General features: G+C 39.5%; 4 protein-coding genes and 1 pseudogene across 8 annotated transcripts in view; 1 reads left to right on the forward strand and 4 right to left on the reverse strand.

Moving 5' to 3' along the window:
• Positions 1–10192: 10192 nt before the first annotated feature.
• LOC306872694 (uncharacterized protein) lies at positions 10193–17111 on the reverse strand. 4 transcript variants are annotated; one of them, XM_079421442.1, is made up of 7 exons: positions 16814–17111; positions 15385–15593; positions 14058–15091; positions 13273–13342; positions 12996–13176; positions 11708–11870; positions 10193–10669 (listed from the first exon to the last, which is right to left on the reverse strand). In XM_079421442.1, exons 2-6 carry the CDS (start codon positions 15587–15589, stop codon positions 11708–11710), a joined length of 1653 nt encoding a protein of 550 aa, XP_079277568.1. In that variant the 5' UTR covers positions 15590–15593; positions 16814–17111; the 3' UTR covers positions 10193–10669. The 4 variants fall into 4 exon arrangements, with proteins under 4 accessions (XP_079277568.1, XP_079277569.1, XP_079277570.1 ...); XM_079421443.1 differs by having other exon boundaries at positions 15385–16064; positions 16814–17027; XM_079421444.1 differs by having other exon boundaries at positions 12996–13170; positions 16814–17011.
• A 2707-nt stretch (positions 17112–19818) lies between these two features.
• LOC306872693 (DNA polymerase lambda-like) lies at positions 19819–26606 on the reverse strand. The gene is made up of 9 exons (XM_079421441.1): positions 26548–26606; positions 26168–26299; positions 24757–25054; positions 24454–24589; positions 24045–24359; positions 23656–23829; positions 22646–22774; positions 21686–21854; positions 19819–21148 (listed from the first exon to the last, which is right to left on the reverse strand). Exons 2-9 carry the CDS (start codon positions 26274–26276, stop codon positions 20787–20789), a joined length of 1692 nt encoding a protein of 563 aa, XP_079277567.1. The 5' UTR covers positions 26277–26299; positions 26548–26606; the 3' UTR covers positions 19819–20786.
• On the forward strand, positions 26586–29437 carry LOC306872695 (protein DPCD). Its single transcript, XM_079421446.1, has 6 exons — positions 26586–26881; positions 27122–27202; positions 27290–27405; positions 27487–27620; positions 28568–28670; positions 29007–29437. The coding sequence occupies exons 1-6, from the start codon at positions 26818–26820 to the stop codon at positions 29109–29111; spliced, it is 603 nt and encodes a 200-aa protein (XP_079277572.1). The 5' UTR covers positions 26586–26817; the 3' UTR covers positions 29112–29437.
• Positions 29438–34538: 5101 nt separating this feature from the next.
• Positions 34539–41363, reverse strand: LOC306872168 (fibroblast growth factor 8b). The gene is made up of 5 exons (XM_079420613.1): positions 40768–41363; positions 40634–40670; positions 39221–39407; positions 36169–36275; positions 34539–35926 (listed from the first exon to the last, which is right to left on the reverse strand). Exons 1-5 carry the CDS (start codon positions 40797–40799, stop codon positions 35651–35653), a joined length of 639 nt encoding a protein of 212 aa, XP_079276739.1. The 5' UTR covers positions 40800–41363; the 3' UTR covers positions 34539–35650.
• Positions 41364–59428: 18065 nt separating this feature from the next.
• Positions 59429–71928, reverse strand: part of LOC306872710 (solute carrier family 2, facilitated glucose transporter member 9-like) — a 24472-nt pseudogene continuing 11972 nt past the window's right edge. Inside the window, exons 8-10 of the transcript in view lie at positions 71513–71633; positions 64222–64326; positions 59429–59566 (exon numbers count right to left, since the gene is read on the reverse strand). The product of the transcript in view is annotated as a solute carrier family 2, facilitated glucose transporter member 9-like (transcript). The remainder of the gene's footprint in view (positions 59567–64221; positions 64327–71512; positions 71634–71928) is intronic.

The following is a 71928-nucleotide window of genomic DNA, read 5'->3' on the forward strand; positions in this document are numbered from 1 at the left end:
ATTTGGCTAAATATCTGAGATTTGCCGTATTCCCACGTGCACAATCGAAGATATTTAATACTTAGCCCCCTTGGATGCCCCTCAGGAACTTAATTCAATCGTTTACTTTAGTAGAGTCTTCCTTTGACCACCATTTAAGAACATTAGTCGATCAACTTTACCTTTCTTCAAAATGGCTTTGTCTGGCCAAGCTCGTGGCTTTTCCCACGTAAACTTATCTAAAGTAACATTAAATTAGAACAGAGGTCATCGACGCATTCAGATCTAGGCTGATCAAACAGCATCTGCTGATTCTAGACAGAAACTTACTCGTCTCCTCATCCAAGCACACGTGAATTTAGGTATTGGGTATTAGTCGTCACTAATCCCTGACGCAAACTTGTGGAAATATACGAATCCGACAATCTACTTGGGAAAAACAAATCTCAGAGTCGGTCAGAATACAATCAAACGTTTACAATTTATTGATCAGGTAATGAAGCAATAATTCAAAATCCAATTCAAAGGGATCAAATCATATCAATACAAAACATCGAATTCTCAAAGATAAATCTATGAGTAAAGAATGCATACCTGACTTTATAGAAATACATAGTGTGAGCATTGAGACATACCACACTACGGGCTCCTGGCTACAGAATCGCCCTGATCCTTTTGCCAAATTTCTTTAAGTACTTCAGACCAGAATAAACATCCCCCAAACTCGAGACAGGAACTAACAATTTGGATTTGCTTTGATCAAGCCGAGTTAGCACCTTTTTGGGACAGAAGGTAATTTGCATGAAAACCACTGGGAACTGACCCACCCTCTATAGTATGCAAAATATCTCTGAACTCTCAGGATCTGTATTCCCTTTTAGTTTACTTCTTACAAGAATGAGACCATTGTACCAGTCGCCCTGAGACAATTCAAATGATACCAAACATGACTGTAAATAACACTTGCATTAATGTAGAATATTACATTCTTCTATTGACCATTCTGAGTGAAGGGAAGGATGGGTGATGGGAAGGAAGGGATGAAAAGGAGTTTATGCATATGCGAGGGAGGCATTTTCCCGCATTTTCTCTCAGTGGGATGTGGAGACAGATGTCTGTATGTTAATGCACTGTGTGTGTGTTGTCCATCTCAGAAGTTCAAAGTGTCTGAGATTCTGTAATCCTTACACACTCATTTGAAATGTAATGTGTGAATTGCCTTTTGAAATAGTAGTACTTTGATGTTAAGTTGTGTCATATTGAACAGGTGATTTTTGTTGAATGAACAAATGATCTAAGTTTTATGTGTATTGTATCCAAGCAATTGAGAAAAGGGTTAGAGTTTAGAAAAATGTGCATTTTGATCATTGGTTGTGAGTTTTGTGTCTAGAGTTGTGAAAAATGACATCAAGGTTCTGAAAATAGTAGCAAAGTGATTGTAAAAAACTGTAAACAAGACTGTCTGGGAGGTGCCAGAACGACACCAGAATCTCACACCGGTTGGATCGGGGGCATATGGTTCAGACTGGTGAGTCCAGCAGGCGTTTATGAATACTACTATGAGGAAGGTTTGGCTTATGAATATTACACTAGGGCATTCAGGAAGGTTACTAAGCAACGTCAGCATGAACAAATGAATATTCATTAGCTGAGCCTTCATCGTAGTGAGATACATAATTTAGCGTCGAAGAGGAGGAGAGGGTGAGGCACGAATAAAGCTTGACAAAACAACATCCGGGAAAACATTAATCTTACTTTTTCCACAGTGATAATAAACCACTGGCAGGAAAATATTTAGCAAAATAGAACCAACATTGCATACTGAAAATGATATTTGTTGGCATTGCTGTTTAAATTTGTTTATATTGTGATAAACGCTGCTGCTGCTTTTGTTTACTGACATGTGTCAATCATTGCTTCAGCAACAATGACTGTTTGTCCGTAGATATTAACAGTATTAAAAAAAGTGATGCTGAACTCAAAGCTGATATATCTGGCAATCTATCAAGAACACAAAGGCAGTATTTAAAAGAAAACGCAGGTATATTTCCCTGTATATCACAGGTAGTCATGACATTTGTGTTTTTATACAGAATAGGGCCATAACACATACTAAGGGCCTGATTCTGTAAATGTGCTTAGTCAGGATGTATAAAGAACCTTCCAACATGCCCATCTGGTGCCACAATATTGCTCTAGTTGTAGACAACATGCTAGGCCTATTCAGTTCCGGTCTTAAAGTGAGACCGTCTTCGAGTTTTACCCGTGCCACAACCCCCTTCAGCATCTGAAGTGACATACGTGAAGTGACATACTGCCAAGTATGGTGACCCATACTCGGAATTCGTGCTCTGCATTTAACCCATCCCATTAACACACACCCGGAGCAGTGGGCAACCATTTATGCTGCGGCACCCGGGGAGCAGTTGGGGGTTTGGTGCCTTGCTCAAGGGCACCTCAGTCGTGGTATTGAGGGTGGAGAGAGAGCTGGACATTCACTCCCCCACCTACAATCCCTGCCGGCCCGAGACTCGAACCCGCAACCTTTGGATTACGAGGCCGACTCTCTAACCATTAGGCCACAACTTCCCCATCTGACGTCCATCTGCATGGGAAAACGTCCAGATATTTCATTCTGCCATAATGCACTCATTCTGAGAGGTTTACATTGTACTGCACAAGATAGCATCTCAACTACAAGATTAGAACCCTCGAGCCTCCCTCCTGCTGTGACTGACTGAAACGGTTGCCATGGTGACACAGCTTCTGGCTTCAGCATCTTCCCATTTTCACAGTACTAATTTGTAAATATTGTGAAGATGTCAATCAGTTTATATATTAGTACATCACATCATTTTGATGCACCAGCAGAAGTTGCATAATCATCCAGATGATATGCTAAATTAAGTTTGCAAGTAAACATGTTTCTCTTCCCCTTCCCAACTTTTTTCTAACCATGTTTCACAATTGTTGTGTAATCAGGCATTGCTGTTTCCGCTCTGCAAGCTACTGTTCTAACAGCTTTGTCTAAGAGAGCCAGGTCAAAATCAGTCTGACTCATGAGAAGAGAACATTGCTTGAGGGCATCACATGGGCGTCCTGTTTTTGGAGCTATTATCAGTGTTTCTTCCCGTTTATTTGGGAGGTTTGCCAGCTCTGAAAAATGATGCGATGCAGCTCATTTCATTGTTAGTAACGTAGATGCCCCGCAACATCTCAAGACCACCTGAGACCTAATTATTTAATTATCTGTATTAAAAGATGCACAACACTAACAATGGATGTTCACAGGAGATTTAATTGCTGCTGATTGGATCCCATGTCAAGTTGAAAAGGTTCAGCTATTTCTAACAGCCTGGGGATATGATTATAAAGACATTGCCATGTATCATCTGACATGAGAGGCATGATTAAGCTATTGTTATGTTTTGTTTTAATAATAAGCCTAGTCTCATAGTGCTTTAATAAACATGCAAAACAATGCAATAGTCATTTAGTGACAATATTCAAATTCATTAGTGATCATAATTTGAATTTAGATATTCAGATTGTCACATTTATTCAGAATTAAAGCACTACAACTAGAAGAATGAACAATACGAATTCAGACCCTGTTAATGTCCGTAATTTTATTCCCCAGGAATCTCTCACACCACAACCACTTTCTTACTCAAATGAGCTCTGAATTTGCATTGTTCATGTTAAGCCCTTTTCTATTGTGTGATTATTTGACTTCTTCACAGCAGAGCTGATTCATTTTAAAGGAAGGGGGCAGGGCAGACCTAGGGTGTGGAGGGGTTAAAACAGGGAATGGGAGCATCCCAAATGGGGGTTGGGTGCTCTTTTCTTCAACAGAGACTTTAGTGTGGAAAATAAAATAAAATAAATTCATTAAAATATGTATGTCATATCATATTGCATGATTCAGTTGTACAAAACTCCAGGACTGCATCTTGTACCTTGATTGATGAATTTCTAAGAATACCTTCATTAATCAAGTTCTAAAGACCTGCCAGGGGTTTTGATTTATTTAATTCAATAGACTGAAGTACATTCACTGCAGGAATTATTACTTTATCCACTGACTCAAATTCTTTTTGAAATCGTTGAAGACTCAGAGGTGAGTATAGAAGATCGTTGAAGACTCAGGTGAGTATAGGAGATCAGAGGTGAGTAAAGGAGATCCCTGGAGACTTTAAGGAGAGTATAGGAGATCACTGGAGACTCAGCGGTGAGTAAAGGAGATTGCTGGAGACTTGAAGGAGAGTATAGGAGATCACTGGAGACTCAGAGGTGAGTATAGAAGATGGCTGGAGACTCAGAGGTGAGTATAGAAGATGGCTGGAGACTCAGAGGTGAGTAAAGGAGATTGCTGGAGACTTGAAGGAGAGTATAAGAGATCACTGGAGACTCAGAGGTGAGTATAGGAGATGGCAGGTGATGGCAGGAGTATAGGAGATGGCAGGAAATGGCTGGAGACTCAGAGTATAAGAGATCACTGGAGACTCAGAGGTGAGTATAGGAGATCACTGGAGACTCAGAGGTTAGTATAGAAGATGGCTGGAGACTCAGAGGTGAGTAAAGGAGATTGCTGGAGACTTGAAGGAGAGTATAAGAGATCACTGGAGACTCAGAGGTGAGTATAGGAGATGGCAGGTGATGGCAGGAGTATAGGAGAGTATAGGAGATGGCAGCAGATGGCTGGAGACTCAGTATAGGAGATGGCAGGAAATGGCTGGAGACTCAGAGTATAAGAGATCACTGGAGACTCAGAGGTGAGTATAGGAGATGGCAGGTGATGGCAGGAGTATAGGAGAGTATAGGAGATGGCAGGAGATGGCTGGAGACTCAGTATAGGAGATGGCAGGAAATGGCTGGAGACTCAGAGTATAAGAGATCACTGGAGACTCAGAGGTGAGTATAGGAGATCACTGGAGACTCAGAGGTTAGTATAGAAGATGGCTGGAGACTCAGAGGTGAGTAAAGGAGATTGCTGGAGACTTGAAGGAGAGTATAAGAGATCACTGGAGACTCAGAGGTGAGTATAGGAGATGGCAGGTGATGGCAGGAGTATAGGAGAGTATAGGAGATGGCAGCAGATGGCTGGAGACTCAGTATAGGAGATGGCAGGAAATGGCTGGAGACTCAGAGTATAAGAGATCACTGGAGACTCAGAGGTGAGTATAGGAGATGGCAGGTGATGGCAGGAGTATAGGAGATGGCAGGAGATGGCTGGAGACTCAGTATAGGAGATGGCAGGAAATGGCTGGAGACTCAGAGTATAAGAGATCACTGGAGACTCAGAGGTGAGTATAGGAGATCACTGGAGACTCAGAGGTTAGTATAGAAGATGGCTGGAGACTCAGAGGTGAGTAAAGGAGATTGCTGGAGACTTGAAGGAGAGTATAAGAGATCACTGGAGACTCAGAGGTGAGTATAGGAGATGGCTGGAAACTCAGAGGTGAATATAGGAGATTGCTGATAGAACCCTGCATTTTGGCCCGGGCCTGACGGGCCCCGACTTTTTTACGCCTCTAGGGCCGGGCTTCGGGACAATTTTCACGTCACAGTTCAGACGCGGGCTGGGCCTCGGGCCTGTTTTGGGTTTCTCCTTATTTTTATATTGTAGACATCCATCGAATAGTGATGAATGTTCTGCGTTCAAATGCACGCAATAGGCTAGAGCTTGCTGCAAAACCCCAGCAAACATAACCATGAATGTGTCTGCGGGAAATAGTAAGGAGATATTTGAATTATTTACTAATAAACTAATGTTTTCTGAGTCCGTGTCGCAAGGATGAAGTTGCTGATCCTGACTCGCCGTCTCCTCATTAGACACGCCTTTAGAGAGAAATGCATCGATTTTTTTATTTCGTTAAGTGATAATTTAAAGCTTTCTATAGATATATTTATCATGTCTGTGAGGCATGTATTCGCTCAGCTGAAGCGCTCCTGTTCAAGACGGCAGAAGGCACATCATGTTTGTTTTATTGTTTTATAAAAGAACTACCTTTTGTTGGTATTGTGAGTGCACACAAATACAAGTAGACCCTTTGCAGGTCCGAATGATGTATTACTCTTACCTTTATCAAAAAAATAAATAAATAAAATAAAAAATGATGGCGTAGGCTATTTTAAGTGATGTTTTATTAACAAATTTCGGGAGGAGCACGCACAGATAATTAACACGGCCAATTCATCATCAGTAATTACACCACCTATCCAATCAGCACGAGAGAGAATCCCTATAAATAACCAAGCAGTCTTACCGTCATTATCTCTCGTCTTCCAGCATTGGCTCACCCAATTCGCAGAAACATGTCAGAGATAGAACTTTTCGCAAACAAAAATTCCTTCAAAGCCACGGATCCTCCTGCATCACCAGCAGCTGTCCAATACACCAGCACTCCGCAGGACATCACTATCGAGCCCATGGCTGCAACACGGGGCCGCCGGCCTTCCCGCGCAGCTCCCGCTCATACATCCAGGCGTCGAGGCACGCCATCACCTTCATCTTCAAGGCGTCAGCCACCTTCTCCAGCATCCTCCTTCACGTCAGCCGTTTCTTACGCCCCAGCCGCAAAAAATTGGACCGTGTCAGGACTTCGCCAGGGACTCACCAGCGCCGGCGTCATCATCCCAAGTTGTTCTACCAAGCCGGATCTCCTCGCCCTCTACGCTTCTCTCCAGTCCGGGGAGCCTTCAAACTCTTCACCTCCGTCCAAAGCAGCGACTAAAGCAAGCCAGGTCCGCGGCATTCCTTATTCACGACAATTCACCACTCCCTCGGGGACGGGCCTCCGGCCACTAGGCCGCAACAGAAGGCCTTCAGCAAGCCTAGGCTGCACCCTGGATGCCGCTGCCACCAGCAATCATCTCAGCCCAAATCCACCAGCTACGTGCCAAGCATTCCAAACGTCTCATCCAACCCATCTCCTGGTTTTTCAGAGCTCGGGATTCCCCTCGCCCAAGATAAAACCGCGGGCCCGAGCACTTCCATCGAATTTTTAGGTATCAGTTTGGATTTTGAAAAAAAAAAAAAAAAAAAAATTAAATTTTGCGATGCGTATCATCCCGCAAGGCCGCCCCTTCCTTTCTCTCGCGTCGTCCGCCCACGCACTTGAGGATCAAATAGCTCTAACTGACTCATGTTGCAATGAGCTCAGCTTATGGATATCCTTTCTCAAACAGTGGAACGGCTTATCCTTCTTTTACAATAACCTGATTTCTTCCCCAGTCGACATCCAATTATTTACCGACGCCGCACCCTCTTCATTTATATCTTCAACCTCCTATCGCCCATATTACCATACCAAGCCCTCCTAGCTTTCCTCCACCTCAGGAAATCACAGTCCAAACTCCCATCCGACCCCCTGTTTACAGACGACTCCAACCGCCCCGTCACTCGCTTCTGGTTCCAAAAACACCTTAAGTCAGTCCTGCTCCTATCTGGTACCCCAGCCGAAAACCAGCCATTCATTCCGAATAGGCGCAGCAACCACAGCGGCCCATCAAGGCCTTTCCCAGCAGCAGATACAAGCACTTGGTCGCTGGTCATCAGAAGCTTTCAAAAGCTATATTCGATCGGGCCGCTCCCACATCAAGGAAGCTCACCAAACACTAATCGGCCAACCCCTCTAATGACATACATTCCTGGGAACCCGAACTCCAGACCCTCCAGACCCATAGCCAACCCCTCTTAACATCACCTATATCCACCTTCAACGGCCCATCCCCACTCCATTCATTCCAACAGCACTACATTCAGCCTTGTCTGTACTCCCCCACTGCTGCAGCAGTGACTGCTCCCGCAGGAGCCCTATCTGTATTTCTCCACTGCCGCTGCAGTGTCTGCTCCCGCAGGAGCCCTATCTGTATTTCTCCGCTGCAGTGACTGCTCCCGCAGGAGCCTTTTCTATATTTCTCAACTGCCGCAGCAGTGACTGCTCCGGCAGGAGCCTGTATCTCTACCTCCCTCTCATCTCTACTTCCAGACTCCACAGAAGTACCGCTACCACAGCAGTATCCAGCATCCCTTCAGCCCTGAGCCATGCAAGTTTTGGGGGGGGTTATCAAGCCCTCTTCGGTTGCTGTCCTGCAATAATAGCGTTTTGGGGGAGCACTCTGGGTCCGGGCTAAATGCCGAGCTCGTACCCTCTCCCCGGTCGAGGGGAATACCCCGGGCTCAGGAATGATTACCGAGCTCGGAGCCCTCTCTCTGGACAGCACGCCAAATACGCATAAACTTACTCCATTATTATTATATGTAAGTGTGAACTCGTGAATTGGTTTCCACGGAAAAAAATCCAAGTGTTTGCACTGGTGCCTCCATGTCCTGCAGAGCGCGCTTTAGCTTCCACTCTCCGCACAAACTTAGATATAGGCTAGCGCACATTATTATTATAGTGCAGGTTTAACGTTTAAACATTGTTATGTACTTTAACTGTTTTAGTATATCTATAGATTTTATTTTAGGCAAGTCGTGATGATATGAGAAGGCTAAATTGATCAAACATAGGCTATGATCAGCTCATGCCGCTGGCCGCTTGGTCGTTACGTTAAAAAAACAAAAACTTATAGGCTATTTAACGAACAAAAATGCTCCAAGCGTTTTTCTAAATTAACTTAATAAAAAAACAAAACAAAATATAATAATTTTGCCATTACACACAAAACTGTGTGTTTTAGGAGAAGGGGGGGGTGGGGGAAGACGGGCTCGGGTCGGACTCGGGCAGTAATTCTGATAATCTGTCGGATGTGGGCCGGGCTAGGGCCTGAGCGTCTCGGGCCAGGGCCGGACTAGGGCCTAAATTTGAAGCCCATAGGGCTCTAATTGCTGGAAACTCAGAGGTGAGTAAAGGAAATCACTGGAGATTATTATTATTTTAAATCAGAGGGTTTTATAAATGTTTAACCAATGATAAGCATTTAAAAGAGCTTGTCAGTAAAACTTCGTAACGCCACTCGATCATCTCTCAGCGAAACCTCGTAACTTCACCCAGCCTCCATTCAGATTGACTCGCAGGAGACTGGAGGAGACAGATCTCCGCTTTTTCGCAATGAAAGGGTAAATAAATAATTAATTAATTGTTTGAATAGTACAGCGTTGTAAAGGCTAATGTCTGTAAAGGCTAATGTTTTTGTGTGCTTGAAGAGCGGAGAAGTAGGTTATTTGCCGTCTAGCCAAGCCTATACTTTTGTACGTTTTAAATATCCTGTGCATAAGCACTTAATTTGAGATTTTGACCCAGTCTATTAAACAACAAGAAAAACTAAGTGCGCATATAGCTACAATAAACGTTATATAACCTGTAAAAGTTGATGAAAGCATAAGCGATGCACTTGCTGCCTCAGATAACAGCTACAGCTGTTCTAATGACAGACATAACACTCCATCTCCGGCATTCACTGGTCAAAAACCTTGTTAACTCCATCTGAACTTGAATTTCATATAATTAAGTGCACACTGATCAGTAAAGTCTGATACAATACCAACGCTGACGACACAGTGTTGTTTAATTATTGTTTTTTCTTTCTTATTATATATCAACACTGTAAAAAATTGTGCCGTTAAATAACGGTAATGTGCTGGCAGCAGAGTCGCCAGCAATCTACTGTAATTTTACAGTATTCGTACTGTGAAATTATTTTACAGTTTATTACCGTAAAAACGAAATACAGTATAATTCAGTTTTTTTTTTTTTTACAGTAAAACACTGGCAGCAGAGTCACCAGCAATCTACTGTATTTTTACAGTATTCGTACTGTGAAATTATTTTACAGTTTATTACCGTAAAAATGAAATACAGTATAATTCCGTTTTTTTTTTTACAGTAAAATACTGGCAGCAGAGTCGCCAGCAATCTACTGTAATTTTACAGTATGCATACTGTGAATTATTTAACAGCTTGTTTCTGTAAAAACTAAATGCAGAAAATTTCTGTGATTATTTCAATTTCCAACATTATGGTTACTTTAAATTCACTCTTTATTGTACAAAGGCATAAAATGGATAGAAGTAATTGGATTGAAGATTAATTTATTTCACTTTTTTTTTTTATTTTAAATCTTATTTTATGCCTTTGTAAAGAGTAAATTTAAAGTAACCAATGATGTTGTAATTGGATTTACAGTCGAACATTGTTACACATCTACTTAAAACATCTACTTAAAATACATTATATTGAAATATCTAAACAAGCAAACACTCAATGAATATAAACCAAAATAAAGTTTTATTTAAAAGAACAGTCAACATTTAACAAGGATTCAAAACAAATGGTAAAAACCTGTGAAGACAGATTTTGGCTAATAAACAAAAACTTAAAAATAAAAACAATGGCAGTAAAAAAAACAAAAAAAAAAAAAACGACAAAACAAAATAAGTTACAAACATGACAACCTGAAGTCATTTAACATTTTTTTAACATTTTGTATCATTTTTGGATATACTCAGAACATGCAACAAATTTAGTGAAACATTTTAGTGAAAAAAAAAAAATAAAATTTAAAGGCTTAAAGAAAAAGAAAAAAAAAGGCTTTTCAGCACTTCTTTAAACATTCCAGTGAGGAGGCTTGTGTACCTTTTAAAAGAGTTCTAGTCCTAGGTGAATGACTTTGTCATTTTACACCTACTTAATCATGACGACCTGGCTGCATGTTGTCTCCTGAGGTATTCCAACTGGTACCTCTGTAAAACATCAGCAAACAAAACATTTGATCAAAATAACTCTAGAATTGTCAATGTAGAGTACAACTCAGATAACAAGGAGATTGCTGATAGTGTTGACTAACAAAATGCTTCCTGCATGTCTCAAGTCAACTAATTTTTCCATAACACTAACTATTTTTTTTTTACGTTTCTACTGTTCAGCAGTGCTGCCAACTGCTTTCAATTGAAAGTAGCTAAGGCAAACTGATAGCTAAATGTCACTAGATGACATAATACTGGCAAATTCACTGATCTATATAAAGACAAGATGTGAACTTAGATCAGGTTTGTAAATTGGCAACACTGCTGTTCAGATTCACTGAATGGTCCATGTTTATATTACAGCACAAAATTATTCCTAAAATGTTACCTTTTAGATCAGGGGTTCTCAACCCTGGTCCAGGAGGGCCACTGTCCTGTAGAGTTTTACTCCAACTTGATCAAACTCACCTGCCTGTAGCTTAATTAGCTGGTTCAGGTGTGTTTGATTAAGGTTGGAGCTAAACTTTGCAGGACAGTGGCCCTCGACGACCAGGGTTGAGAAAGCCTGTTTTAGATGGTAATGAAACTGAATAACTAACACCCGGACAAATGTTCAGCTACAATGGAATCAACTGTGGTTGGTCTAATTCAGCGGTTCTCAAAGCTGTCCTGGAGTACCACCAGCCCTGCACGTTTTGTATGTCTACCTATATCTGACACACCCATTTCAAGTCTTGCAATCTCTACTAATGAGCTCATGAGTTGAATCAGGTGTGATAGATTAGGGAGACATACAAAATGCGCAGGGCTGGTGGTACTCCAGGACAGCTTTGAGAACCACTGGTCTATTTGATTTGGTAGCTTTTAATTTTTTAGATTTTCATTCCTTTACACTCCTGAAACATTTTTTAAAGGTTGTATTGCTTTTGTTCTTTTTAGCACGCTTTTACTTTTTTAAATGAATTTTGGGGTTTAATGTGGCAACATCAGTCTGTCAAAACAACATAGACAGAAACAAGAGGAGAGCTCACTGACCTATATGAAGTCCCACTGAAAGTCGATTAGGTTCTTCAATAGTGTGGAGACATGTGTATTCACTGTGGAGAATTTTTTCTGGACAATCGCCCCTGTCTTCTTCGAGGTAACCTTTCCCTGGGTGGCCTTTGTGCCTTTTTCGGGATTGATGCCAATGAAGCGCCTGGAATTACAATCGTCAGAGACTGAATGAAAAACTAAGGAATGACTTGTAAACTTAAAAGACTAGTTTGGGTTTTGCACATTGTTAATAACTAGTACTGACATCATGGGGTATTTTGTCAAATTTTGCCGCCTGTTTTTCTATATCTTGGAAGTAATTTACTTGTTAAAAATTACAAGTGTATTACTATGCACAGGAGACAGTATTATGCCTATATTCAAGCTTATATGCAGTGTGATTTGAAAATCAGCAAGTGCTTACAAAGTTTGAAGAACTGGTAATTCCTGTGTAATGTTTATGTAAAATGGTGCACTTTATTTTATAGTCCTATTTCCATATACTTACTATGCAAGTACTTGTGTATGTACCTATTAGTTAATGTACAGAATAAGTTATGCGGTACTCAAGTTGGGGGTATAAACATGGACCAAGGTACTTGTTGAGTAATTGATGGTAGATGGTACATAGTAAGTATATGGAAATATGACTGTAAAATAAAGTGCACCATTTTACATAAACATTACACAGGAATTACCAATTCTTCAAACTTTGCAAGCACTGTTGTGGAGAGCAATTTAACATTAACACACACTTAAGTACTACATAAGTACTACATATTTACCACGTGTATATCAAGGACCGTATGTGTCTTGTTTGTTACCACATAATAGCACATTTTTCCATAGGTGCTACATATTTACCATGTACATATCTTTAGTATGTACAGTAATGTCTTATTAGTCGCCATATAGGGATACTGTAAGGACCTGCCTGTTTTTACCCACTTGTCCGTAAGTACTACATATTTACCATGTATATACATTAGTAAGTACAGTAAAGTATCTAATTAGTTACCATGTACGGGCACTACCTGTAAGTGACCATTCTTACACACACTTGTCTGTATGTACAAACTAATTACCATGCATGTACGACTGTTAAGTACAGCTGTGTTTCTTATTTGTTACCATGTACATACACTTCAGGTAAGTACTTTGTGTTACCACTCATTTGCCAGTAGGTACAAGATATTTACCATGTATGTACCAGGGAAGTACACATACTGTAAAATAAAGTGCTACCAGAAAAGCTACAATGAGGAAAAGGAAATTCAAGCAGTCTCACCTCTGAATGAATTCCAGAGTACAGGCTGCTTCTTCTTGATATTGGAGGTTAAACATGTAGTAGATTGCAAATACAGCAGCAAGTCCCGTCAAAAAGGTTGGTGTGATGCCTTCAGATATGACACGACCCTCAAGTGTGATCATCCAGCGCCCAATAGTGACTTGCCCTGTTCCACCTGAAACTTCCAAGTAATAGCAACATTCATTTCACCTTACATAAAAATCTGTACGTTCACAGGAAAATAGCAATGTAATATGTCTATCAATGAAATGTATACCAAGTAGAATCAGGCGAGGACTTGCAGGTACAGTCAGTGTTGTCTCAACTTCAGCTGCAGTGGCACACACCTGTAGGGAACAGACATTTTAAAAATATGTTTTTAAAGGGTTAGTTCACCCAAAAATGAAATTTCAGTCATTAATTACTCACCCTCATGTCGTTCTATACCCGTAAGACCTTCGTTCATCTTTGTAATACAAATTAAGATATTTTTGATGAATTCTGAGAGGTATCTGAACCGCACATAGGCAGCAACGTCATTACACTTTTCAAGGCCCAGAAAGTAAGTAAAGACATCATTAAAACAGTCAGCATGACAACAGTGGTTGAACTTTAATGTTATGAAGCGACAAGAATACTTTGTGTGCGCAAAAACAAAACAAAAATAATGACTTCATTCAACAATCTTTTCTCTTCCCTGTCAGTCTCCTACAGTTTATGTTGTAAACATAGTTCAGCACTTCCAGGTTCTACCTCAGAACGATGTCTTTACTTACTTTTTGGGCCTTGAAAAGTGTAATGACGTTGCTGCCTATGTGCGGTTCAGATACCTCTCAGAATTCATCAAAAATATCTTAAATTGTATTACAAAGATGAACGAAGGTCTTGCGGATGTGGAACGACATGAGGGTGAGTAATTAATGCCTGAAATTAAATTTTTGGGTGAACTAACCTTTTAAAGAGCAAAATAAACAAAACAGGCAATTATCAGAAAACCTGCTGTGAATAAATACAAGGCATTCAGAATTTGAAAGACAGGGAAGAAAGAAAATATAAACTTACATCTGTAAAAAGGACCAGTCCTGTTAGTTTCTCTCCAAAGTGTGCCATGAGCAGCTGAACAACACAAAGTGCCATCTCATCATCTTCACTTTTGGAGAGGACATCCTTGACATCTTGATTGGTAGGTTTTCTTGTGAAGTATTGTGTGATGGCTGTTCCACATTCCTCCATACTGCGTTCCAAGCTACGAAGCACAGTGATGTCTGTAAGCAACTCAAAATGACCATATATGAACTTTTGAGTGAAAAGAAAGGGCCATTTGTTTTGCAAATCTTCAACGTCAGGTGGTGGAAGGGCATTAATAACACGGCGTTGTAGACAGAATGTGCGCTCCATTAGATTTTTGACCTCTGCTCTTTCAGCTCCACCTGCACCTTCCTGACTGTAAATCTCCATCAGTTTTTGGCAGCTCTGCTCCAGTGTCTCGTCAGTTTCTTCTGGAGGGAGGTCTGGCTGAAATCTTGAACAACCATAACTGTCGCTTGGCCCTCTCTTGGAACTGCTTCTAGAGGCTCTGTGACATGTAAAGTTTACCTCACGGTTCACATTCTCGATGCGATTTTTCACTTGAATCAAAAGTGATGTATAACCTCCACCCAAAAGTGACCCGTCTGCCGCCATATCGGCAAAACTTTTTGGGTACTGCCTGATGATATTTCGGATCACAGAGAGACACTGTGAGCGAGTTGGATTGGCCTCATACATCCTCATTTCATCAACAAGTACTCGCACCATCTGACGTCGCTCCACTGGTTTTGGTCTTTTGCCATCCACAATTGCAGATCTTATTTCCTTTGGCATTTTTTCCCATGGAACCTGAAAGGTTTCTGGCCATGTTTTGAATGTTTGAGATGTGGAGGGGCTGTTGGTTGGATCACTGTTTCTTGTCTGTGTTGACAATATTTCGGTGGCTGGCAGATGTGATGAACTACAATGACTTGAAGGGTCTGATGAAGGCTCTGAAACTGACGAAGTATTACTCAGTGGTGAAGAGGGTGGAATAATTTGTAGATCCAATGTGATGGTCTCTGTCTCTAAACAAAATAAAACATACATAACAGTGTCAATATTGTGACATTTACATGGCATGTCTGCAATAGAAAATTATTGTCTATCATCAAGTACTGACTTGACCCATAATAAACACAAACAAATGAGATCAAATATAAAAATATGCATCTTACGAAAAATGTTTGTGATGAATCCACAAAATAAACTCGGTATGGTTTTGTTGTTACACACGTCTTTTAGTATCAGAATGTTTATGATTAAATTATATTCAAGTTCTCTGTGCTTACCATATTTTAGCATGTTAATAATTTATTACCTTGTTTAAACGCATCCATGAGTTTTCGGAGCTGAATGACGGGTAACAGATCAGCAATATCGTCCTTCTGTACATATCTTAGATCTTCTTTTGACTCCAAGCCAGAACTCTGAAGTTTAGAAATTATCTGTAACTGAATCTCTTCTGAGAGATTTGGCAAGATCTTGTGGATGATCCCCTTGATTTCTTCACTCAAATTAGTCATTATTCTGGAGTAAAGGGAAAGAATGGTGAAGAATTATCACTGGTGTGCCATGGACAGAGTACTCAGGTAAAGGGTAGTAATCTAGCAGATTCTCCTGATTAACACAACTGTAGCTTTTCTGCATCAGTGTAAAACTATAGACACCAATGTCAGGATAACGCATACCATGATATTTTTCAGCAATAAAATATACAGCTGAATCCTTGTGAATGAGAATCACTTTTGATTTTTCCAATTACCAATCCCTTATCATCATCATTGATCACAATGAACATGTTTTTCTTGTATTTTGTACCCTTCACCGCCACCTCATGTGCTATTAGAGTGTTTACAGCCTCAAAATTGTGTTGTGCAACTGCCTCTCTGATGTCATCATTGTAATCTCCTGAGAAAAACGGTGTGCCCTTCTCCACTAAAACAGCTGGAGGGAAGAACTTCCCAGCACTCAAAAAGGCCTGTAGAAGTTGATGTCTCTCTGCAAGAGTAGAGCATGGATTCTTAAAGTTTCGCAATTTCCTCAAACATTGTTTAAAATATGTTTGCTCTCAAATCGACGAATAAGTGGCTCAAACTGGACAATGAGCTCTGGGTAATGACTGACAGTCAATTTCATGTAATCAACATTTTGAGTAAGTGTTCACACTAAACATCCTTTAATATTCGGCTAAAATACATCAGAAATAAGACAAATATAATGGCTGAACCCGTGTCAATCTTCGCACCTAAATTTCTAATCGCAAATCAAGTTATCAAAATATATGTTTTTGCTGTAGATGTAAACACTAAAACTATTCTCATTTTAAACGTATGCCTCCTTTAAACTAACATTAAATAATCGACATTTCTTACACCATGTTTGTTTGGTGATTTTTGTGGAATTTGAAGCCACAACGAGCAAACAGATTGACCAGTTTTCAACAGTCTTAGTTTAGAGATGATCTAAAACAAACTTAATAAAACCTGGTGACTGTAAAATGCGTGTATATGTTTGAATTATTCACACATTTTAGCGGTGAAGAGACGTTTTACAACTGATAAAACTTGGTGACTGTAAATGTGTGTAAATATGTTTGAAATATTCACATTTCAGCACTGAACGGACCATTTTAAAACCATACACTCACTAGTTCGACAGTTTGCTGATCATCGATGTCATAACATTACTTCTGGTAATATTACCTGAATAAAATACTGGTGAGGAATATAAGAAACGCTTTTAATTACCTTGTAGGTGCAGATGCAGGTCAATGCAGTTGAAGGACATCGCATGGCGAATGGAGATGTGAAGCAGATGTCCTTAGAAACTTCCTCTTCGGGAAAAAAAAGTGCTTCACAAATGACGTTTGTAAAAATTGTCATCACAAGTAACTTACCTCAATTAAAATGATTTCGGATGCTTGAAAATAGCACATTAACCAAACTGACAAAACAGCAATGCACTTTCACCAAACTTGTACACTCAATTAAAAAAAATAAAAAAATAAAAATACTGCATTGTACTGTATTTAACATAGCCCACAATGCATTGCAAACAGTAAAAAACCATATTCCTTAAATACAGTAGAGTACTGTTAAAAATTAGCTGTAAATTAACAGCAATTTCTTAAACAGCTAAATATTGCCCAGAATGCATTGTTTTCTACAGTACATTACTGTTTTAATGGAAAAAATTTTAACAGCATTTTTTTACAGTGAATATATAATATATCAGAATTTAATAAGAGATCAAAATACCAAATGTATGAATTGGATTTACAAGCAGCATGTACAGCCACAACACTTCTTTGTTAATGTTTACATAGGTAAGGTGGAAAAATGGTCCTAAGGTTGTTTTAAAATTTGAAATGTTTCAGAATTGACTAAGAGACCAAAATAAACCAGCTTTATGCATTTTGTTTGTTATTTGTGAATATTATGTATCTAACATAATACATAATCTGCACATAAACTCCAGCTGGTTCAAAATCGCATGCGATTAATCAGCCCTATTGGGGCCCCTTAATTTCCAGCGATATCGTCGATTTGATTGCAAAAATACTATTAGAACCGAACTGAGCTGGATGATTACATCACTGAATTCAATAATGAAATACCTTTTAACTGAAAATTGAGTGTTTACTATTGTTCTTCTGCATTACCGACACATATTTTAAGTAAATGTGATATCATAATTTAAAATAAAAAAATAAAAAATTTGTCACAAATTTATGGAAATTACCACCACAAAATCAGTTATTTAGATCGCAAAAATCACACAAAAAAATTGTGAAATCCTGGAGGGACTGATTTGTCTGCTCTCTTAACAGGGACATGAGCAGTGCTGACATTGATCAACACTTAGTTTGCTTGGAAGATAAACAGCAGTATACTGGTAAAGTAATATGGATTTTAAGGGTTAGCTCACCCTAAAATGATAACTGTTTTAACACTATATGTAAAGAGACTCTCTAAAGAGAAATGGTTGTGATGTGTTGTTGTTATAGTGTGTGTTCAGGCGTGGATGCTGGACAGCTCCATCAGCGATGAGAACAGACAGGCCATTGAGAGCATGCTGCTGGAGGAACAGTATCCTTCACTCTTTATTCGTCACACTGATTAATTCTTATTTTGTTCATGTTTATTTTTCACGTCCCATAAAGATAAATGAATGTGATCATTCATTAAAAGCATGTGGTAGTTTTTCTTAAAAGAAAAGTTATTATTTTGCCAGGAAAAAAAGCACCAAATGTGGAATGGACCAATGAGAAGACTAAAGTCAAAAAGTGATCTCCCTTCTTTTATCCGTTTATGTTCATGAATATGTAAACACCTACGCAACCGTTCAAAAGTTTGGTGAACAAGATTTTTCAAAAATACTAATATTCCAGCAAAAACACACAAAATTGATAAAAAATGACAGTAAAGACTTTTACATTGTTACAGACATTTTATTTTTGAAGTAAATAATATTGTCACACTGAGGTCAACTGAGGGACTCGTATGCAACTATTACAAAAGGTTCAAACCCTCACTGATGCTCCAGAAGGAAAAACATGCATTAGGAGCTGGGGGGAAAAGGCTGTAATTATTTAATTAAAAAATACAGTAAAAACAGCAATATTGTGAAATATTATGACAATTTAAACTCTTTTCTATTTTAAAATAGTTTTTATTCTATTTTAAAATGTCCAGTCTTCAATATCACATGATGCTTCAAAAATTATTCTAGTATGCCGATTTCCTGCAAAAAAAAAAAAAAAAAAATCAGTTAAAATGTTAAAAACAGTTGTGCTGCTTAACATTTCTAAACTGAATTTTTCTGAATTCTTAGAATATAAAATTTTAAAGAACATTTATTTAAAATAAAAATTGTGTACAATTATAAATGTCTTTACTATCACATTGGATCAGTTTGGATTAAATTTTCCTTGCTGAATGAAAACATAAATTTCTTGTTTATAAAATCTTCCTGATCCCATACTAATGAGCAGTAAAGCAGACTGTTTGATAGGATTTCCTGTTTTTCAACAAACCTGATTAAAAACATCAATATGAATACTAATTCAGAAATGTAAGACATGTCGATACCTCATAAGTAAAATGTATTCTATTTTTTGAACATTGTTTTAAAATAAAAGGAGCTTAAAGAGTTTCTTTCAGTAAGAAGCCCTTTATCATTGGTACTAGTAGTCATTTTTTCCCCCTCGTGTCTGAACTTAAGCCTAAAACAGACACACCTGCCGAAGTGCCCTCCTCTAATGTGACTTCAGACTCCACGTTGGTCTCCTCGATCCGGCCTCGTGTCTCAGCCCTGACCAATGCTGTGCGCATCGAGCAACTTTCTGATGATGAAGATGTTGACTTCAGTGACTATGGACTTCAGTCCAAAAACCAGCCAGAGCCCCCAGCCTCTGTGAACAAGAAGAACTCAGTCCAGTGCAACCTCCATCAGACATACTTTTAAACCCTCTGTCTAAATCACAAAGTACAGCTGAAGATGGACCCACTGATTCAAATGGAAACACTGGCATCGCTCATATTGGGATTGATCCAGAACCAGAAGAAGAAAGTGGGACCACCTTCTCTAAATCAGGCAGCCCAGGCAAACACAGCCTGTCTGAGGAGGAGAGTATGGAAAGAGCAGGTACCTTGACATCAAGTGTGTTAATCGTAAATGTAATACAAGTGAAGTACTTTAGAATTTGGTGTAAGATATCTTGCTTTGTGAATGAATCTGTCCATACATACAAACATTAAGGTATCAATCTTTGTATTGTCAGAAATGTCACAGAACAGAACCTTTTTTGACAGAAATGTTTAAAATGTGGTAAAACAAGAAATACAGATGCTGGAATTTGAAGACAGACATGTTTAGTTTTAGAACAAAAATAAAATGTGTGTTTGTGTTACAAGTGAATCACAACGATTCAATTTAACGATTCACTCCATAAAGAGTGTTTAAATAGAAGTGTTTCCCCACAAATGACAACAAAGTGACAAATGACAAAAAAAGACAACAAAGTCATCAATACAGCCAATGCAGTAATGTCCCCACTCGTTCTGTTGAGCAGCATGTTTTTGTTTAGTAATGAGTTGACTTGTTCAGTCTATTCTTGAACGACACAAGTTCATTCAGTTTGTTCACAAAAGAGGCCCGTTCAGGCTCAACTATTGTTCAGAATCGTAACACCAACTCATCAGTGAAGATCTAATCATAATGAAATTCTCTTCTATAGCATTCAAATGTTGTTTGTTTCTTGAATCTTAAGTGAATCACTCTTTTTCCGTATCTTAAATTATTTGTTCAAAAAGACTAACAAAACAGCTCAGACAAGACCAGACTTCACAGTTGGGTTGATCTGTTTGAAACTCTTCCACGAGCGTGTGAAAAACAACCTTTTATAAGAGTTTATGATATTTAAATGGAAGCAAAAGTATCAAGTGATATAATTCCCAAGCTTTGAAGATAAAAGAGTTAACACGTTTTGAGGTGCTTTAATAATTTACATATTGAGTAATATTGAGGTAATGACATTTCTCTCATAAAAATGCATCCAATAAAAAGTTAAAGACCTTTGATACAATATGATGCAGATTAAAAGAATTCTATGTGCACTCCCACATTAGAAATGTGATTACAACTGCATGATTGCATATAGTAAATCAAAGTGTTCTCATGCAAAGCATAGTCATGTAATGTAATATGAATGTAGCCTTGTCACCAGTCTCGCTCATGTGGTTCTCTGTACGGTATACCAAGGTGTTTGAAGACATCCTTCTCCATAGGTGTGTGTAAAGGAGTTCCTGCCACCAGCTTCATACCATGCTGCCGCACCACAGCACAATTCAGTGAGTGCTCTGATAGGCTCATGTGTTTGGTCTTAGCCAATGCCCTCATTGACCTGTTGAAATGAGCGGAGCCAGTGAAGTACAGAAGAGCACATGCAAATTCAGCATAGGGCACTACAATGATGTCTAAGCGCCTGTGGCGCTGTGAAGGGCCTGGAAGCCGGCAGATACCCATGTACTTCTTCTGTTCACTATTCTCCTCATGGCTAACAAGGTCATCTGTCAGGAAACCTGGATGAGAAAATAAAAATAATATCATCATGAACATAATATCATCATAAAAAAATTACAATGACTGCAGAGGCAGACAGTAGAAGTATTTTTACAATGCTTTAAAAGTACTTTTCAAGTGTCAGTACTTTATCAGTGTTTTTCTTTAGAAGACTTTACTTAACATTCCAAAGCATAATATTGTACTTTTTACTGCACATATTTTCATATTAAATATAATTTAATACATTAGAATTCTAGTACTTTTTTACTCAAGTAACTTCAATTCAGAGACTTACTCGAGTACAAGAAAGTACCACATTTTTATATGTTCTCAAGTATTAAAAGGTAAGAAACTTATGAGATGTAGTGCAGTTTAAAAAGTATGGCATTATGCTCTGGAATGCAGTGAAGTAAACGTTTTCCAAAGAAAAATGATTGATAAACTACAGATACTTTTAAAATTTACTTGAGTAAAGTAAAAATACTTCACTACTGTGGGTTTATTAAATCATAAATTCAAATCATTTTAAATGTCTCTGTGATATAACAGCATACCACGCTGATGGAGGAGGTGCAACATTTTGCTGAAAACACCCTTGTGCGATTCTCCATCAGGGTGAGTGATGAGGACGTCCACATCTCCACACGTGCTCTTGCCCCTGCGGTATGAACCACACGCCATAACCACCAGCTGTGTGTCCACACTGTGAGCTGCCTCCTTCACCTGTCACTCACACAAGCCATATATTTTAGTTATGTAATTTACTTTGTGTTTATGTTTTTATATAATATACACGCACACTACTTTATTTTTTTAAATGACTAATTTAATAACAAGAATGCATACATTTGATCAAATGTACTAGTTAAAACTTTGATGCTGTTCTTTAGTCCTTTCTATTCATTAAAATCTATTAAATTATTTCTCAAGGCTCATATGACTGAAGACTGCAGGAAATTCAGCTTTGCATCACTGGAATAAAATTTTTTTTTATGAAATTGATAAAGTTGTGAATTTTTTTTAATCAATTTTTAAACTAATTTATACCTAACATTCCAGTAATTTAGAGCTTATATGCTTAAGGTAATAAGTTTACATGCTCTACATATCATTCCTGTCAAGCTAGGAAAGCACATGTTGCACTCATCTTCTTCATCTGCCCTTTTTATCTATCAGCTTTGTTAAGAGGAAAACAGTGGGACGTTCCAAGTAATAGTAAGAAAACAACTGGCTTGGGCCCAAGACTCTGTATGGGAGCTCGGTAGCTTCTGACTTATGAAGCGCCAGCTTTCAAGAGCTCCCATTCTTCCTATGGGACGACAGACTCACTAACAATCTCTGTTATGTCCATCAGCTGACCAAGGAAGATTGACAGTTTTGCTGCCGCCAACACAAAATTGTTTTTGTTTTTTTTGATTGCTTGTCTTTTTGAAATTCAGTTTTATTATTTACTGCTGTGAAAATCAAGTAGATACATTCTTGTTCTTCACAACCGGACGATGGTCTGTACAAACCGTTCTCTCAATGGCATTTGCTTCACTTCTTGGCATCCGCTCAAGGAGGTCATCGTAGTGTTTCAGTCCAATCCTTAGAGTGTGATTCAGAACCGCCTTAGTGCGAATATCCTCCAATGTGCGAAATCCCTTTGATAGTAAAAGAAATCAAATCATCCGTTTAAACTTGTAAAGTATTATATTTGTTGCTTAATATCGCTGAATATGTTCCACAAAGTTTAAAGCTGCTGTAAATGTTCTGCACCACTAATAGCACCAAATATAATTGCCAAAGCTTAGAAAGAAGGTTTAAAAAGGGAGGGAATCTGGCATGGCTTTGAACGTACCGAGTCTACCGATGACTTTCACTTCTGAGTACTGACTACTAAGTTCTGAGAACTTGGAAGTGTTTTAGAAAAACAGGTAGTCCTAAACTACATTGAAATTATTGGTTGCTGCAATTTCTATGATGAGTTTCTTTCTTATGCGGAACACAAAATAAGGTATTTTGAAGAACTAAACAGTGGTTGGTCCCCACTGGTACCCCATTTTCATAGTAGGGAAAGAAGAACTGTTTGATTACCAGCATTCTTCAAAATATCTTTTCATATTCAGCATAAGAAAGAAACACATACAGGATTCAAACAAGAGGGTGAGTAAATGATGATAAAATTTTGGGTGTACTATCCCTTTTAATTCATTTTAACATTCATTTTAGCTAAATTGTGGCCGCATTGTACTAACTCAGTCCCTCATTTTAGTTAAATTATGGCCATAATGTATTAACTCCCTCGTTTTAGTTAAATCGTAGCTGCATTGTACCAACTCGTTCCCTAAAACAGCTTCTTGATTTGTGGCCACAATATCTATTTTTTCCCCTGCATTTCATGTGTGGGGCTCTGTATAGTTTAACAAATCATTTTGCAGTACAGTGGCACCCAACACACACTTTTTTTTTTATACATGTATACAATTAATATTAATCTTTTAAATTAAACATTCAATTGCAGGTCCCTGTATAAAAGTCTTACTTGTTGATACCACATCTGAGCCGTCTTGGCTCCAGCGCCCCAGATGTTAGTGAACATTTCAAGAACAGGCACCTCCTCCCCAATGTGATCCAGTTTACGCAAGTGCCCACTTTCCATGATTTCCATGATCTTGTCTGCCATGCGTTTACCAATGCCTGGGATCTTACATGCTTCCTATAAATAGATGGTTAAAAAAAAACATGTTTGTATATTTACTGTATTTTTTAAATATAAAAAAAAAATAAAAAATAAAAAGTAATCACTGATGCATGCTTGAAACGAGTCATAATATGCAAACCACCACGCAACTACAACCATATGTGTTCTACAAATAAGCACCTCAGTGAACCCCAAAACCTCTATGGACGCATATGTGTATCTGACCTGACCTCATATGAAGTGATGGCCTTGTGGTAGCTCTTAAGGGCGTTGATCGCTTTAGAGTAGCCCAGAGCTCTCCATTTATCGCCCTTGTGCGTATAGGCTTTGGCCAGCGGCTCCAGTTTGTCAGTAATGTGCTTGTTATGGTTCTCCCCTTTAGTTGTGGATGGTTGAGAACAGACCCACTTCCCAGACAAAACTGGGTTCTCTGCCAAACTCTGAGTCAGGTTGCTTTCAGATGGGTGAACGCCACTGATCAAGGCCTCCAGATCGTTCTGAGATACACCATCTTCCTCATGGTGCTCCTCCTGAACCTCTGGCACCTGTGAGTCACATTAAAAGCACTGCATGAGGGAAAAAAACAACTGCTGGATCTTACAGAAGGAGACAATTACATCCAATTCCAACCTTTCTTACCGTCTCTGTGAGATTTTCTTGAGGGTTCTCTTGATTTTCAAGGATTTTCAAAGGATCCTGTGCTGCAGCTGCTGCTACATCTGGAACTGGGCTGACTGCCGTCTCATTTGACTCCTCAGCAAGAGCACCTGTGGGACTGAGGAGATGTTCATTAAGAATTTATTTCTACGCACTTTTACACTGAATAAACAATTACAAATTGATTCTAAAGTCAAACAAGTCTCTAAATATCAATGCAGTTTTACACATTTCTTAAATAAAACCTTAGGCAATGCATTGGGAATTAAGTCTCCAGTGCCTTACCTCTCAGGAGGAAGAAGGCTGTAGTCTTCAGGGTCTAGTAAACTTTTCTCACTGATGCAGGCACTCAACCAAGTGCATTTGACCAGATGAACAGCAGAGGGAAGCCTTTCCACTTTCAGAAGTCTCAAAGCTCTTTTACAATCAACTGAATCATCAACAACGACGTGTGTGCAGCTGGGAGAGAATGTGGAAACTACTTGTCCTCCATTCTGGGTGACCTGCCGATGGAAAATATCACACCTGGCTTTCCCTATACCAGCTGGAACTATGTATATTGTGTTTCCTTGGAAAGTCGTCCCTAGGAAACAGCAAAGACATTTAAAATACAAGCGCCAGTACTACTCCTACATGACAGGACTGCATTAAGGATGAGAGAGATCAGTTCTTATATGATAAATAATACTCTTCATATTCTTCTCTTTAAAAAATGCTTTGGAATCAGCAGTTACTTTTTTTTATTCTGATATTACAATAACTGCATTACACAAAAAGCGTAAATAATTTGATAAACCTCACATTTCAGCTTTTAAACCTTTTAGGTTTAAGAAAAGGGACAGATCAAATTAATTCATTTGTTTTATTGATTATATAATGTTGATTATCACACTAAAACGAACAACCAAATTGTTTTTTTGGTAAACTTCACTTTTCAAATAATACAAATGTTGACAAAAACAAAGTTATATCAAATTAAAATTCTCTCTCATTTAAATTTAAACCATTTTAAGAAAAAGTCAAAATTACATTTAAGAATTTTCCTTTAAATGCGCCCCAGTCAGAGAAATCAATGTTTTTACATAAACTGTTTAACAAATAACAATCATAAATATCTACATACTAAACAGGGATTCATTTCCCAAAAGCATCATAGGCAGTGATTATAGATGTCATTTAATATTAAAGGAATGACTACACAATAGCTGTATATAACAGAGCAGCAACTTAAAGTTACATAACTTGTAAACATCCAAAATTATTGCTTCATAATTTTAAAACATCCTAATGCTTTATTACAGCCGTTTTCAATTCTGGTTATTTAGCACACCTGATTAAGGGCTAGTTGTTAAGTAATTTCTGGTGTATTCAAAAATTAGAACGGGTAGCAATAGGTTAAAAATCAATCAAACTATCAGTGTCTGTCTGTTTATCTATCTAAATATCATTATTAATGTGATTCACACTGCACAGATTTAAGTCAATTAAGCTAAAAACATTAAAATTAATGTCCTTATGTAATGGCTGGCAAAACTCTTTAAAAGCAACAGCACTTCACCAGTCATTCAGAAATGCATGACTAAGTACAACAGAAGGATCCAATTGAAAATATCGCATGCAATAAAATATGGTGCTTTATTCTCTGAAACGGCCCTTGTTGTTTTACTCGAGTGTGTTTTAGGGGAGCATTATGAACCTGTTGTTGGTTCAGAAGGCGTCTTCTTGAGAGGAGGCGCGTCCTTCTGCTCATTAGGCCTGGGTCGCTTTACTTTAGGGAAGGCTTTCAGGATGCCATGACCCTCCATTCCGGTCAGGGAAAGGAGAGGAGCTTTTAAAACAAAATGACTGATCAGTAGGGTTCACATAGCGTCAGAATACAAAAAATACAGAGATCTAACGTTACAGCAGAAGGCTTCATAAGACTGAAGTCCTTATATTGGCAAACAGTGCTGTCCCATATAAGGAAGCGACTGAACAGATCGTTACATTACAATGCATTTCCAACATCCCATACCTTTAAACGCATAGTCATATTATAATAGCAACATAAATGGCGTAAAAACACCACAGACGTACCTCATCCAGCACCTCTTTCTAACAACAACTCACGAGTGTTTTTAAACGGATCAACTTCCGGGTCATAGTCAGAGCTGGCACTCAAGTTTTAAAAAAACGAAACTTTTACTTATTTTTAAAACGTTCTTGTTTTCTTATAATTACATATATTGTTGTATATAAACTTAGTGAATCATTAAAAATACGAGAAATATTTTTTGAGAAATAGCGGTTGCCTTGGCAACCTCTGGCGTGGCCGGGATTGTTTGAGGAAATGAGACCGCAAGAAGCATGGCTGTTCAACACTGGGCAGACACTCTCAGGAAAGCCAAGAAAACTGCCTTAATATCGGAAGGTGAAGCATATATTTTCTCTATTATTTTTAATTAAGTCCATTTGTATGTGTATTTATGCTGGCAGTCGTGTTAATAGTCTTGCTAATAGGATTTATAAGTCGTAGGTTATTGCTACACGCTAGTAGCAACGGAACCTGTGCGAAACATCATAAAATTACCAGTTTGTTTATTTAGTTTAGTGCTTTAATATTGTTCGATGTATGCTGAAGTATAATTTGAAAGCCGCTCTTTCTCATTAGGGAAAAGGAAAGTTCATTATCTGTTTGAGGATGGCAGTGAGATTGCTGAGGAGTATGACCTGAAAACAGATGAACTTGTCTGTGAGTCATTTTACTTTTCTGGTTTTATCGAACTAAATCGCATGCGAATTCAGTTTTGCATTTCGTAATTAATTCATTTTTCATTAGTGCGAAAGTGGCGACACAAAACTACTTTTGGAGGCCAGGGACAGTGGACACTGGAAGTTGGTGAAACAAACCCAAACGGTGTTACCTCAGAGTTAATAAAAGAGAGCAGTTTGAATGTAAGGTTACTATTTGACTTTCTTCCTGAATAGATGATGTTCTTAATCTGTTTATAATGATGTCTCTTTTTATGCACACAGCCATTGTTCATGCGGAGGGACACAAAGACCAGTTTCCAATGGAGGATTCGCAATATTTCATACCCTATAGAAGTTTACAGTGTGTCAGCAGAACCGACGGAAAGATGTTGTGTCATCCGAACCTCAAACAAAAAGTTAGATATTTAAAATGTATATAAACCATTGGAAACCCCCACTAGAGTTGATTGTGGTTTATGCATTGAGTGTTTTAGACTAATTTAGTGTTCATTTGACTATATTGTATGTGATCAGGATGCCTGGTTGAATTGGACAAAGAATCACCTTTTTTTAAAAGTGGGCATTTAATAGTTTGAAAATTTGCTGAAAATGTAGTCACCCACATGCCATCTTAGACGTATATGTGTTTGTTTCTTCATGGAAACAGATTTGGAGAAATGTAGCATCACATCACTTGCTCACCAATAGATCCTCTGCAGTGAATGGGTGCCGTCAGAATGAAAGTTCAAACAGCTGATAAAAACATCACAATAATCCACAAGTAATGCACATGACTCAATCAAGCAAAAAGCTGCATGCTTATAAGAAACATATCAAACATTAAGACATTTTTTACTTGCTTCTGGCTAAAATATAAGTCCATAATCCATAATAATGCTTCCTTCCAGTTAAAAAGTCATCTTGTTGTCACTGTTTACAAAACAAAGTATCCCAAAACAGTTGTAAACAAAAATGTGGGTGGATGTGAGAGGACAACAGGGCATGGGCTTTTTCACTGGAGGAAGTGTTATTGTGGATTATGGACTCCATCATGGATTTTTGGCCAGAAGTAACGTTTTAAAGCTGAAATGTCTTAATAATGGACATCACAAGATGTTTATAAATTGATCTTAAAACTGGAGAAATACAATAAACATATAAAATCAAATTAGTCTAAAAAAGGCAACTTCTGCTAATAAATCATCTTTGTTTTTTGTCATACCAAGTGAAAAGTGTATTGATGAACAAATTGTTTAGTTACAATAGCCCTACAGTAACCCTATAGGAGGCACTGTTGAGCTAGATGGAAGATGGATGGATTCATGAGGAACATTCTCTCATTCTTCTTCTCTTCATTTCCCAGGTACTATAAGAAGTTCAGTATTCCAGATCTCGACCGTTGCCAGCTGCCTTTGGAGAGCACAGCCTTGAGTTTTACCCACGCCAACAACACTTTAATCATCAGCGTGAGTGAACTCTCACTGCTAGTCTCACTTAATCACTTTCTCTAAGCTCTTTCTGTAGTGTATGGTATGTATTCACAGTTTTTTCCACACGATGTAGAGGAACTTTCCCTTTTGCATGGATCTGGGACCAGGTTGCCAAAGCCCTAATCCTCACTAAGAGAGCACACAAATCTGGTCTCAGATCATCAAAAGGGCAACTATGCCGTCACTTTTTATTGGTTCACCTAAGTAAAGAAGGTTGGACTGAACTGCTCTCACCTCTGTCGTCTGCTCCAGTACTCAGCTATTTCATCCAGCAATGGATTTTATATGGAGTTTCTCTCACTTTTGTTGTAGTACAAGAAGCCCAAGGAGATTTTAACACTGGAAAAGGAGCTGCTTGGGGAGCTGAAGAAACTGAAGGGGACAAGTGAAGGAGATATTGACTGTAAAACTCAGTGAACTGCCATAGATCCGGAGCCTTTGCATTATTGTATTTGTCTGGCTATTATTCTTCACGTTCATGTAGACTTAGCGTCTCACATTGGCATGTTTCTGTCAGCATTGTGTGTCCAAGCAACTCACTTTCAATGTGTTCTTATTTTTTTCTTTCAATGTCAAATTTCAGATGTTGTGCTGATTGATGTTCCTACTGTACAATTGTTCTTTGAGTCTAAATAATACATTAAAATAAAAATATTATTCAAATTATTATTATAAGTTTGCTTTATTCCAGCTATTTCCGCACTACAGCTACAAAAAATCTAAAGATTTAAATCTTCATCTTTAAAAAATACATTAAAAAGAAAAGAGAAAAAATATACAAATAAAATGATACAGTACAATCGGTAGCATGCAGCAAATGTACATTCAGTAAATGTACAGCTAAAGACAATTAATTGAAGCAAATTCATAAAATGACAACTTATGCTTCTAACAGTTGTACAGTTGCATAATTATTAGATTCAGCATCAAATTTCTATTACATGAAGGTCACTAACCTTGAGCCTCTGCTGTAATTACTGCCATCTCGACTCATCAGTTTTCCTGAAGTGCATCGTGGGAAAATTAAACATTTCCTTCATCTGGGTTCCTTGATTTGATCTGTATTCACCTCACGTTTATGCACAATGTTTGGCATGGACCACAGTGCTGTTGTTTGTGTTTCTACTGTAAATAGAATACTACAAACACAAACGCTTTGTTGGTTTAAGGCAAAGACAACAACGCCATGTGAATATACTGTTTCTGACTCTGGTGATTCTTTGTTTCTGTTTCCCACTCCACAGCTTTTGTGCCAAACCAAGAGACTGCATGCATAAAACAGGCACTAAACCGCAAGTCATTCTCACTATTGTGTATAACGGCCTCCGAGGAGGATGTTTTCTGCCCTGGAAGTCACCAGCCAGCTTTCAGGGCTGACACTGCAGTCTCTTGTTTTGGTTTTTAACATGGAACGTGTAATATTTTAGAGTGACAAATGTGGAAAATATCACAGATTAGGTATGTTTTTAAGTTTAAGTAAATTTGGTTAAAATCGCATTATATTTAAGTAGTAAAACTCATTTTTTCTGGGTCATTTTAGGCATGTCATAGCAAAAAATAAAATGCATAATGTTTACATTTTGTGGCTTTACTTTTGAAACGTTGATTATTAAAAAATTTACAAATTTGAAAAAAAAAAATGAGACATTTATCAGTTGTTATTTAGATGGGGCAGATTTTATTTTTATTTTTTTTAAATAAGACAATACAATTCCAATGCCAAGGGTAACTACAATTGAGAAATCGGTTTCAGGTTGAGTGGAGGCAGATCAGGGGTGCGTTTCCCAAAGGCAAGTATGGCTGCAAGTTACGTCGTTACCAATAGAGTTCAATGGGACTTACCACCATAGTTAGCTAACGATGCTTTTGGGAAACGCACCCCTGAACGTGAGTTTGCAATCAATAACAAGAAAGGGGTGGAGTTTAAGCACACTAAATAATTGGAGAAGTCTCATTTATTTGATATGAGAGAAGTCTTTCATTTTACCAAGATTTATGACATTTTAATGTAAAATAAAATAATATTAGCCTATATATCAGGGATGTCCAAACCTGGAGGTCCACTGTCCTTGAGTTTCACGCCAACCCTAATTAAACTCACCTGAGTAATTAAGTAATCAAGGTCTTCAGACTCCCTAGAAACTTCCAGGCAAGTGGTGTTGGAGGTGGTTGTATTTAAACTCTGTATATTTGACCTCCAGGAGCAGGATTGGACACTCCTGATATTTATTATAAAAGCCTTTAACAGCTAAACATAAGCTTTAATGCTAGTTTCCGATTTCAATATAAGCCCACGACTGACAGAGCGACTAATTTAGCCTGTCTAGGTTTAGCACGTATCTGTGCATCGTTCTGTCATATAAACTGATCAAGGTCAGTCTTTTGACTAAAGATTTTACCTTAAATTAATTATAGAAACAGTCAAAAATGAATACATGTGAAGATTCAAGATTTGTAAAGCACTAACCTCTGACCTGCTTGATATATTCAACATCCCCTGACGCATCTTGGAGCCTAAATTCTGGCATCAGTCTTCTAGCTCTGTTGATGGTAGCAACTGCAAGGACTCCTTGATATGAGTTGTCAAAATGATTAACAACATACTGACTGTTCACCTGAATCTGGAGCTTTTGCAGTGTGGCAACCTCTCATCGTAATGGCCTTGTATCGACCACAGAGAAACGGAAACCATTGTGCATCATTACACTCGTGTGTTGACAAGCAGTGCTGCGAGCCAAACATCTGCACACATCATTGAAACCTTCTAGGAGCAGAGCAAGAGTCCTGGCTCACACTGCCAAAGATGGTACGCTCCAGTTCACAGCAATATGAGATTCCAGATTCAACCAATACCTAATGTCCGGGGGAGATTGTTGGCCTGAGGTCTGTGAAAAATTATTTAGAAATGTTTTACATGGAAAGAATCAGAAGTCTGTGGGTTAACTGCTACCGAGAGAGATTCGTATAGTTCCTCCAGTCCTTGTTTTTTTTCAGAATTACCATATTTTTTGACAGACTGGTTTGGACTTTTTGGCAGATGTTGAATGTTATCTGTAGGTCATTGGGTCCTACATGAGCGATCTGTTGCTAATGCTGTTAGCATTTTGGAGTGAGCTCTTTCTGATACTTTTTTTTTAAACTGGGTGGTGGTCGACATTTGCATTGTTCTGTTTTTACATTGTCTCAAGTTTTGACTGGATGTCTGGTTCACATTACAGCTTACTCTGGTAAAGAAAGGCCTACTTAGAAAGGAAGAGTGATCAATCACAGTTAAAAGTAAATTATGTGCAGTTAAATACAGTGCTGCAGGAATGAGTCTTTTAAACCTGGAAAAAAGTTAGCATTTTTTTAACTTCCGTTCCATCACCCTGAAGTCAGTAGGTTTTTTGAATGTTTTTTTTTTTAGATTCCTAAAGGTTTCTAGCCTAAGGTTTGTGTTTAACACAAGCTCAAAATATGTGCACGTTTCATTCTACGACTTAAACACGCAAGTAATATTAGGTGTCTTGAAAACAGTTGTAAACTAAATGGGACTACAGAGGTTGTCTGGGACAATAACAGCATCACGCCAAATAGGTGAATACTCATCTATCACTTAACTCGAACTTTCCAATTTGCAGATTTTAAATGAAGATGAAAAGATTTGTCAGAAGCATTGTGATGGTGGCACTGAAGCAATGCAGCTGTGTTGTAGTTCTCTTATAGCTTAAATTTAGCAACTTCTGGCATTTTGAATTTAGCTTTAAAGTTCATAAATTTTAATTTGGGAAGATTATCTTGATGCACAAAATGTCAGAATCTTTCACTTTTGTTGATCACAGAGCTTATTTTCTGCAATAATCTAAAAGCCAATGGAACAATTTGTGGTATTAATGAGGGAAGGGTGATTTCTAATTAGGCACTGAACAGAGTAACCATTAAACGATATTTCTTTTGACCAGGCAGACCCATTTGTTCATGACCGGAAGTTGTTTAAAATCTGCAAATCAGATTGGGTCTTTCTACTGTAGCTCTAGAAATTGTTTTCCAGTCAGTATGCGTCAGACTGACTGCTATTGACTACACCATTTTTGCCCAGATTTTTACAACAATTTTCAGCCTGGAGGAGTCAAGTCCCATTGTTGAAAGTCAGAACCAGTCTGCAGATATTGGGCAGTCGGAGTCTCAAAGAAAATTGTGAAAAAGTGTGGACTATGATAAGCACAGACTCGTGTATCTCTTAGCAATGAGGTGTAAGCTTTTGTTATGAGGACCAAAATGGATGGATAGATAGATAGATAGATAGATAGATAGATAGATAGATAGATAGATAGATAGATAGAAATACCAGTAAAGGATAGAAATACCTGTAAATTTGGACTTTGTGGGGACATTTTTGGTCCCCAGAAATCATACAAAATTAAGTTTTTGGAAAATCTTAAAATGCAGAAAGTTTTGTGTGAGGGGTAGGTTTAAGATTAGGGTAAGGGGATAGATAATACAGTTTATAGAGTATAAAAATCATTAAGTCTATGGAATGTCCCTATAATGATAGGAATACCAGTGTGTGTAGTATTTTTAAAACGCTGATACTGCCAATTTGATCCCTTAGAAATGTATGATCAATATTCATACATAAAAACCCTTTTAAAATACAAAAACAAAGTCTAATGTATTGAATGATGTAGGCCTAGTGTTAGCCATGTGGTCTTTTGACACGAACAGAACTAAGCACCAATTTAAAGAGTTTTAGTAGGTCAATCAAATGCTTTTCTAGATGCTTTTCTACCGAAACATGGCTGTGCACGTGGAAGCGGTCCAAGGTCCAACTGACAAATCAGAAGTCCTGGGAAAAAGGCGACGGGTAAGAGCTCAGCGCTGTGATTTTTGTTCAGTGTCTCTTCTTCCCTTTCTCCCTCCCCATCCTGAGGCCTCAATGGTCATGCTCAACTGCCTCAACAGAGACACTCTTTTTTGGCCCTTTTCATTCGTCTGTGCCCCTCTTTGCCTCTTCCCAGCCATTTGCCCTCTTTCAGCCCCTCTCGCCCACATCTCAACCCATAACACCCCCCGAACGTTTTCTCTTCCCCCGAGTCGCTCTTGGTTTCTCTCTTTCGCCCGCCCTCACCCCCTCTGTGTGACTGGGCTTCCTTTTTTGATTGCTGACCCCTCCTTGTGTTATTATTCAGGTCCACCATTGTATGACATGTTTCTTTTCTACGGCGCCTACAAAGGGAGCATTTGATCAGAGAGTTACGGTGCACGGGTCGCAGAAATGCAACTACACGGTGGTAACCTTTGTTTGGGACGGCAATGGTGGGTTGACCTCATCTCTTCTAAAGCGAAAGGCCCAAGCTATTCAAAGGCCCAGTCTCACTTGCTGAGCACATTCAATCGAGACCGGCCTGTCACAGATATTGCTTCACAGTTATCTGAGGCTCAGGCCTCTTTTTCTGGGAGTTCGACTGCTGGGCCAAAAACATAACAACAGCTATACGGTCCTGGAAGTATACCTCTTGAATAGACCCGATCATGCCCTTGAGGTTTCTCTCAGACTGCTGTTGTTGTCAACTGAATAAGCCTGACTCTGAAAGAAACTGGCTCCCAATTTGGCCGACTTGTTTCTGGAGGCCTTCGACTTTAACCCACACTTGTCGTGCTCGTGTTCTTGATGCACCCACACACATACAGCGTGATCTATGAGAGAGTGAGAATTCGACCTGTCAGCTAATGATCGCTGACTCCTTCAAAGCAAATTTGCCGTAGAAGCGCATCTCAAAGGAGTTGAATCAATCACGGGCCGAATATAAAGTTCCCACAAAAGGCATAAGGGGGGCAATGAATCACACATCCTGAGACCCTGTTAAATCAATACTTTTACATGAATTTAATACACGCTCTAAAATAAATATTTTCATTTTGAAGTATCTTACAATCTTCCAATAAAAATATATAGTCATGTACAAACAATAAAGATGCTTTTTGATAATATCACTACACATTGTGGTGTCTGCATATGCTTGGGATCATCAGTAGGTAGCTGCCATGTTCACTGCCAGAATAAAGTCTGCAAAAATTGTACAACAGCTTGTGACCGGGGCAGAAATAATCTTACCTACATTTAAAGATGCATATTAGTGCCTTTGAGTAGTAATATTTACCCCTAAGCTATGTAAGATAAATTTGAAATCACCATACATTTTGCCAGTTGATTAATCACAGTACATTAAGACAATTTTTTTGTATTAATGTTATAAGTTTTCTGAAATGTTATGTTTAGATATACAAGTGAGGCATATCCAATGAAATCCAATTATTTGCATTAATTTCTAGAACAGAAGTCTGAATACGGGATAATGCCAAGTGTAAAATTCTTGTTTCATTTTGATGACATATTAAAGGTTTTTATAGAGGGGATTTTTTTTTCTAAGTACATAAATCAGTAAATACTATCAACAGCCAAAAATATATCTATTTTAGCCATATTTTTAAATCTACAGACGCAAATGGATATACTGTAATAGAATAAACACTTAAATGTGAATGTTATATGTCTGAAATAAAACATGTTATGGAAGCAAAACAGCCCAAAAATCTCTAAATTAACCAGTGCCTGAAAAAAACAATGGTTTTGCCTGTAGTTTCTGCCCCAGTGACAAGCTGTTGTACCCCTAAAGATAGAATCTTTGCACATTTTTCTGAGTGTTTTTGTGTCTTGTGTTCCGTTGTCTTGCTCCATTCCCAGAGATGTGTTGCTCATTATTACAATGCTTACAGTGTCCTCTGTTCAGTCAACAGTTCAGTAATTGTCCCAGAACAAACTGTTCTTAGTACTGCGATTCATCTCAGATCTGAGTCTGTGCAGACTCCTTAATTTTTACACAGCAGTTCGGCGTGATGTCCAGTAAATCTGGATGCACACAGATTAGATAAACTCGAATTAAGATAGCACTCCGTTATAAGATACGATCCTGTCCTCAATTCACGTTTGTGCGCTGATGGTGCTTAGTCCTCTTGTTGGGAGGATATGGGATTAAATCAAAAGGCTTCTGTTCTGTTAACAGGTGTCCTCGAGGAAGACGTTTCATGAAATGGGCCTCTCGCTGATGCTGCTGGGTCTGCGTGGCTTTCCTGGGTCGACCCTTGCGTGTAAAAGCCATGTACCAGCCTTTGTACTTGGCGTTCTGCAAAGCCGTGTAGTTATTTTCCAGAACAATCTCTGTGAATATGCAATCCCTTCCACGGCCCTTCCTCTGGCAACAAAAAAAGACAGACAGCGGAGGACTGAAATGACAAACTCGGAAATCTGCTATTCAAGCCTGAGAGGCTCAATTTTGTTCTCAGGGCATGATGGGTTTATCTGGGATATCATTAGTGCCATTCGAACCAATTTAGTTGTCTCAATTAGTTTATTTCTCAAAGTATGATATCAACAGCATCATTTTGGAGAATAGTTCAACATAAACATACCAGATGTTTAATTACTTAAACTCACCCGTCCAATAAGTTTGCCTCTCTTGTTCATGCAAATGTAGTATCCTGTTTTCGCTCCTCTGATTCGAACCCGGCTTCCAAAAGTGTCGGTTTCCACAACAAGCTTAGCTGGAATTGTTAAACCATTACAAAATCTGTTAATTTTCCACTTTCAGGTGACATGTACAAATGAATGATGCTTTTGATTGTATATTGGAGTTTTGAGATTTACATTGTTGTAAAGTAGTCTGTGCTGAAAAGCCAATATTTAGTCTAGATGTGCGAATGTGTGTGAGTTAGGCCAAGACTACAAAGAGTAAGAGTAACAAAGAAGGGTATAAACCGATGACGCTGACCTCACCTCTCTTCATAAACTGACTCATATGCTAAGTTGTAAAGCTATGAAAATTCCTCATAAAATGACCCTCCAAAAAGTGGGCAAAGTGGATGGACTGCACGAGTGGAAAGATGGCTAGACACGCAGAAATACTTCAGTGACAGGAATTCATTCTCAGCGGACAGGATTCTAACCACTGTTTTGTTTGGAGAAGAAGTGCCACAGCTCACTTAAAACAGGTGCCTTACTGTATAGCTTTAAAATTACATTGAGTTCAAATAAAAATAAGATTGACTTTTCATTGCCTATTTGCAGCGTCAATGCATACTATGAATCATATGTCAACCGTCCATTTAACAAAGAAAAAAATACACATATAATCTTAGAACGAATAGCTCTCGACAAGTGATTGAAACTTCAGATCATCATCCTGCCTCACACATAATATTGTCACGGTACGCCCCCAGGAATGGCGTGGAAAGACGAGGTCAGGGTCCAAATGCAGGTAAGGCTTTTAATAATATAAACAACAAAGGCCAACACGGCACAGCAACACTTAAACACAGCAGATGACAAGACATAAACAGATAAGTACGAACCCAGGCAGAGTGGTGGGAGAGGGGAGACTAAATAGTCTGTGGCAAATGGGGAACAGCTGTGGGTGTACTGAGTGTGATGATGATGCGGCAGGTGTGTGTGATGTGGCAGGTGTATGTGATATGAGAGATGAGTCCGGGAGAACGGGAGATGGCGGCCTCCTGTGGGGCCAGGGAGAAGTACAGGACCCGGACTCGTGACACTACCCCTCCCCTAAGGAACGGCTTCCAGACGTTCCACCAACCGCAAAAGTCTGGAGGGAGGTGGAACCGGGGGATGGTGAAACAGGGGGAGGGATGGCGGGCCAGGTCCGTGTGGAGACAGAGGCCGAGCAGGAGACCGGGGCGGATTCGGAGGGTGAAACCAGGGAGCAGGGAGACTCCAGCCAGACAGGAACTCCAGTGAACGGCCAGGGTGGGACCGGAGGAACAAACCAGGCAGGCACCGCCGCCTCGGAGAAACCTTGAGCGGGCACCGCCGCCTCGGGGGCGCTGAGAGCGAGACCAGCTGTCTCGGGAGCTTCGTGAGCGAACGCTGCGCTCTCGGGAGGAACGGGAGCGATCACAGCTCTCTCGGGAGTTTCGTGAGCGAACGCCGCGCTCTCGGGAGGAACGGGAGCGAGCACAGCTGTCTCGGGAGGAACGTGAGCGAACGCCGCGCTCTCGGGAGGACCTGAAGTGAGCTCCGCTGCCTCGGGAGCTTCGTGAGCGAACGCCGCGCTCTCGGGAGGAACGTGAGTGAGCACAGCTGCCTCGGGAGCTTCGTGAACGAAAGCCGCGCTCTCAGGAGGAACGGGAGCGAGCACAGCTGTCTCGGGAGCTTCGTGAGCGAACGCCGCGCTCTCGGGAGGACCTGAAGTGAGCTCCGCTGCCTCGGGGACAACATCAGCGGGCGCCGCCGCTTTGAAGAAGCCTGAAGTGAGCTCCGCTGCCTCGGGAACCACATCAGCGGGCGTCGCCGCTTTGGAGAGGCCTGCAGTGAGCTCCGCTGCTTCGGGGACCACATCAGCGGGCGTCGCCGCTTTGAAGAGGCCTGAAGTGAGCTCCGCTGCCTCGGGGACAACATCAGCGGGCGTCGCCGCTTTGAAGAGGCCTGAAGTGAGCTCCGCTGCCTCGGGGACAACATCCGAGGGCGCCGCCGCTAACTCTACCCTGAGGCCCGAGCCGCTCATCCACAGAGCCAAGTTAATGTAACTCTCCAGCGACTCCTCGGGGTCCCAGTAGGGCATCAGGGTCTTGAAGGGCTCGGCCAGGCCTCCGTGAAAGAAGACCATGAGGCAGGTCTTCTCCAACGCCGTCTGCCGAGCCAATCCTCTGAAGTCCCTGACGTAATCCTCAATGCTCCGGTCTCCCTGGCGGATGCCAAGCAACCTTCCTGCTGGACCCATGAATGCTGGGTTCGTTCTGTCACGGTACGCCCCCAGGAATGGCGTGGAAAGACGAGGTCAGGGTCCAAATGCAGGTAAGGCTTTTAATAATATAAACAACAAAGGCCAACACGGCACAGCAACACTTAAACACAGCAGATGACAAGACATAAACAGATAAGTACGAACCCAGGCAGAGTGGTGGGAGAGGGGAGACTAAATAGTCTGTGGCAAATGGGGAACAGCTGTGGGTGTACTGAGTGTGATGATGATGCGGCAGGTGTGTGTGATGTGGCAGGTGTATGTGATATGAGAGATGAGTCCGGGAGAACGGGAGATGGCGGCCTCCTGTGGGGCCAGGGAGAAGTACAGGACCCGGACTCGTGACAAATATAGGAACATTTGCAATAAATATATTTGTTTTGGAAGAGATGAAAGATGAAAACTAATGATGTTAGAGAAGGTTAGAAAATTGCATGTCCTATTTCTGTCCTACAACTCTTTATTTTATGGAGAACTATTCAGGAAATGTTAAGACGGCCGAGGTAAGATGAATACTGATGTGTTTTCCAGAACCAAAACGGTTTTCTCTTGAGATTTCCCAAACTCAACAATATAGAATCCATTTCAAACTATGCAGGTTAGTTTTTGGCAATGACATTTACTGGATATTCTATACCATCAACTGACTTGTTTTGTCCTGTTGTTTCAAGCTGACAAAGTCAAATAATGTGTGAAATGTGTAAAAGTGTGTTTGCAAAGACTGTGACTTGCCATGAATATCTCCATCCTCGCCGTTGGCGTTGACCCTCTTATTGCCCAGGACTTGTACATGTTTACCACTCGTCCGGCTATAGAGCTGATAAGTCCTTGTTAATCTCCGGCTCATCCTGTCCGACAGACGACTCTGCTCCGTTACATGGTGCTTAAAATTGGGTACAGAGACGGACTGCATTGTCATCTATAAAAATGTGACAAGAACGTGCAGATTTATGGTGATGTATATGAGAATAACACTGTTAGGGACAATAAAGGTGACACTGTTTCTCGTCAAATTCAAATCATTCTTTTTGCAGCGATGCTTGGCACTCTGAGGGCAAGAGCCCCATCCACACTTTAAATGACATGCCAATGAGGGGTTGACCAACACTGATCTTTCACCCCGTCTCTTTTGGGAACATTCTCATAATGATTTTCTTTTGTAAGTCAGCTATGGGCCGTGCCCACATGTTAGAGCCATTACCTTTAAAGCGAGGGGTTTACGTCTTTTCAAGATGTTTGACAATTTGCCAATGACTCTATTAATAATGAGTTGTTTGCACAGTTATAACACATTTACTGCACACGTATAACATCACAAGATTAATGTGAGTAAAAGTTTTATCGCTTTCAGTGTGTCTTGCCTATGTTTGACTGGAAAATATTCGAATGGGAAGACTGAGTAGTGTTGTAACACATATTTTTTTGGTTTTGTTTTGACTTAATTGCACTATTCCTATATTTATTTACAAATTAAAGAATTTTTATAAATGTATGAATTATTCCTAAACTGTAAATATTATTGTCAGATAAAAAAAGTGTTGCTTTTACAACCTGAACCACAACTAGGCAGGATGTAACACAAACAGAAACTGGATTTTGCTATGGATGGAAACTTGGTAAACATAAAATAAACATTTAATTGAACACAGCACATAAAATATATGATAACTCTAGAGATGTGTATGTCACTCTCACAGTTATCATCTATTTTGTTGTTTTTTTCATACACTGAAAAGTCGGATCACAATCCTCCTCCTCTGTCCAGACATGATAGGCTATTTATATATTTATATATTATATATTTTTAACATGAAAGTAAAAAGTTGTGGAAGTTATAGGGCTGCATATAATTAAAGAAAACAGCTTGCTGGTTCAGATGAAACCAGTTCTGTCTTTTAACATCCACACTATCACTAAATTTATAAACCAGATCTAAACATTTTACTTTCTTCCTTTTTTTTTACGGAGACATTTACAAATGATACAGTCTCCTGGTTGGTTGTCATGTATGATGGTGATTTCACCTCTTAAATAATTTATAATTGGTTAAACCGATATTACACCCTATTACACATAACATAGTCCCATCAGTTTACCTATTAACTTGAGATGCTTGTTTGCAAACACAAAATGCAGAAGACTTACCTGAGTGTAAAAACACAGAGTCATAAACTGAAGTAATCTGAAATACAAAAAAGAAAAAAAAAGTTAATTATGGAATGATTTTTTTAAAACATAAAAATAACTCTTCAGCACAAATTTATATTAAGTGTACTCACAGGTAGCCTAACCTCGACGATTTCAGCCTCATTGTGAGATTTCCAAGTCCTGTCTGATTATTATCCGAAACAATAAGTTCTTCATTAATTCCTCTGTGCGTGTATATTATTGTGTGAAGACGCTCAGTCCATCGGACTTTTAGCAAAAATAACAATAAACTGAGTGACAGGAGACTGGTATCGACAGTGATTTATTCATCCACTGAGTCCATGTCAAATTAATCCGTCACGTAATTTTTATTCCTTAGAGTTCAAGCACCTTACAGGCGACTGTTCTCACAAACCTAATTCATGATCGATGTCCGATTACAGCGAAGATACGAAAAATAAAACATTCTTCATAGAAAATCAGAGACAACATCCGGCAGCGTGCGCACACCCAGCTTGCGACTTTGCATTATGTTTCCTCACGGTATCTCCAGCACTGATGTAAATGTCACTGGAAGAATCTGAAGTCACATGTAGGTTGATAAACTGTGATGTTTCCCTGGCCAGAGGCTCACTGTGTCTCTCTCCACTTTCAAACTCCCAATGTCAAACCCACTCTTCACGTGTAGTCTGCCTCCCGTTACCTCCACAGAAGCGCCATCCCACCCCTCAACCGAGGGAGAAAGATATTTCGTTTAACCTGAACAGCACCAGAAGAGTTTAAGTTAAAGATACACTCACAAAACTGACTGAATTTAACACCTTATTTAGTCACGATGGTTTTAACATTAAAACAAACTTCAAGGCTACATGTTACATGTTTGTGCGTGTACACACACACACACACACACACACACACGTTTGTTTTTGTGAAAAGTGGGGTCATCCCATACGCGTATTGGTTTTTATACTGTACCTAATCCGTACACCTAATCTTAGCCCTCACAGGAGACTGTGCATTTCTACTTTCCCCCCAAAAAACTCACTCTTTATGATTTATAAGCGTTTTGAAAAGTGGGGACATGGGGCAATGTCACCTTCACCTTGTAATACCTGTGTCATACCTATGTCATTATACAAATTTATGTCCTCATTTGTCACAAAAACGCGCACGCACACGCACACACATACACGTGTGCGCGCGCGCGTGTGTGTGTGTGTGGATGGAACTTTATTTTACACTTTAAAACAATTTTTTGTCCCATTTAATCCCAACAGAACTTTACGTTTGAATAATAGTCTGAAAAGAGTTTATGAATTTTAAGTTTGTCAGAATGCACACAGTAGGCCTATTTAAGACATACTTTATGATAGGTAAATATTTAAATGATCTATTATTAATCTATTGTATTATACAGTCTCATAGGCCTATGCATCATGAAATCAAACCCAGAGTCCAATTTTAATGAAAATGATTCATTCACATTAAAAACTGTATTAAATGAAAGTAAATGAAACAAAGTGAAACTTTTCCCTCCATATTGCCAAAGTAATCAAAATATCAATGCTACTTAAATTGTCATTTGTTTCCAGCTACAATTCTAGCAAGAAATAAAACTGACTTTTACTTTTTTTTTTACTTTATTAGAAAAAACAAACCATTTTTATTTAGCTATCCAACGATTAACATGCATTTGCTCACTAAAAGAGTGATTAAAAGAGGGTTAACAGCACCTACAAAAATATAATAATAATCTTCATCATTGAAAATATGCATTGATTTTAAATTTTTTTTTTTTACCTGCATAACATTCTGAAATCATGACTTAATACTCATCAAGTACTGGTTGAAGTACAGCTCTCAACCAGCCCAAACCAAATAAATATATAACCCAACCTTTAATATTCCCACAAGGAAAAGGGGAAAATTGCAAATATTCTGATATCCACTCCAGAACATATACATACATTAAGCTATTCCCTGGCTGCCTGTAAGATTTTGCCTCACTGTGCCTTTGTGGTGACCCCCAGTTTTATTTTTTTCATTCACACACTGCATGTGTAAGTAATATATGCTCCACGAGAGTTCTTTACATATAGTGGCTAGACGTGTGCTGTCAAATAGTCCTAACAGCTTAGTTAACTTTGATACATTAGATCCACCAGAAAACAAAGCATCTAGACTGTTCAGATACATGGATTACATGTAGCGTATATTTGTGCTTGATAATGTAATCTGTCGATTTAATATCATGATCTCATCTGTATGAAATAAAATCAGCATGTATAGGCTAATTCAATGCTGATCTGTCACAAAGCTGTAAAGGTCCTGGAGGATCAATGGACTGGAATCCAATGGTGTATCTCAATTACATATTGAGATGTCTTCATCTGCTAGTGGAATTTTTTTTCTTCACATTCTCTACTCTAGCCTTCAATATACTGCAATGACCATAACACGGATCACTGCAAGTACCACCAATCTCAAACTGAGACTATAATTCCCATGCATGACTCAAAACCCAAAAAAGCACCATTTTCACACCTTTGAGCACACATAGGAGCGACAAACCAGCTGCTAAGCAGCATAGAAAATGTCATTATCGGTATTGCTTTAATTCCATCCCATAAATCACTCATATCAGTCTGTGTGCTAGCTTAGAGGGTGAGAATGTACCTGACTGATTAGATCCAGAGGGAGACGGCCACAGGTGATTTTGCCACCTGGAATGAGTCAGTGCACTAGTTAATCAGGTCCTCTCTCAGATATTACACTGAATTTGTGCATTAGAAACATTTGTTCAGGTCATGTCTTGGATTTTAATGTGTTTCTGCAATAAAAATATGTTGAGGTCAAGAGCACTGGCAGTGCTCATTTGAGAAACTTTTGGAGCAGCTCTTTGGTGCAGATTTACTAACGTCATTTAACTCAGGACAAAATTACTCAAATGACAAATGTCCTGACCGACTTCCATTCAATTTATTGATAACATTTTACAACAAGGTCTCACTGACTTACTACATTAGTTATTGACAATATAACACACATATAGCATAATTAGCTGAAATTTTTTGACAAAATCAGCTTTGTGTAATGACACTACTTTCACTCGTTTCCTATTTCAGTATATTACAAATTGTATATATTGTTTTTCCACAAAATAATGATATATTGTGGGAAAAGTCACCTCATAAGACTTCTTTCCACAATCAGATTTATTCTGCAGTACATTCACTGACTTGACTCACTATTCACAATTGTTTTAACATTCTCTGTGTTTTCTTGGCTTTTGAGACCTCACCTTAACACATGACTTGTAGGCCTATTCTTATCCACACACAGTACAGTATGTTTATTTTATTGTCAGTCACTTTTACTGGACATAACTGCCTCCTTCTAATTGTTAAACTGGAATCCATAATTTGTATATATGACAGAACACAGTGTCTCCTTTATTTGACCCTGTCTTATTTCATAGCTTTTAAACACCATCTACAACAATGTAATATGTTCAGGGTGAGGAGCTTGTTTTCTTTCTTGTTCTCCCTCACTCTAACTCTGTGGTCAAACAGCCAAAATAATTCAGCAGTGGTTAACCAAGAGTCATGCTTTTGTCAAGTTTGAGGAAACCCAAGTGTGCATTTTAATATCACAGCCATGTTTTAATCCAAATTAGTTTTCTTCCCATAGACTTTCTTTATTTCATAGTTGTATTACTCCTCTTGCTGAACCAGTTCTGGTCCTGGTCTGCCATCTGACGTCTGGTCATTGAGTGGTTGATGCTCTTCCAAACATTGTCCCTGTATTTCTAAATAGCCGCAGGAAAATAAAAGTGAGAGACAGAGTGAAACAAGAACTCTGGCCCGGGAATCTCAGGTTATTCTTAGAGGAAGAGGGGAATGAGTAAATGTCTGAGGCAGCTAATATGTGCCCACTCCATTAAGTAAAGTATTATTCACTCCAATTGATGCCAAGCACAAAAATACACACGACTGTGAGACAGAGAGAGAGAACGAGAGACAGAGAGAGAGTGGGGGAAAGGTAGACACCATAGAGGAAAATAAAACGGAATGTGCCTGAAAGTGGAAACAAAGTTGGCAGTAGATCACAGGTGTCATCCAGTAACACCAATCACTATACACGCTTGTGGATGATACATGCTGTCAGAGACTGTTCTAAACACTGGATTCAGCTGTGATTGTACTGTAGCAGACGTGTTAATGGTTTTAGCACAAGCAAATCTAAGCTCTGTGACCAATAAACGTTTATGTTTCTTACAAGTTTTGTTCATCATGATAATCTTCACAAATGAGCACAACATTTTGAAGCCTAAATACAATTTCCAGAAGTACAAAAGTTAAAAAAGTGCTATAAACAAACTATTTCAACAACTCTGTCAGTCTTTATTTAAGAATAGGCCCATAGTTTGATTAATAGTTTGCAAGAGCACAAGTATAAACACAATGAGGCAGTGAAAGCAACAAGTGAGAAGATGAGTTTATCTGTTTAGTGTGATCATGTTTATTGTCCCTGACAACCTCTGTAGTCCTCTTTAACCACTTATCAATCACATTTTTCAAGACAAGTGAAAGCTTTTAAAAAAATCACAAGTGAGGTATTTTGTCACAGAATAAAATGTGAAAATATATTTATCTTGTGTTCACCACAGACATTAGCCTTTAACCAAAAACCCATTTAGAAAACCTGTTGACTTCAGGATCATGGAACCAAAATTGCTAAAATACAACTTTTGGCATTTGGGCAAAAATCTAATCTTTTCAGTCCCTTAATTTCAAACAAAAACAATTTAACAGTCACACTCTACTTTTCTTTTCATTCAAGAAGGCATTTCACTTATATATATTGCAATAAAGAAAGCATAACTGCAAGTCCGGTTTCTACGGAAGTTCTAAGCGGCCATGCATTATTATAATTTTTCTGTCTTGTTTTCTCGTGATCACGACTTAATTTTCTCATGATCTCGACATAACGAAAGTTGTTTTGTCGTTATCACGACTTAATTTTCTCGTGATCTCAACATAACGAAAGTTGTTTTCTCGTTATCACGACTTAATTTTCTCTGTGTATTCGGCATGAGAAAATGCTATAGAAGCAGCATCATCGCAGCATCATGGATGATCGAATTCACTTTTACTTTGATCAGGGACTCACTCAAACTGAAATAGCTCTGTGTCTGTCAGTGATTGACGACTTACACATAAGTGTTCGACACTTGAGAAGGAGGCTGTCGGGTCTGCAACTTTATCGTTGAAGACAATATAGCGACCCTGATTTTCTCACGATAGCTACAATTACGTCGTGAGAAAGCGGTTTTTACGTTGAGATCAACAACTTTCGTTATGTTGAGATCACGAGAAAATTAAGTCGTGATAACGACAAAACAACTTTCGTTATGTCGAGATCACGAGAAAATTAAGTCGTGATAATGACAAAACAACTTTCGTTATGTCGAGATCACGAGAAAATTACGTCGTGATAATGACAAAACAACTTTCGTTATGTCGAGATCACGAGAAAATTACGTCGTGATAATGACAAAACAACTTTCGTTATGTCGAGATCACGAGAAAATTACGTCGTGATAACGACAAAACAACTTTCTTTATGTCGAGATCACGAGAAAATTACGTTGTGATAATGACAAAACAACTTTCGTTATGTCGAGATCACGAGAAAATTACGTTGTGATAATGACAAAACAACTTTCGTTATGTCGAGATCACGAGAAAATTAAGTCGTGATAACGACAAAACAACTTCCGTTATGTCGAGATCACGAGAAAATTACGTCGTGATAATGACAAAACAACTTTCGTTATGTCGAGATCACGAGAAAATTACGTCGTGATAATGACAAAACAACTTTCGTTATGTCGAGATCACGAGAAAATTACGCCGTGATAACGACAAAACAACTTTCGTTATGTCGAGATCACGAGAAAATTACGTTGTGATAATGACAAAACAACTTTCGTTATGTCGAGATCACGAGAAAATTACGTTGTGATAATGACAAAACAACTTTCTTTATGTCGAGATCACGAGAAAATTACGTCGTGATAAGGACAAAACAACTTTCGTTATGTCGAGATCACGAGAAAATTACGTCGTGATAACGACAAAACTTTCGTTATGTCGAGATCACGAGAAAATTACGTTGTGATAATGACAAAACAACTTTCGTTATGTCGAGATCACGAGAAAATTAAGTCGTGATAACGACAAAACAACTTTCGTTATGTCGAGATCACAAGAAAATTAAGTTGTGATAACGAGAAAACAAGACAGAAAAATTATAATAATGCATGGCCGTTTAGAACTTCCGTAGGTTTCACGTTAACATTTGTTATAACAAAAACTCCATTTGACGGCAAAACTTGATTCTGATTGGTCAGTCACGGCACCCAGCAGTCAGTGTCATCCAAGACAACACTGCATATCACACCGCTCTGGGTAACCAGCATTACTTTCTTGTCTCTTGTATGACATTTGTTCATAAAAAAATTAAATGCAGCAAACTGGTATCTTCCTTCTCATTTGAAGATTCTATTGAAGATGACATCTGAGGACTTCAGTTGGCTATTAAAGGAATAATTGATCCAAAAATGAAAATTTGCTGAAAATTTACAGGCACTTCCTCTATTGAAAAAGTCAATCTGCTGTTGTCCTCTCACATCAAAATCCATCAACATATTTTTAGGACTGTTTTCACTTGTAAACAGTGCTTAATCTGTGTGTATTTCTCTCCTGATTCAGATGAGATGACCATTTCACCTTTTCACAAAGCAATATTTAAATTTTTTTTTATTCCTTTAACAATAGACATATTGTGTCGGCACCTATAGCCTCGTGGGCAGTGCCGATGTATAGCACCATTTCGCTATGGGCTTCCCGAGTTTTAATCTTGGTTTGCAGACCTTTCTCAATCCCGCACCCCTCTTCGCTTCGCGTAAGATTTAAACTGTCCTAAATCATAAAGGCAAAAAAACCCCACCAAATATAAATCTTTTTTTTTTAAATAATAGACATACTGTAATACTGTTGCAACATTGACCTTGTAATATTTTTTAGCAGAACTTTTTAAAATAATATAAAAGGATTAAATAATGTAATCTCAAATCTATGTTTTTTCACCATGTGTTTATTTAATCGATGATTAGCTGTGTGCTAAGCCAGATAATGTACAGTCAGCCGATCATTATATTAACATATGCCTGTTGTTCATTGTTAAGTCATAATTAACCCTTAACACCTTAAGACTACCAAGCCAAAACTCACTGGCAAGTGTTGGCAGCATCTTTTAGTCAGGCCAGGGTAGTGGATAGTTCAAGTCGAGGATGCTCCTGTTCTCGGCTTTTACTCTCCTTTCCATCAAGGGATTTTTCCCTTGACATGAGTGCTCTATTCCTCTGAATGAGATCTGATTTACTGTCTTGTAAACACATAGGAAGTAGCATTGAGAACAGTTTAACAAAGTCAATAAAAACAGGTATCATTCCTGGTATTGGGCGTGCATGTGATCTCCTTATGCACACACCTAACACACTCACACACTAAAGCAAACACACACTTTTGTGCCTCGTTCTCCCCCTTTCTTCTGTTTTTCTGTTCTGGGCTGGAGAGAGAGATTACTTTTGCAGGCCTACCTGCAAGTTTGCTTTGAGTCTTTCTCTTTTTCATCTGGGTGCAGAAAAGTGGCCCCTGGTGTCCAAACAGCTGTGTAGATCTGGGAGGGAAAGAGGCTTGAGAAAGGAACGAGAAGAAAGAGAGGAAATTCAATGGACCTCAGGGACTCTCCTTTTCTGCCTCGTTTCTGCTCTTTCCCTCTTTCCCCAGCTCTCTCCTCTCCATTTCTCTCTTCACATCCCCGCTTGTCTATCCCTCTCTGCCTTATTTCACTTGTCCTCTCCCTTTTACTTTTTGCTCTTCATCTCCTCCCATCTCTGCTTTTCCAACCTTTTTCGCTCTCTCTCCCTCTGTACCTAAAACAGCTTTAGGCCTCTGAAAGATGAGATAGAAATTATTTTTTAAATCCTAAACATTTTTGTCCCAGGTGCATCATCGATCGGACTCTCTACTGCGATTATGTTTCCAAGCTTTCAACTTCTTTGAAAACCCCTCCAGAAAGAGTTTTCTTTAGTTCGGATATGGTGGTGGAAATCCCATTTGCTTAAAACCTGGGAAGGCTTATATATATGGTCTGAATATAAATGTATAATTCTCTACTGTTGTCCATCCAAAGTTAGAATGAGAGAGAGGGCCGAAATCTTCCTAGGGGCTACATGGGGGTGTTACCTCCCACAACGGAATTCACTCTGGAGAGGGTCACTGCTAGCCTGTCACTACCTGCTATATCATCTTTCATCCCCCAAAAAAGATGTAAAAGCCAAAGATGAAATGGTTTGCTTTTGACCCTAATACTTGGACTTTAAAATGCCTCTCTTTTTTTGTGGTCAGAATACTCCCAGTGGTGAGAGACATATGGTGATTGATAGGAAATTTGAATCAGAGCTCTGCTGATCTCTGTAGACTTGTGTTCCAATGGACTAGAAACATTCAGTGATAGCTGAATACTAATTCAACTGAAGACTGTATGTAATGTTCACAAAACTCTAAACATTTGCTTGAGGATTTGAGGTACCTCATTAGATCAACTTCAGCTGCTAAAATGCCAAGGAATCAGAAATAATAAAGGTTTATAACCCCCCTGTTTGTTTTAAAATGTCAAGATTTTATTTTGCTGGCAATGCAGTGTGGACTATTTATCTCATATGTCAATTCCAAATTTGAAACACAGATCAGAGAAGCTGCAAAATGCGTTCTGACTCACCTGCTTCTCCAGAAAAGTTGCAACACATCTCCAGAGATTCTACAGTGCAAAAGAGCAAGAAAGAACATGTATGTGTGTGTGTGTGTGTGCATGTTTATGTGGTTTATGAGGACACAAATTTGTATAATGACATGGGTATGACAGAGGTATTACAATATGAAGGTGGTTTATGAGGACACTGCCTATGTCCCCGTAATTCAAAAGGCTTTAAAAAACATACTAAATGGTGTTTTTTTGAAAATCTAAAAATGCACAAAGTCTCCTGTGAGGGCTAAGTTTAGGTGTAGGGTTGGTGTAGGGCAATGGCACACACAGTTTGTTCAGTATAAAAACCATTACGCCTATGGAGAGTCCCCATAAACCACAAAAACCAACATGTGTGTGTGTGTGTGTGTGTGTGTGTATGTGTGTGTGTGTGAGAGAGAGTGTGTGTACTTGCATACAAAACAAAGCGAGAAAGCAGAAAAGGAGTCGGCTGGCCAGCATTTCAGAGGGAACTCATCGCGTAGAGGAGGAGAGGGGAAAAAGGTGCAGTGTTGAGAGTGGTAATGTTTGTTTAGTCCCCATCAAAGCCAGGCCTAATTATTTTACCATGCTGAGGTTTAGCCTGCTGCAGCCTCTGTCTCTTCAACCTTAACCTCACCCTCACTGCATGAACCTTACTGTCCTCAAATCCTTTGTTTGCTCCCTTAAACAAAGGTTTCCAAATTGCGGTCTAAATCCACAAGGTTATTTTCCATTTAAATAAATGAATAAGAATGATTAATATTATTATTACATCACTAATAATAATTGTAAACACTAAAATTTAGGTACATGAATAATAAAAGCGATCCAATTTAAATGTATCTTATTATGTGATTTTTTTTTAATGTGATCTTGAAACTTGACTGACAGTTAGGGTTTGATGAAACCGGTTACAGCAACACACTGGTGTCAAAAGCAGACAAAACTGACTTCCAAATGGAAATTATATGTGATCAGGAGATAATGTGGACTCACATTATACATTTAAATTTACAGTTGCACATCATAGGATGTCACAGGTCAACAAGCAGAAGCTGATTGTTGCGTTATGCTTGCATGCTATTTTAGGCTGTAAAAAGGATTTTAATCATATAATCATAATATTAATATTATTATCTATAATCATATATTTGTACAAATTATTCTCCGGCTGCAGGTGCTTCAAAGTGAGGTTATAGTCTTACCATAATATTAAGTAATTAATAACTGTCTTTTTATAGAGACAATTTTATAGCATATATTATCTTAAGGGAGACCTTTTTTAATGGACAGCAATATATTCAGTCATGTCTGGGATATTTAACTACTAGGATGTATAAAAGTTCTAATAACTTCTAATAATGTATTTCACAGATTTCTTGGTAATTATATAAAACTATATTACCAGTTCACCATGACTGGTTTTAAGCATTTATTTATCATTCATACTGATGAAAACTGACAGGAAACTTTAAAAGATTTTCTTATCCTAGAGATTTAAAAGGTTTCTTTTATCCATCATTAGTATTACACCCTGCATCTTTCCTTTGAAATGGCTGACAGTTTAGAATTTATTGTTATCCCTCCGAGAATCAGAAATGTATGAAACTAAGCATGTTTGACATAAGTTTCAACAATATATAGCTAGACATATTAGGCACTAGAAAGCTACAGGTAAGTGCTAAACTCTGCTGGAAAGTGGACCTCTATGGCCAGATTTGAGAACCCCTGTGCTAAACGGTTTGATATATCAACCTCCTTTAGATATCATTTTGCCAGCATTGTCGAGAGCTGTTGTGCAAAGTTTGGTGAAAATCTGACAAATGGCTTATATCACTTTCATTCTATCAGCAGGTTTGTAGAATTATCAGCAAAAATAGCACCGCCTTTTGACCAATATTCACAACAATTGGTACACATACAATGTGGCCATTTAAATAACAGTAGCTAAGTCATTCAGATTTGCCTTTATAAGGCACTGTAATTTGATTGGCGGCCATGTTTTAGCCGAGTCCTATGGGAGGACATCCTCCAAAGAAGATGCATACCAATTTTCAACATATTGCATCATACATAATTGCAGAGTTATAGTGTTTGTTTGTTTTTTTCAGTAGAGCTCCTCATTGGCATAGTTTTATAAAACTTAGTATGTATTCTCGGAATGTCCGTCTGTGTCAAATTTGGATTTTGCATGTAGCAGATTAATTTGGGCATATATATTTTTTAATATACTACTACTAATAATAATACATTATAAGTATATAGTGCTGTCAAACAATTGATCTCATTCAAAATAAAAGTTTTTGTTTGTGTGTGTATTTATATATACATAATAAATATACACAGTGCACACACATATATTATGCAAACAAAAACTTTTATTTTGGATGGGATTAATCGCGATTAATCATTTGACAGCATTAAATATAACTATTATACATTTTAACAAATTATTTCATTTTAAAATTTGACATTACCCAGGTGGATCCCCAGAGGATTGAAAATAGATGTCAACTCAACAGACAGTGAATATTTTCCACATAATATTTTGCAAGTATTTCTATTTAGAAAGATTACATTTTATATACAAATGGATTGAGAATATAAAGGCTGCCTTTAAAAAAGGGGATCCCTCGTCATATTTGGGTGTCCATGGAAACTAAACATTTATAAACCAACTCTAAAAGACTCCATGATAGTCCAACATTAGTAATACTTGGAATGTCATGATTCATTCATAGTCTTACATATGCTTTTATAGATAAAGAAAACATTCTTTATTGTTCAGATTTTTATACAGCGACTCTTGTTAAAGACAGACAGAAATGTTTGTAGAGTGAAATACGCAGAGATCTGACATGATAAATCTTACCTGGTGGTTTTGGTTGGTATTTGGTAAGACATTAGTTTGCTGGCATCCCAAGTCCTCCAGATATCCCATGGTACACCAGTCTCTCTACAATTGTAAAAGTCACTGTAAAAGTCAGCTATTGCATCATGGAAACAGGACTCCTCTCTCCCACAGCCAGCCTGGAGAACTAATCATCTGTCTGTCACAGAGGTGAAACTATACATGAGTGTGTGTGTGTGTGTGGCAAGAGGGTTAAATGTGACCCCATCTTGCGCTGTGACCCCCATCTGGGTGGGGGACAACCACAAGATTGTTAGAGGATCACAAACCCTAGAACCATGTTCCTCTGACCCCATCTACACTCCATACTTTAAATTCTTCATCTCGAACAGACCACACCTGTAATTTCTATAAAATTACGAATCTCCTAAAGCTCATACACAAATTGACTTATATATTTTGAATTGGCAAGAACCATGGGTGCAGCCAAAAATCCTCTTTACTGTTTACTGAGAGTGAATAAATAAACAGCACCATGAGATTTTTCGGTGAACTCTTCCTTTAAAGGTACATTTAAAATTTCAATTTATTTAGGCCTACTCACCTTTATGATGTCCATAATGTATATTACTTTTATTCTTCATATGAATAAAAATGGAGATTTCTAGAAAAAAATCAATTTCTGTGAGTCTATCATATAATGCAAGTGCATGGGTCCTTCAAAGCTGACACTGCAAAAACCACGCAAAACGAACATGACGGTAATGTTGATGAAGCAACATCTTCTAGTGAATCAATGGCTTTGCTTCTCATTTTTAAGCGTCAACTTTGAGGGCTATGGATTATTTTTTTCTAAAAATCTCTGTTCATTTGAACAAAGAAAGTCCAGTATACACTTGGGATGGCATGAGGATGAGAAAATTATGAGAAAATTTCCATTTTCACTTTAAGGCCAACAAACCTTTAAACATGAAGACTTTTTAACTCTCAAACTAGATTCTTGCCTCTAAAAAACCTTTGCTTTACTGGATAACATTTTGAATTTCAGGTTTTTTTTTTAATTCTCTTTCCTTCCAATCAAATTCAAATTGCAGTTACACGTTCATTTTAAATTCAAGAATTGCATAGATTTTAAAAGTAATTCTCAAATTCATGTCTGAATGGCACACAACCCTGCAGCCTCCACAGTTTAGTATACCATTTACATGTAAATATACAATACAATCTTTTTTTGTTTGTGCTGGGTCGGATCACAATAGTCTTGAATGCTTTCAAGAACATTCTGATGGCCACACTAGAACACTGGTACATTCCAGGGGCATTTCTGTCCCTCTTCAGGCGTCCATCATCGCCGTTATCTGTACACATGCACAGTCGCTCTGTAGCACCAGTTTGAGACTGTCGATGTGTTAATCACCTAAGAATGCTTGCATGTATACACACACACACACATGCTTAGCTGTCCATCATGTGCGATGATGACGCTTGCTCCAGGGATGGGGTGGGAGGGGGGTGGGTTCACTGACGTTGCCGCTGGTGCCACTTCACGTGGGCGTCGAGTCCGATCCTTGAGCCGCACACTCTTCCGCAGATGGAGCAGGGGAAACCAGATACCAGGGGGGTACCAGCCACCCACTGGTGTCTCTTGATGCGTTTCTCAGATTGTCGTTCTTGGTTGGTTTGGTGTATTTGAGAGACTGCAGTGGCACAGGTGACCTGCCAGACTGACCTGTCGAGTGCCAGAGATTCGAGCTGCGTAAGGGGAATGTTCACTTGCTTTAGGAGGTCTCTGGTGTAGTCCTTAAAATGCCGCTTTTGCCCTCCAGCGGAGCACTTTGCGCTCATTAGTTGACTATAGAGGACTTGGTGTGGCAGGCGGTGTTCAGGCATGTGTATGGTGTGCCCTAGCCAACGCAGATATTTTTTGGCCACTGCTGCTTCCATGCAGATTGAGTCAGTGTTGCTGAGGATGACTGTGTGGGGGATTCGATCTTTCCAGGACAAGTTGAGGATCTTCTGTAAGCAGCGGATATGGAAGGTTGGTGATGTGCTGGCGGTATGGAGTCCATGACTCAGCCCCATAAAGCAGAGTGGAGAGACATACCGCGTTGTAAACAGTAACCTTGGTACTGACCTTCAGGTTACAGTTTTCAAAAACCCGGCTGTGTAGGCGTCCAAAAGATGATGAGGCTTTATTTATCCGGGTGTGTATTTCTGTGTCAAGGGAGCAGCATGAGGACAAAGTGGAGCCTAGGTAGGTGAAGTGGTCCACTGTTTTAAGTGGAACACCATTTATGGTAAATAAACTGGGGGGTGTGGGGGCAGGGGTGGAGAGATGGGACATGACCTCGGTTTTTTGAGTGTTAACCTGTAGGCCAAAAGATTGGTACAGACTGGATATTGTGTTAAGGGCGTGCTGCATAGAATCCGGGCTGTGGGCTAAGACAGCACAGTCATCCGCATACTGAAGCTCAAAGATTTGGCGGGTCTTTGTCTTTGTGGGGGCCTGGAGTCGACGGATGTTGAAGACGCTACCATCAAGTCGGTATTCCACATGGACACCGTCTTCATGCCCCATGACACGATGGAAGAGGCAGGTGATGGCAGAGAGTAGGATGTTAAAGAGCCCTGCAGCCAAGACACAGCCTTGCTTCACCCCAATGTTTACCTCGAAAGACTCAGACAGGAGTTCTCCCATGAGCACTCTGGCTTGCATCCCATCATGCAGCTGCTGTAGGATGCTGAGAAACTTGGGTGGAACTCCAAGTTTGGAGAGGTGTTTCCAGAGCAGCTCACGGTTGATGGTGTCAAAAGATTTGCTGAGGTCGGTGAAGGCTACGTAAAGGTCTTTGTGCTTTTCTCAGCTCCTCTCCAGTAGCTGCCTCAAGACAAAAACCATGTCTGTCGTGGATCTGGACTTCCAGAAGCCACATTGAGTTTCCGGAAGCACAGCTTCCTAGATGTGCTCAACTAATCTGCTGAGCATGATCTTGGCCAGGACTTTCCCTGCGATGGAGAGGAGAGATATCCCGCGGCTCTTACCGCAGACTGCTCTGTCTCCTTTCTGCTTGTAAATGACCACGATGTTAGCATCCTTCCAGTCCTGTGGGAGGGTCCCATGTTCCCAGATGTTTTGGATCAGGAGGTGCAGACGGCGCGTGAGGATGTATCCTCCGTGTTTGAAAACCTCTGCCGGGATTCTGTCGGGTCCAGCGCACTTGTTGTTCTTCAGCCCTGCAATGGCTTGCCGGAGTTCAGAGTAAAGTGGTGGGGTGTCCAGGTGCATGGTTGGTGGCAGGTCTGGCAGATTATCGAGGATATGTGGGTCTCAAAATGATTTGCCCAACGGGCAAGAATCTCGTGGTGGTCCTCGAAGAGCGTGGACCCGCCAGCTGATCGGACTGGGGCGATTGCCGGTTTCCTGGGGCCGTACAATGCTTTTAAGGCATCTTAAAAGCCTTGAGTGTTATTGCAGTCTGCCAGGTTCTGGATTTATTGCGCCTTTTGCACCCACCAGGTGTTCTCCATAGTCCGGAGGGCTCACTGGGTTTCTGCTCTTGCAGCAGTAAAGGAGGTTATAAGGGTGGGAGATCCAGGGCAGGACAGGAGAGCTTTGTGGGCTTCATGCTTTGTTTTCAGGAGTAACTGTATCTCAGCTGAGTTACAGTAGAACCAGTCCTGGTGATGTTTCCTTAATTGGCCGAACGGCTCTAAGGCTGCGTTATAAATAGCCTGGCGTAAAGCTGGCCAGTCGGCTGATTCTTCTGGGATCTTGTTTTAGGTTTTCAGCAACGATCCGTCGGAGGTTATCTTTAGTGGTAGTATTTTTTTTCCTCCCTCCCCTCTCTCGTCGCTGTCTCTCCTCATCCTTCCATCTCCTTTTCTCTGGCCTCGGCTGTCCTTACCCCAGATATGCCGCGGCGAGACGAGAGAGGACCAGGCCTGGACTTTATTTTGTGTTTTGTGTGCGGCAGTCGTCCATGAGGGGCTGCCGCTTTACTTTTGTGTTTGTTTATTTTTGTTTATTAAATTCTTAAATGTTTGCCGGTTCCTGCCTCCTTCTTCCCGATCTACGAACTTTGTTACATACTGATAATCGTTTGACTTTATCAGAGAAACGGCATAATCCTTAAATAACAGAACATATTCTTCTGTGTGCAGTAATCAGATTTTTTCCCAGCAAAAATACCTAACTGTATGAAAAATAAGACTTGGCTCTCCAGGGTTTCCTGTGGATGAAATGTCTGGAGTCGCAGGAAGCTTAGACAGGTATGAAAAACATGCTGTGCCATACAGGAGAGATAAGACAGAGCTGGAATTCCATGGAAAGTTTTTCGAGTGTTGAAAGCACCTGACTGGTATGTGCTGGTACTCTTGACAGTGGATGGGTGGGGGATTTGGGGAGATGGTGTGTGTGTGTGTGTGTGTGTGTGTGTGTGTGTGCGCAGATGGATTGATGTAAGTGATAAGGGCCCAGTGGACACTCGACACAATCTGTCAGTGACAGTGTGTGCTTGCATGTCTCTGGTGGAACTGAGAGGAGTGTTAATCGATCAAACACTCTCTGTATCTGCCGCTCTGTCACTCAAAGCCCAGCAGGCCATGTGATTGGATACTCCACCCCACTCTCAGAGTGAAGCCAATGGTAAAAGGAGATCAAGTTTACCATTACTGTCATCTGAGGTCCTGGAAAATGTGATGATGAAGCTTGCTTTGTAAAGACTGAGTTAGATTTAAAAATTGAAGAAATAAAAAAAGGTGAGGCAAACAATTACAGTCCTATTCCTTGGATAAGCAACAGTTTTTTTGGGGGCCTTAAAAAGTGTATAAACCGGTTTAAGATTATGGTTTTTAAACTGCTGATGTATGTGTTTAGCTTCAGATTTATACATCTATGCTATATGAAAAATAAAAATAAAAATCCATAGAAAAATGAATAATGTCCTGGCAAAAAAAAAAAAATACCAGTATCATTTCTGTTAAGTTTCTTAATAATGAAATGTGCAACTAAACACCAGTGAAAAAGCAAAACAGAAAATTTCTTCATATTACAACTGTACATTTTGCTCAATTATTTATTTATTTTGCTCAGTTATATTTTAGATAACATTTTCCCGAAAATATTTGTTATAATTTCATTTGGTTTTAGTCCATTTAATTATTTAATTTTACAGACAACATGTTGTACTGTATTTACAGATGGACACCTTTTCTCAGACAGTATTTATTCATCTTAATACATGGAAATATATAGGACAGCTGCCTTTATTTTTTAGAAAGGGGTTCTTCACATGGGGACCATCACATTGAAGACCCCTGTCCTATATCATACAGAAAATGTTTTAGAAAATTGTGGTCATTTTTATGTCCTGGTGCGCCCTCTGCTGTTTTTTTCCTGCACATGTCAGACTGAATGTCTTCCACCAATACACATACTACATATTAATAAAGTCAGTCACATGACATGACAAAAAGTTGTTGTATTTATACTTGAAAACAACATATTGTCTTGTTGTTGAACAATATCTTACAACACATTTCACATATACAACACATTGCTTTGTCATAGTTTGGTTATCATTATTTTGCTAACATATTTATTTAATAATTTCAAGTTTATTTACTATAATTATGTGTACCTCATAAAGGCAAATAAACTTATATACTGGAATAAAACTACTAATGTAGCCAAGAACATACTCCCTTACATAAATAAGGGAGACAACTGTATAAACAATATGGCTTAAGGAAAATACAATCCATTAGGATACTTTGGCCACGTTATAGCTTTCATAAGGCTGCAAATAAAACTACTGAAGGGACAGTTCACTAAACTTCAACTTCAACAACAACAACAACAACGATAAAGATACTTTTAGCCATGTTATATATGACAGGTCACAGATTTCAACAGGTAGGAGGAACTAAAATCCTCTTTTTCTTTGAGTATAAACCATATAAGAAGCACTTCTTTGGTTATTTGTCATTTAGCCGATGCATTCTTATTTAGTGATTTGCAGAACTGGAACAGTTCACCTGCAATGCAACCTGAGGTCATGATAAAAAAAAAGGCATTTATCAATTATCATTTTCTAATTTTCTATACTACAAAAGTGCACCACTGTTCAAATATTTGGAGTCAGAGAGGTTTTTTTTTTTTTGGAATTATGCTTTAATTCAACAAGTACACATTGAATCGATCAAAAGTAACAGTAAAGACAATTATTATGCTATAAAAAAAATCTATTTCAAATAAATGCTGTTCTTTTGAACATTCTATTCATTAAAGAATTATCAATCAACACTGATGATAATAGTAAAAAAAAAATTCTTGAGCAGCAAATCAGCATGTTAGAATGATTTCTGAAGGATCACGTGACACTTAAGACTGGAATTATGTAGCTGAAAATTCAGCTTTTGACCATAAATTACATTTTACAATATGTTAAAATAGAGAACAATTATTTCAAATTGCAATGATACTTAATTTTTTACTGTATTTTTGGTCAAGTTAATGCAGCCTTGGTAAGCAGAAGAGACCTCTATCAAAAGCGTAAAAAAATCTTACCAACACCAAATTTTTGAACTGTACTTTAGTCCATGACATGTGCTCTATATTCTTAGCCTTCTGAAGGCGTATAAAAGCTTTGTGTGAGGCACAAACCAAAACTGAAGGTCTCAGGAAATTTAAATTTGAATGTGCTGCAAACTTTCTTGAGAAAAATGCAATTAATGACATAAAATGAACAGGAGAGTTTCTAAACTTTCAAAATATGGCATCTATGTACAGATTTGGCATTTGGTTACTAGTCGAGCAATAACATGAGATGTTGTTGATTTCCAACCAGTGCATAAGCTCCATTTTTAATCTGTTCATTACACAAACTTTTGTATGGCTTCAGAAGACTTGCAAATAAAAGCTCTTTAGTACTTGACATATGAGCTACTTTAATAGTGCTTTTGTAAGTGATCTAATGACACAAGATGATTCGTGAAAACATCACATTCTCGCAGTGCACAGAATAGTGGTTTGTAGCACCAGAACACAGCATGCAAACAAACAATACTGCCCTCTTTCTTCACCACTATTTCTCTGTCCTGTCCACATCTCCAGGCACCAGTGCACCATACCCATTCATTTTTTTGAGCCCGAGTTGGTCGGTGATTCCCAGCGGCTGGTTTTCAATTTCACAAGCATTTCTTGAAGCGAACATCTGACTGATCTCTACAAAGTGCGCTGATTTGTGACTGCGTGTTTTGAGTTTGAGCTCCATCAAGTTGATTCTTTATCATCTATTTTCTATCTTAAAAACAATTTTATACACTATCATTTTCGTTTCTATAACGTGTGAATATATCCACTAAAGCATTCTAAGACAAAACCAATCAGAGCGCCTTGTTATCAACTAGTTTTATTCAGATTTCTCGAGTCTGCTATTAGCTTACAGCCCGTTAGCATCGGCAGCGTGGCTGCCGCTAATCTCGCTTAGATTGCTAATACTCTATTCACACACATTACCATTGTTTCACTGTTACTTGCTTAAATGGCGGATTTGTGTCTACTTTTGAGTGCAGGTGAGGACACATTCGATCTGCATTCGGTGCAGCTGGAGTTGGAGGCCGTGGAGAACCAGATCAGCGACCTGGTGGAGAAGCAGGCCCAGCTGAGAGAGCGGAGAGCCGCACTGGAAACATCCCGGACTGATGCTCACGAGTCCGGGGTAAGTATACAGTATACGCTGCTAACACTCCCACCACCTCTACTCCGTGTGTTTCTCTGCACAGACCCTGTGCACCCAGGACGCGATCTTCCCAGATGTCCTTCACTCCGGCACCGGGACGCCACGGACCCTGGATGCACCAGCAGTGGAAGACGCGTGCCAGGCCACGGGCGACGACCTCTCCACCTCCGGTGTTTGAGATCTCCACCCGGAACCGCTTCGCTCCCCTCCGCGAGACGGAAGGTGACGCTGTGGTTGTCGGAGACTCCATCGTCCGGCACGTCCGTGCTACGTTAGCTGAAGGTAAAGTTCACACTCACTATTTCCCCAGTGCTCGTGTTCTCGATGTTTCTGCGCAGATACCCGTGATCCTGAAGGGCAACGAGAGCATCGGTGCTGTCGTGCTGCACGCGGGGGTTAACGACACCAAGCTGCGGCAGACGGAGACACTGAAGAGGGACTTCAGGAGCCTGATCGAGACGGTACGCAGCATATCGCCCGCGACGACGATCATCGTGTCAGGACCGCTTCCCACGTATCGACCAGGACACGAAAGGTTCAGTAGACTTTTTGCTTTAAACGAATGGTTATTGTCATGGTGTAAAGAACAGAAACTGCTCTTTGTTAATAATTGGAAACTTTTCTGGGAGCGTACTAGGCTTTTCTGTGCTGATGGCCTGCACCCCAGCAGAGTCGGAGCGGAACTCCTGTCGGACAACATCTCCAGGACGCTACGCTCCATCTGACTAGTAAGCCAACTCTCAAATAACTGCTGATGACTTTTGTTCTACCCACTTAAAAGATAGAAGTACTTGCGTTGTCCAATCTATACAGACTGTGTCTGTTCCCTGAATAGTGAGATCAAAATATAAATTTAATGCAGGATCTAAAAAAAATCTGATCGTGATTAAACAAGAAAAACGCAAAATAAATGAACAAAAACATTTTTTAAAACTTGGGCTCCTAAACATTAGATCACTCGTACCCAAAGCAGTTATTGTAAATGAAATGATCACAGATAATAATTTTGATGTACTCTGCCTGACTGAAACCTGGCTTAAACCAAATTAATATTTTGGTCTAAATGAGTCTACTCCACCAAGCTACTGTTATAAACATGAGCCCCGTCAGACTGGTCGTGGTGGAGGTGTGGCAACAATATATAGTTATATTCTCAATGTTACTCAGAAAACAGGATACAGGAGGTTTAACTCATTCAAAATACTTCTGCTTAATGTTACACTGTTAGATATGCAAAAGAAATCTCTCTTATCTCTTGCTCTGGCTACTGTGTATAGACCGCCAGGGCCATATACAGATTTCCTAAAAGAATTTGCAGATTTCCTCTCAGATCTATTGGTCAATGTTGATAAAGTGCTAATTGTCAGAGATTTTAACATTCAAGTTGATAATACATATGATGCATTAGGACTTGCGTTTACTGACCTAATAAACTCTTTTGGAGTCAAGCAAAACGATAATAATTTAGTTCAATAAATAGTAACTTTAGGTAACTGAGACATAGGGGTGTGCGATATTGACAATTTAATTATATTGCATGGAATTGATCTTACCGATATAGATATCGTACCTCAAAGTGATGATGTTACTGATCATTTCCTTGTATCGTGCATGCTGCGTATTACTGATATTAGTTATATGGCTCCGCGTTATCGTCCAGGCAGAACTATTGTTCCAGCCACCAAAGACAGATTCACAAATAACCTGCCTGATTTATCTCAACTGCTCTGTGTACCCATAAATACACATGAACTAGACAAAATGACTAGCAACATGGGCACTATCTTATCTAATTCATTAGAAGCTGTTGCCCCCCTCAAATTGAAAAAGGTTAGAGAAAAACGTACTGCGCCATGGTACAACACTTATACTCATTCTCTCAAGAAAGAAACTCGTAATCTTGAGCGCAAATGGAGAAAAACTAACTTGGAAGTTTTTAGAATTGCATGGAAAAACAGTATGTCCAGCTATAGACAGGCTCTAAAAGCTGCCAGGGCAGAGCATATCCGCAAACTCATAGATAATAACCAAAACAATCCAAGGTTCTTATTTAGCACAGTGGCTAGATTAACAATAAACACACGCCACCCGATCTAAATATTCCCTCACAGTTTAATAGTAATGACTTTATGAATTTTTTTACAATATTATATGTAGATTCTACTGCGTCTAGTATTTCAGCTTCATTCATCGCACCCAAAGAAAAACAAGCAGTGCTTTACAATTATAGGACAGGAAGAGCTAAATAAACTTATCAGTGCATCTAAACCAACAACGTGTTTATTAGATCCTGTACCCACTAAACTACTGAAAGAGTTGTTACCTGTAGCAGAAGAACCGCTTCTCAATATTATTAACTCATCGTTATCTTTAGTTCACGTCCCAAAACTATTCAAGGTGGAGGTTATTAAGCCTCTTATTAAGAAACCACAACTAGATTCTAATGAACTGGCAAATTATAGACCCATTTCAAATCTTCCGTTTATGTCTAAAATTGTAGAAAAAGTTGTGTCTGCTCAATTGTGTTCCTACTAGCAAAAAAATTATCTCTATGAAGAATTTCAGTCAGGTTTCAGGCCTCACCATAGCACAGAAACTGCACTTGTTAAAATTACAAATGACTTGCTTTTTGCTTCAGACCAAGGCTGCATCTCATTGCTAGTATTACTTGATCTTAGTGCTGCGTTCGACACTATAGACCATGGTATACTCATAGAACGATTACAAAACTATACTGGTATTCAAGGGCAGGCTTTAAGATGGTTTAGATCCTACCTGTCCGATCGCTACCACTTTGTTTATTCAAATGGGGAGTCATCTCATTTATCACCAGTAAAGTATGGAGTACCACAAGGATCTGTCCTAGGTCCTCTGCTATTTTCAATATACATGTTGCCCCTTGGTAATTTAATTAGAAAATACGGGATTAGTTTTCATTGTTATGCTGATGATACTCAACTATATATTTCAACAAGACCAGATGAAACTTCTCAACTATCTAAGATAATAGATTGTGTAAAAATGTAAAAAATTGGATGACCAATAGTTTCCTCCTATTAAATTCAGATAAGACAGAGATATTACTTATTGGACCATAAAACAGTACACAGAATCTCTTGGATTACAGTTTGCAACTAGACGGATGTACTGTTACGTCCTCTAAAGTAAAATATCTGGGTGTTATATTAGACAGCAACTTGTCCTTTGAAAATCATATTTCCCATGTTACAAAAACAGCATTCTTCCATCTTAGAAACATTGCCAAGCTTTGAAACATCCTACCTGTTTCTGATGCAGAAAAACTAGTTCATGCATTCATGACCTCTAGACTGGACTATTGTAATGCACTGCAAGGTGGTTGTCCTGCATCTTCAATAAACAAGCTACAGATAGTCCAAAATGCAGCGGCTAGAGTTCTTACCAGGTCAAGAAAATATGATCATATTACCCCAATTTTACAGTCTCTGCACTGGCTATTAAGTTCCGTATCATTTACAAAATATTATTACTTGCCTATAAGGCCCTAAATGGTTTAGCTCCTGCGTACCTAACTTGTCTTCTACCTTTTTGGTAGACTTTTGGTAGTACCTAGGATAGGAAAGGCCACTAAAGGAGGTAGAGCTTTTTCACATTTGGCTCCCAAACTCTGGAATAGCCTTCCTGATAACATTCAGGGTTCAGACACACTCTCTGTTTAAATCTAGATTAAAGACACATCTCTTTAGCCAAGCATTCACATAATGCATCTTATAATCTTGTACTGCAGTTATATCTGATCAAATGTACATTATTATTATTCTTTAGCTTGGGTTGAACAAATCATTTTTGCTTACATGGAACAGCAGCTACGCATCTGTCATTAACATTCCGTGGTAACTAGGAATTACAGAAACTTCGGTCTGGATACAACCCTGGATCCAACCCTGACCGAACACCTGAGAAAAGATAATGCCAACCCCTCAGAGGACCTCAGAGGATGCCAATGCTCAGACAACATACAGAATTACCAAATTTTGCCATAAGTTAAATATATTAAGGTTCTGCAATATATAAATATATTGTGGAAACTTAATATCCTGTAGAGCTGCTTTGCAACGATTTGTATCGTAAAAAGAGCTATGCAAATAAACTTGAACTTGAACAAAGGTTTTGTTCTTTGTTTCAGGGATGATGAAAACGTAGGCTGCCACCCCCGCACACACACCACAGAACACCAGATAACAGAACGCTCCAGCTGACATCTGAAAATTCAACGAAAATCTGACATTAAAAGTCCAATTTAATGTGAAAATAAACAATTAGTATGCTGACAATATAATTTGTTATTAAACACGTACGGAAATGTAACATGACATATATGGCCCTATATCAAGAGTGATTTTATCATATATAGTGGTGGTCAGAATTATTGGCACCCTTGGTAAATATGACCAAAGAAGGCTGTGAAAATTAATCTGCATTGTTAATCCTTTTGATCTTTTATTTAAAAAAAAAAAATAATCACAAAAATCTAACCTTTAATTGGAGAATAAGAATTTAAAATGGGAGGAAATATCATTATGAAATAAATATTTTAATCTAATACACATTGGCCACAATTAACGGCACACTTTTATTCAGTACTCTTCGAAACCTCCATTGACCAGTTTAACAACTCTAAATTTTCATTTTAAACTAAACTGAGCTAGACAATGACATCTCTGAATGCAATAATGAAATGCCTTTAACTGAAAATTGAGTGTTTAATCTTATCATTATACAACATTACTGACACTCTATCCTCCAATTTGATAATGTTAAGTGCTTTGACACAATCTGTATTGTTAAAAACGCTATATAAATAAAGGTGACTTGACAACATTAAAAATACAGCAGTATATTTCATTGTACATGTGTGCATGCACCAAATCTTGAGTGTTTGCTGCTAAAAAGATCTTTTTTTTTTGTTTCATCTGACCATAGAAGCCAGTGCCATTTGAAGTTCCAGTCGTGTCTGACAACTGAATATGCTGGAGGTTTTTTTTGAATGAGCTAGGAGAATTTTTCTTGAAACCCTCCCGAACAACATGTGGTGATGTAGGTGCTGTTTGACAATTTTTTTTAAGGTTTTCTGACCCCGAGACTCAACTATTTTCTGCAATTCTCCAGCTGTGGTCCTTGGAGAGTCTTTGGCCACTCAAACTCTCCTCCTCACTGTGCATTAGGACGATATAGACACACATCCTCTTCCAGGCAGTTTCGTAACACTTTATGTTGATTGGAAATTCTTAATTATTACCCTGAAGTTGGAAATGGGAGTTCATAATCACCCTGGAGTGCTCAAAATTGTAAATATGTATGGGAATATACTTCACAGATATTTAACTCATAATAATTTCTAGGGGTGTCAATAATTGTGTCCAACGTGTATTTGAGAAAAACATTTTTGTGGATTTTTTTTTATAAAAAGATCAAAAGGATTAATGATGCAGATTAATTTTTACAGGCTTTTTTCTTCACATTTATCAAGGGTGTCAATAATTCTGTCCATCACTGTATGATACCTATAGGGCGATATATAATTTTCATAAATTAAGATGTAAATTTATTACAAACCTAAAATCCCCATTAAAAATGTGTATATTTACATTAAGTGCAAATAGCAATAGATGCTATTTACACTGTAGTGCAAAGTGCAAAGAACATATTTTCTTAGTGATAGATACTATTTACACTAAGTGCAAAGAGCATATTTTCTTAGTGATAGATACTATTTACACCAAGTGCAAAGAGCATATTTTCTTAGTAATAGATACTATTTACACTAAGTGCAAATAGCGATGAATGGTATCACCATGTTAAAATAGCAAGATTTTTGGCTATTAATACTACTTATTGCAAATAGTGGCAATTATCTGCACCTCGGTAGTGTAGTACATTATAAAACAGCACGCAATAATAACGTATTAAGTGTACATTATAGTTTTAAGGGGAGACACTGCAGGCAAAAACACAGTTTCTTCTTCAGGAACTCGAGCTGCGTCAGGAGACGCTTTGGGGAACACCCCCAGCGTAACCGGCTCTGAATACTAATGAAATCCGTCCAACGAATGGGAAGGACGTCACGGGTGAGGTGACGTAATGACCAGCTGGTATAAAAGCACGTGCGGTGGAACCGGCATCAGCTTTCTGTCATTCAGCTAAGTGCTCTGTGTACTGTGAGTCCTATTTACTGTTGTCTGTCTGTTATTATGTCAAAGAAGCAGTTTAAGTCCAAGCTTGGGGGCGAGGCGTAATACAAGTTGTGTTCTTCCCTGCAAGCGATACTTGTGTGTGGGAGATACACACAGCTTGGCTTGTGTGTGCTTTGCCTGGGAGCGAGACACGTGGAGGCGGCTCTCGAGGGGGCTGATTGCCCGCACTGCAAGGGCCTTCCTTGTGCTTCGCTCCCACTGGACCTTTTCTCCGGAGAGGGTTCCTTCATTGGCGTTCCCCATGGAGCGGAGACGGCACTCGGGTTCGCAGCGGGATCTGGTAGAGGGATTGGAGACGAGCGAGTCTCTATCTCCATCCTCACCTACCGGATCCCATGACCGCTCCCCGAGTTTGGAAGCCTGCCTGGCGGATACTTCCCCTCGGACAGCGGCCTTGGCGCTTCTCGTGTCTTCCTCCGAGGAGGGTGACATAGGAAGTGCCGAGCACGTTGCACCCCTTCTGTCACCCCAATATGAGGAGCTTGTCGAGGTGATCACTCGTGCTGTAGCCAAGTTGAGTCTCAACTGGCCGGCCGAGTGTCTGAGGTGTCGAGGTCGTGGGGAAAACCCTTCTCGGCCCGCCTCTTAGTCCCCTCGTCCGATTACTACGGTAATGTGATAGGACGAGTGAGCGCGGTTACAGAGCAATGCCGCGTGTGGAACAGACGCTTGCGGGCTATCTGTCTCCTGACGTGGCATCGTCTCTGAAGGCTCCGACCCTGCCCACCAAGCCGCTGCGCACATTATCAGCACTGGTGGACAAGGGGTACGCAGCAGCGGGTCAGGTTGGTTCATGTCTACACACCATGGTGGTGTTGCAGGCATACCAGACTGACCTGCTTAAAGAGTTGGATGAGGGCGAGGGAATTTCTGCGGAGGACATTAGTGAACTCTGCAAAACCGCTTATTTGTGGCGGCGGAGAGGCATCTGTGGTTGACCCTGTCCGATATTAAGGATCGTGACAGGGTCTTCCTCTTGGACGCCCCGCTCTCGCCTTCCGGCCTCTTCGGTGACGCTGTTGACGCCGTTGTCGACAGGCACCAGGAGGTAGTGTTGGGGGTAACGCATTACAAGTAACGCGAGTTACGTAATAATATTACTTTTTTCAAGTAACTAGTAAAGTAACGCATTACTTTTTAATTTACAAGAAAATATCTGAGTTACTTTTTCAAAAAAGTAACGCCAGTTACTTTTTGGCAGCGGCTATTTGCACTAAGTGTAAATAGCGATGGATTCTATTTACACCAAGTGAAAATAGCAATATTTTTTAACGATATGCTATTTACACTGTGCAAATAGATATAGATTCTATTTACACTATGTTAAAATAGCAAGATTTTCTGCTATTTATACTACTTATTGCAAATAGTGGCAATTATCTGCACCTCAGTATTGTAGTACATTATAAAACAGTGCGCAATAATAACGTACTGAGTGCAAATTATAATTTTAATTCAAATTTATTAAATGGATGCCACCTTATTGGGACAATAAAGCCCTCCCTACACCTACCCTAACCCTAGCCGATACTTTATTTTCAACTTTTTGATTATTTCCTTCATTTTTCTTGAAAATAAATGCCTTTCTGATGCGATATGAGATTTGAAAAGGGAGAAAAAAAATGTTTGGCAAAAGGTGGATTCGAACTCGGGTCGATCGTGTCAAAAAGCATACGCCTTACCATCTACGCCACTGAAACTGATGTTGAAGTAACTTCTTTTTTTATTGTTGACTAACCCAATCACACGTTAGTGGGCGGAGTTAGTGTAAATAGGCTTTGCCAACAAGATGGGATATTTGCACAGTGTAAATAGACACTTACTTAGTAACTTACAGTTACTTTTTCCCCATTTATTGACTGACAATGCGCTGTGTGAGCATGCTGTTACTATAGATCTAAATGTGAATGTGCATGAATTCATCCCACTCGCAAAAAACAGATTTAGTATTCATCAAAATGAATTAAAACAGTGAAATGCAAACTCAGAATATGACGCAAACTGCAATAATTAAATGTGTTAAACAACACAAATGTATCTAATCCCATTTTATTAACCAATGTCTTTGCTGCTGACCTTTGATGATCCAGTTCAACCATACTAATAAGCAAAAATGACTTTAGATAAACTAACAATTGTGCTTCATTGTTTTTTTTATTGCCGAAGAGTGTTAAACCTTCTTATCCTGAGTTTTACTTTACAGACGTGAATTTACTTTTCCTTGACAAGATACAGGGCTTTTACATTTGTATTAATGTAATTTCTTGTATTAAAAACAATCAAGCCCTGCTCATATTTAAAAAGTAATGCAAAAGTAACGCAAAAGTAATGTAACGCATTACTTTCCATAAAAAGTAGCTAAGTAACGTCATTAGTTACTTTTTTAGGGAGTAACGCAATATTGTAATGCATTACTTTTAAAAGTAACTTTCCCCAACACTGCCTCCCAGCCTAAGCAGGATCTGCGGACCGTGCTTCAGACGAAGAGGTCTTCGGCCAAGAAGCCCTGATGGTCGTGGACCAAGGCTTATGAGGGCAGCCCCCGCTGGGGTAGAGCGACGATCGCCGCAATGTACGGTGCTCGTCCTCCCCCAGTGCTCTCAGGAGATCGATCTGCTAACCCTGCCACATATAGTGTTCCAGGGCGCAGCGGTCTCCAGCGAGCGCATATCTCGGTCTCTTCCGCCCGGAAATGTGGCGGAGCCGAGATGCTCACCACCCCCTCGGGGGTCTCTGGAGCAGCTAGTTTGGCCGTTCGCTGCCGGTGTGCTGTTCCAGGACAGGTTACACCAGAGGCCAGTCGTAGACTTAGTAGACTATTTCGCAGCGTGGAAACTACTGCCAAATGTGTCTCGATGGGTCCTGCGCACTGTAGAGAGAGGCTACAGTATCCAGTTCGGTTCTCGTCTGCCTCAATTCAACGGGGTAAATACCATGTTAGTGGGCCCCGAGCAGGCTCTGGTAATGGAACAAGAGACGCTCTCTTAAGGAAGGAAGCCATCGAGGTGGTTCCTCCTCACCAAAGAGAGTCTGGGTTCTACAGCCGGTACTTCATAGTTCCAAAGAAGGATGGAGGGTTGCATCCCATTTTAGATCTGAGGCAGCTGAACCACTCAGTTGCCAGACTGAAGTTCAAGATGCTTACTCTCAAGCAGGTCGCATCTCAAATCAGTTCCGAGGACTGGTTTGTCGCGATCGATCTACGGGACGCATACTTCCACGTCTCCATCCTTCCCTCTCACAGGAGGTTCCTGAGGTTTGCTTTTGGGGGCATAGCTTACCAATATCGGGTACTTCCTTTCGGCCTAGTACTCTCACCCCGTGGACGCTGCGTTCGCTCTGCTGCGGCTACGGGGCGTCCGCATACTCAATTACATCAACGATTGGTTGATTCTCGCTCAGTCAGAGCGGAGGGCGGCTCAACATCGAGATGTTGTTCTCGCCCACATGAAAGTGTTGGGGTTAAGACTGAATGCCAAGAAGAGTGTTCTTTCTCCATTACAGAGAACCACTTATCTTGGCGTGGTGTGGGATTCGACCACGATGCAGGCACGTATGTCCCCTGCTCGGATCGAGTCGATCCTCACGGAGTTCAGGAGAGTGAAAGGCCAGTCACTCACTGTCAAGCAGTTTCAGAGACTGCTGAGTCTGATGGCAGCTGCGTCCAACGTGATACCTATTGGCCTGCTGTACATGAGACCCCTACAGTGGTGGCTCAAGACCAAGGGGTTCTCCCCAAGGGGAAACCCGCTTCGCATGATCAAGGTCACGCGGCGGTGCCTACGTGCCTTAGACATGTGGAGACAACCTTGGTTCTTGTCCTAGGGATCCCTCACCGTTTGGGGAACGATCATGAGTGGCCACCCTGCCCACGGCCTGTGGAGAGGCTGTCATCTAGCCTGGCACATCAACAGGCTCGAGATGCTGGCCGTGTTTTAGGCTCTGAAATGCTTTCTCCCAGACACTAAGTGGTCACCATGTGTTAGTTCGCACCGACAATACATTGGTGGTCTCTTATATAAACCACCAAGGAGGTCTGCAGTCGCGCCCCCTGTACAGGCTGGCGCACCACATCCTTGTGTGAGCCCAGGGAAAACTACTCTCATTGAAAGTGGTTTACATCCCTGGGCATCTCAATGTGGGAGCAGACACCCTGTCGAGACAGGGGCTTTTGTCCGGGGAATGGATGCTTCACACCGAGGTGGTGAAGCAGATTTGGAGAGTGTTTGGCCAGGCTCAGGTGGACCTCTTCGCTACTCAGGAGACAGCGCAATGTCCCCTCTGGTACTCTCTAGCATATCAATGTAATCAATCAACTAGGTAAGTAAGGTGATAACTATTAGTTAATTTTTTTACCCTATTGGCCAGCAGTGTATCCCCTTAATTCAAATCATTAAATGGATGGCACCTTATTGGGAAAAAGCCCTCCCTACACCTACCCTAACTCTACCCGATACATTTATTTTCAACTTTTTGATTATTGCCTTAATTTTTATTGAAAATAAATGCCTTTCCGATGCGATATGAGATTTAAAAAGGGAGGGGGAAAAAAAAAAATCGGCAAAAGGGGGGCTCGAACTCGGGTCGACCGCGTCAAAAAGTGCATGCCTGACCATCTACAATAATAAAATATCAAGAATAAAAATCTTGAATCTACACCACTGAAACTGCTGCTGAATTAATGTCTTTTTTTTATGTTGAATAACCCAATCACACGTTGGTGGGTGGAGATAATATAAATAGTCTTTGCTAACAAGGCAGGCTATTTGCACTTAGTGTACATAGACACTCCAAGGGTAACTAAACCCCTGGTCAGAGCCTAACTCCACCCACTGGCAATATTTGAAAAATGCTGGAAAAGTGGGCAGAGCCCAGTGGAGACAGAGGGGACGTGGTGAACTCGTGCAGGGGTGTGGTTAGTAAGTGCCATCATATGCCACAGGGGTATGCAACGTCCAATAGGAAAATTCAACTGCAGTCGCCACCGTTCAACCTGAAGAGGGCAGCACTTAGACGTTTTTACACCATATATTACAAAATTAAAACATTTTATAACCAAATGTCAAAACATTTCCTCGAATCAATGCACAGCACTACTAAAGACACAGTCTTACAGATCATTAATTCAAAAAAGTTGTTTTAGGATTTAGTTACCCTTTAAAACAGCAACAAGGATTGACAAAAACAGATTTACCTGAAGGAATGGAAAGACAAATCCCACAGTGAAGTTTGATATCCAGTTGAAAAATCCTCCTACAATGTAGGTCGATGGGATTGTTTAAAGAGCTCTCCTGTCATGAGAAATGGGACACCAGCTGTGCAGGAACAAACATATAACAGCATTAAAGTCATATTAATTTGATGTATTTTAATTAATTTGAAAAAAAAGCAACACATGCTACATAACTTATCATATAGCAGTGTTGCTTTTTTTTTTATTATTATTTTTTAATTAAAAACGCTTTGAATCCAACAGGTTCATGTAGGCCTAGGCAGGGGCTTAGCCATCATTTTAGAAGTGAGGGGGACAGAAATGTTTTTTTAATAAACTTTAATAAATTCTGCTCACCAAGCCTGCATTTATTTAATCCAAAATACAGTTTTACTATG

This window comes from Barbus barbus (genome assembly GCF_936440315.1).
Source record: "Barbus barbus genome assembly, chromosome: 7".
In the NCBI taxonomy this organism is placed as follows: domain Eukaryota; kingdom Metazoa; phylum Chordata; class Actinopteri; order Cypriniformes; family Cyprinidae; genus Barbus; species Barbus barbus.

Coding starts and splice junctions, on each gene's coding strand:
- LOC306872694 (XM_079421442.1), bottom strand. CDS start 15,589: ATGACTAATTTGAGTGAAGAAATCAAGGGGATCATCCACAAGATCTTG. Junction 13,343..14,057: donor GACTGGTCCTTTTTACAGAT/GTAAGTTTATAT, acceptor TGTTCCCTACAG/GTGTGTGCCACTGCAGCTGA. Junction 13,177..13,272: donor TCCTCGCCTGATTCTACTTG/GTATACATTTCA, acceptor ATTACTTGGAAG/TTTCAGGTGGAACAGGGCAA.
- LOC306872693 (XM_079421441.1), bottom strand. CDS start 26,276: ATGGAGGGTCATGGCATCCTGAAAGCCTTCCCTAAAGTAAAGCGACCC. Junction 24,590..24,756: donor AGCCTTCTTCCTCCTGAGAG/GTAAGGCACTGG, acceptor ACATCTCCTCAG/TCCCACAGGTGCTCTTGCTG. Junction 21,855..22,645: donor CAAATGCCATTGAGAGAACG/GTTTGTACAGAC, acceptor TGTGAGTGACAG/GTGAAGGAGGCAGCTCACAG.
- LOC306872695 (XM_079421446.1), top strand. CDS start 26,818: ATGGCTGTTCAACACTGGGCAGACACTCTCAGGAAAGCCAAGAAAACT. Junction 27,621..28,567: donor ATCCGAACCTCAAACAAAAA/GTTAGATATTTA, acceptor TTCATTTCCCAG/GTACTATAAGAAGTTCAGTA. Junction 28,671..29,006: donor ACAACACTTTAATCATCAGC/GTGAGTGAACTC, acceptor CTTTTGTTGTAG/TACAAGAAGCCCAAGGAGAT.
- LOC306872168 (XM_079420613.1), bottom strand. CDS start 40,799: ATGAGGCTGAAATCGTCGAGGTTAGGCTACCT. Junction 40,671..40,767: donor TCGTCGAGGTTAGGCTACCT/GTGAGTACACTT, acceptor TTTGTATTTCAG/ATTACTTCAGTTTATGACTC. Junction 36,276..39,220: donor CGAGGATGGAGATATTCATG/GCAAGTCACAGT, acceptor TAACAATTCCAG/CTAAGCTTGTTGTGGAAACC.